At 35.7% G+C, this 72089-nt stretch overlaps 4 protein-coding genes across 5 annotated transcripts; 3 read left to right on the top strand and 1 right to left on the bottom strand.

Moving 5' to 3' along the window:
• Positions 1–5543: 5543 nt before the first annotated feature.
• LOC107780656 (transcription factor UNE12-like) lies at positions 5544–10000 on the top strand. Its single transcript, XM_016601216.2, has 7 exons — positions 5544–5918; positions 5998–6096; positions 7180–7299; positions 7431–7496; positions 7971–8036; positions 9113–9190; positions 9311–10000. Exons 1-7 carry the CDS (start codon positions 5559–5561, stop codon positions 9539–9541), a joined length of 1020 nt encoding a protein of 339 aa, XP_016456702.1. The 5' UTR covers positions 5544–5558; the 3' UTR covers positions 9542–10000.
• A 21365-nt stretch (positions 10001–31365) lies between these two features.
• Positions 31366–44616, top strand: LOC107789098 (putative ion channel POLLUX-like 2). Of its 2 annotated transcripts, XM_075229342.1 has the most exons (24): positions 31366–31671; positions 33363–33439; positions 33553–33671; positions 34707–34993; positions 35506–35577; positions 36671–36755; positions 36872–36970; positions 37046–37200; positions 37281–37385; positions 38381–38467; positions 39245–39329; positions 39410–39557; positions 40212–40288; positions 40367–40447; positions 41001–41192; positions 41276–41389; positions 41604–41696; positions 41786–41912; positions 41981–42057; positions 42332–42379; positions 42474–42543; positions 42635–42708; positions 43730–43840; positions 43913–44616. In XM_075229342.1, exons 1-24 carry the CDS (start codon positions 31595–31597, stop codon positions 44063–44065), a joined length of 2613 nt encoding a protein of 870 aa, XP_075085443.1. In that variant the 5' UTR covers positions 31366–31594; the 3' UTR covers positions 44066–44616. The 2 variants fall into 2 exon arrangements, with proteins under 2 accessions (XP_075085443.1, XP_075085444.1); XM_075229343.1 differs by lacking the exons at positions 42332–42379; positions 42474–42543; positions 42635–42708; positions 43730–43840; positions 43913–44616 and adding an exon at positions 42145–42318.
• Positions 44617–46045: 1429 nt separating this feature from the next.
• LOC107789099 (uncharacterized) lies at positions 46046–52670 on the top strand. Its single transcript, XM_016610865.2, has 8 exons — positions 46046–46367; positions 48267–48396; positions 48495–48622; positions 49115–49253; positions 50154–50262; positions 50909–50972; positions 51069–51350; positions 52478–52670. Exons 1-8 carry the CDS (start codon positions 46182–46184, stop codon positions 52481–52483), a joined length of 1044 nt encoding a protein of 347 aa, XP_016466351.1. The 5' UTR covers positions 46046–46181; the 3' UTR covers positions 52484–52670.
• Positions 52671–58913: 6243 nt separating this feature from the next.
• LOC107789100 (auxin-responsive protein IAA4) lies at positions 58914–61329 on the bottom strand. Its single transcript, XM_016610866.2, has 3 exons — positions 60937–61329; positions 60018–60317; positions 58914–59339 (listed from the first exon to the last, which is right to left on the bottom strand). The coding sequence occupies exons 1-3, from the start codon at positions 61143–61145 to the stop codon at positions 59264–59266; spliced, it is 585 nt and encodes a 194-aa protein (XP_016466352.1). The 5' UTR covers positions 61146–61329; the 3' UTR covers positions 58914–59263.
• Positions 61330–72089: the final 10760 nt, after the last annotated feature.

Below are 72089 nucleotides of genomic sequence, written 5' to 3' on the forward strand. Positions count from 1 at the left end.
CTTCGATTTGCGTACACAGTCCGAGTGTTCTTCCGGAAGGCTTATATGTTAAAACTGATAGAAGAGAATTTTTGCCCAAAAAAATCAATTTAAGTTGACTTCGGTCAATGTTTTTAGCAAACGGACCCTGATCCGTATTTTGACATTCTCGGTAGGTCCGTATCGTAATTTGGGACCTGGGCGTATGCCCAGAATAGAATTTCGAGGTCTCTAGCTCGAGATATGGAATTTTGATGAAAAATTAAAAGTTTGAAAGTTTAATGATTTGTAGAATTTACTGATGTTTGGTCTTATTGATACTGAGTCCGTATTTTGGTCCCGGAGCCCGATACATATCCACTATAATATTTAAGACTTGTCTGTGAAATTTGGTGAGAAACGGAGTTGATTTGACGTGATTCGAGCGTCCGGTTGTAAAAATAGAAGTTTTAAAGTTTTCTTGAAAATTTCATTTGATTTGGTATTCAATTCGTAGTTCTAGGTGTTATTTTGGCAATTTGATTGCGCAACTGAGTTCGTATGATATTTTAGGACTTGTGTGCATGTTTGGCTTGGAGCCCCCAGGGCTCGGGTGAGTTTCGGATGGGCTACGGGATGATTTGAACTTAGGAAAATCTGGTTTTCTGCAGTTTCAAGTGCCTTCTGATTTCCTTCTTCGCGTTCGCGAAGGCACTCTCGTGAACGCGAAGTAGAAACTGGGATGGCTAGGATTTTCTTCTTCGCGAACGCGAAGGCTGGGTCGCGAACGCGGAGCGATGGGGGATTTAGCCTTCGCGAACGCATAGGGTTTGGGAGCTGGGGGAGGGGTCAGTCTTTCCTTCATCGCGAACGCGAGCAAGGGCTCGCGAACGCGAAGGCCAGGGGGGAGTAGCCTTCGCGAACGCGAAGTGGGACTCGCAATCGCGTAAGCTTGACAAGCTCTATTCTTCGCGAACGTGACAGTGTCCTCGCGAACGCGATGAATATTGTCGCCCAGCTATTAAACAGTCCCATTACGGGACTTAAGCCATTCCTTCACATTTTCAAAAGCTAGACGGCCTAGAGGCGATTTTCAAGAGACATTTTCTTCCCCAAAGTGTTGGGAAGTGATTCTAAACCACTTTCTTTCAATTATCCATTACATTTCATGAGTGTTCAACCTAAAATCTAGAGTTTTCATGATAGAATTGGGGGTTTTGGGTAGAAACTAGGGATTTGGAAAAAATGGGGATTTAGACCTCAAATTGAGGTCGGATTCCAAAACCAATTATATATCCGGGCTCGGGGGTGAATGGGTAAATGAATTTTAGTCCGAACCTCGGGTTTTGACCAAGCGGGCCCGGTGTCGACTTTTGTTTTTTACTTTTTGGGGGAAGGTTTGAAAAATCTAAATTTATGCAATGTAATTGATTCATTTAGCAATATTTGATATTATCTAGTCTCTTTTGAATAGATACGAGTGGTTTGGAGGTGGATTCTAGAGGAAAAGCTGTGATTGAGTATTGAGTGGCCTTCGGAGCGAGGTAAGTGTCGTGGTTGGGGGTGGGCATAAAATCCGAAAAACCGAATTCCGAACCAAACCGAATTAATTTGGTATTTCAGTTTTGGTTTTTTCAATATTTCGGTTTATTTCGGTACAAAAATTTTGGTATTTCGGTATTTCGGTTCGGTATACGGTATTGGGTTTTTGATATTTCGGTATTTCGGTATACCGAAATACCGAAATAGTTTAGTCCAAGCCCAACTTTATTTTTAATTTTTAGCCCAATAACCTTAAGCCCACATCCCAAATTCCAAAGAGGAATCGACATAGGTGAGCACTCTTTAAAAATTATTTAAGAAAATAAGAATATTCTTTATTTATTACATAAATGAAAGATTTTTTTTACACTAATGGCATATTATAAAGATTAAGCAAATAATTAATGACCAGACAAGATGCATAAATCATGGGACATTCTCTACCATCTTAAAGAACTTTTGACATACTTCCTTGATCCGGCAATATCCAACATTAAAATGCATCCTATGGTGTTTTATGTGTTTCATTATTCTGTAGGATTTTGATGGTTTATGTTAGATATATTATACGTATATATCTATCACTATATGGAACATACTTATTTATATATGTACATTATGTCATTTATATATGTTGTATATAATAGTACTATATTATACAAAGTGAAATTCATACAACTATATAACATAGAGCCCGTTTGGATTAGCTGATTTGAAGTAGCTGATAAGCATTAGGTGCTGAAAAGCACTTTTAAGTGCTGAAACTGATTTAATAAATAAACAGTTACGCGTTTGGATACAAGTGCTGAAATTGATAATAAGCTGCTACAGTATTTGATAAAAAAATGCTGATAAGCTTTTTTTCTGTTAAAATGACTTAAATAACCTTATAAGTGTTTACACCTATAAGGCCGTAATATCTTCAAAATTTTAGATTCCAAATCGATCCAAATACAAAATATTTTATTTGTCATTTTATTTTAAATACAACTGTGCTTAGATAAGATAAATTTTATGATAAATATAATTTATTTTATGATAAGCATATAATCATAAGTTATAATAATTAATAAATTGATAAAAGTTTCTCAGTAAAAAATAAACCTAAATAGGACAAAATATTTGAAGAGAAACAAACACTGTCTTTATCAGCACAACACTTAGAAAGCAACATAACAAAATATTTGACATGTCCTCATTTATTATATATAGTTCAAAGATTAATACACAATCACATAGATATAGATATGCATAGGAATAGAGAATTTGATTATCTTAAATAGTCAATGAGCATTGCAGACTTGAAGAGGCAGAGGGAGGGGGTTAGATTGAAATAGTACTTGAGGCAGTGAGTATTGATGCAAGAGTTTTGTTCTAAAAAAGAATATTTAAGAATAAAATAGTAAAAATTTTGGTCAAACTTAAAGTGCTTATAAGCTAAAAATTTATAAGCTGGGGGTGACCAGCTTATGGCTTTTGGCTTATTTTTGATTTATAAGCACTTGGCTTATAAGCACTTTTAACTTTACTAAACGTGTAGATAAGTCGAAAAGTGCTTATAAGCTACTTTGACCAGCTTATAAGCTTAGCCAAACACCCTCATAGTCCAAACATATAGTAATATTTATACGATAAAATATACCACAAACTGAATTATAACATATAATACACTCCAGAATTTTTATATCAATATTTTGGCGAAATTCTAAATATATAATATTTATACCGATATTATTCTGTAATTATTTATTTCTAAGTATGTATGTATCTTATACCATTTATATAATTAAATATGCAATATACTATCATTATTCCATAAATATAAAATGAAATTATTTCATTATTATACCTTTTATAATATTAAATGTTGCTAATTAAATATGTAATATACCAAAAACTACGTTTGGTGGAAGTCATTCATGCGAAAAATTAGGAATAGATTGTGGAGAATTGGTTGATCCATGGCAGAAGAAATAAATAAAATATTTCAGTTGTTTGCTTCCTATTAGTTAATGGAGTGAGGTAGATAGTGAAAATTTGGTTTAAACCGAACCGTACCAAACCAAAATAAGAAATATCGAACCGTACCGAAATATTTTGGTACGATTTTTGGTATACACAATTGATAAACCGAATACCGAACCGAAATTCTTAAATACCGAACCGAAATACCGAATGCCCACCCCTAGTCGTGGTTAACCTTTACTTGAGGGAATTAGGAACTCTCGGACTATTTGCTATGTGAAATTCATATGAGCGACGTATATGTGAGGTGACGAGTACTTATGGGCCGCCAATTTACCTGTTTTTTACGTTTCTCTCGTTTTTGTAAATATGCGTGGGGGTTGGTGGGGATGGGGAATAGGATGGGGAAGGTTGAAGAAGAATTTTGTAAATATTTTCCCTTCTCTTGATTTGGAGAAAAATATTTTCCAAACATTTAATCCAACTAAAGATTTTGGTACCGGCTCGGGTTGATCGAGATTTTAGCTGTTGGACCCGCTATCCGTAGACTCAAGGTAGATATGTCGACGTTCATAGACCTTGAAGTCCCTTTCTATCTTTTCTGTTTTACTATTTCTTTCATTCAAACAGTTGTATTTCTCTCAGACTATTACTTGTAGTGAATTCTAGAATGCTCGTGAATTGTGACTCTAGATCCGGGTGGTAGTAATTAATGCAGTTTTTATATTATTTCGCACTCGCTATATTTCATCTTAGCTTCATTGTTGTTATTTACTGAATGGAATAAGGAATGATTTAATGATTCTGTAACGTTGGTTTGCATAGCAAGTGAAATGTTAGGCGCCATTACAGTACCAACGATGGGAATTCCGGGTCATAACAGTAGGGCAGGGTTTGGAGGAAGGTGGGTGGATGTGGTGGGGTAGGTGAGATGGGTGGGGTAGGGGTGGGATGGGATATGTGTGGGGGTTGGTGGGGATGAGGAATAGGATGGGGAAGGTTGAAGAAGAATTTTGTAAATATTTTCCCTTCTCTTGATTTGGAGTAAAATATTTTTCAAACATTTAATCCAACTAAAAATGAGAAAATTGAAAATATTTTTCTTCGTACCAAACACACCCGAAGAGACTCTCAATTAGTATCTGACTCATTCGAATAAAATTAAACAAGAAGTTTATTTGATTATTTCTAGGTAAGCAAGAAAAGTAATTTGAAGTAATATATAGATACTAAAATAAATTTTGCAAAAGAATGACTCATACCTAGCCTCACATTTTTTGTTTGTTATTTCAAAAGTTTCTATTAATCTTTTCAATTTCATCCCAAAATGCCGAACATACTTGGATTAGTTTTCTCATAAATTGTGGATTGGAAGTATACGTTAACCATCTAAGTCAAAAGATTAAAGAAGAAGTACCTTAATATCTGCTAGATTTTAGGAATATCCATATAACAAAGACGAATATAACAACAATAATTACACATATAATCTCTCCGCATCAACCAATTCAACATTTGTCTCATGAAAATTAATCTGTACTTTAAGATGAACAACATAAACCATATGCACAACTACACACTCTTTGACAAAAATAGTCAATATTTATTACCTGATACTTATTAATCTTTTAACACCTGTCAAAGTTATTGCTTATTAATTTGCTCTATTTTATATGACTGTTTTTAAACTTTATTCCAAAAAAATAACGATTTTATACTAAGAAACTCTTCCGCTTTAAATTGCTCATTTGTACTTAATTATAAGCTTTTACTTTTATAGAAATTTTATGATATATTTAAGATCATAAAAGTACTAATCATGATATTTATTATTCTTAAATTTTATGTTAAGTTAAAATACTAGTTTATAAAATAAAACGAAGAGAGTAGTAATTATTAAAGAATTTATTATGTTATTGTGTACATTTTCTTATAGAGGGTTCATGATTTTATCATTACCTATCGTTAGAATAATGAGCAATTTGCCTATTTACAAAACTATATAGGCAAATATAAATACTACGATAAAATCCAGGGGTCACCCGCAAAAACAAAAAGCCCACCCAAAAAAATCATCACACTTTTTAAAACGCATGCCCACAAAAGCACGAAAAGCCAAAACAGAGTCATTCCATTCCATTTCCGTTCCTCAAAACCCTTTATTAACTTCTTCTCGCCGGGAAAAACCCTTTTTCTCGCCGGAGATAATCTCCGGCATGGCGACAAACCAACCGGAGGGCTATGCCGACGATTTCCTCGAGCAAATTCTCGCGATTCCTTCCTACGCTGGCTTGCCGCCAGTAGCTGACGTCGGAACTTCATCAGAAACGACGTCGTTCACTTCGTCATCTGTTGCTGCTGCTGGTCTACAGCAACCGTTGTTCCCGTTGGGACTAAGCTTGGATAACGGCCGTGATGACGTCAGCGATGCTGGTGCTTATGCTGTGAAGCATGTAAGTTTTTTTTTTTTCGTTTTGCCATTTTCCAAAATTTAGAATATTTAACTCAATTTTTTTGGTTTATTTTTTGCAGGAAAGAGAAGGAATAAATATCGGGAATTTATATGCAGGTCTAGAACATTTGCAATCTCATGCAGTTCGTCACGCTGTGCCTCCTGTTCACCATATCCAGGTTACTTGTGTGTGTATATTTCTTTTATTAAAGCTAAAAAAATTGTGTGTCTGCGAATTGTTCGCATTGGCAGCTGAAAAGGTTACGAAGCAACGTATAAGGTGTAGGAATACTCTTATTCGTGTAAGAATTGTTGGAAATTATCGTGCAGGTTTGGTACAAAGCACACAATATCACACCGTGTTAAGAGTATATGTGGCCATCAATTTTGTCTTGCGGCCATCAATTTTGTCTCTAGAATTGCCCATTATTACTCTCTTATACAGATAATGTTTTGATATAATAGATGGAACTGTAAAATTTAAGTTCATTTCATGTGTTGATTCATTTTTTTTTTTTGATTTTTGTTTGGATTTTTTTGAGATTATGCTAGGTTTTGAGGTTTTGGTATGTTATGCGTACTATGATTTTATAGTGGCTTGGAGGTGGTCCCTGTGAAGAGTTGATATTGATTCTGGTGAAGGAGGAATCAGTGTGTTTTGAAGGATGTTAAAATTGGAAAAACAAAGTAATATTGTCTTTTAAAAAGTGCCTGTTATAAATATGGCTTGTTATTTGTCCAGTATCTTCGATCCATAGTTTTGTTTCCTTGTTGACTTTGTGCATATTGCAATGTCCGGTAACACTTGAGGATTTTGGTTTCTGATGTTTTATGAGAAATAACTTTTTGCTCGAGCCCTTTGTGGACTATGCTTAAATGATTGAAGTTTCATAAGCTGAAATCTAAATGCATGTCCAAATTTGTAGCCAGTAAGTTGTCTGAAGCACTAAGTCCATAATCTTTATTTAGACAATGTTAATACTCCTTGACTATGAGGAAAGCATATTGGCGTGAACAAATAATTGCTTCTAACCTAAGCATATCATTTGATTATAAGACAGTGGAACACTGTTGAAGGATGGTATTGCATGCAGTATTCTGTTTAATTTCTCTTTACTTTGAAGTCTAATTAGTTGCATGACTCAGACTTGGTAACTATGATTTGAATTATGTTTCTTTAAGAAAAACATGGTCTCTTGTCAATGAGGGGTGTGCCATTTGCTGCATTTATTGAGCTAATAATTTCTCTTGGTTTCTTTCAGCCTTTCCAAGGCCAACCAACAACAAGCACAACAGTAACTGTACCGCACCCACCAGCAATTCGTCCTAGGGTTCGAGCTCGGAGGGGACAAGCCACAGATCCACATAGCATAGCTGAGAGGGTAATAAGATTGATATACCATGTTATGTAGATACGCTTTATAAGGACAAGCGTGAATCGCGTAGTATGATGCAAGGTGTTATTAGAGTCCTCTAGAAACAAGAGCTGAGTAATGATTTGTCTCCCTTGCAGTTGAGAAGAGAGAGGATATCAGAAAGAATAAAGGCTTTGCAAGAACTTGTCCCCAGCTGCAATAAGGTGTGTTTCACTCTCTTACTGGCAACAAGTTCTTATTTTAGTGGCGAGTATGTTTCTTTACTCATGGCAATTGTCATACTGAGGCTCATTAAAACACGAAGTCTTATGTTTACAGATAACGGCAATTTTACTTTCTGGTGCACATCGTGACCATAAAATACCAGTGCTTGAAAGAAAAAGCAGGAAAAAGATGATTCACATCTTGTAACTTATCAAAAAGGATCATTCAAATTTTGTAGGCAAATTTTTACTTGCAGTAGAGTGCTGTTTGATGGTTCAATTTACTGTTCTCCATTAGTTAGACTTGTGGGATTCAGTTAAGTTGCTAATTTTCACGTTGGATGGACTTTCGGAATTGGACTTTATCTTTGTTTTTTCAGCATCTAATATTAACAGTCCCCTCCATGAAGAGTGAAATTAGAAAGATGTGGCTGCTTTGGATGCTGAGATTTTATTTCTTTTTTCTCTTACCAGACCGATAGGGCCGCAATGCTTGATGAGATTCTGGACTATGTGAAGTTCTTAAGGCTTCAAGTTAAGGTAACATGCACTTTTTAACATTCATCTTAATTGCTTATTTAGTCAATCACTCTTCCTACCATGTTCCGGAGCAAATTAAGTTCTTGGCTTCTGAGTTTTCTACAACGAAATAGTTGTTTACAAAGTATCAAATTGTTGGAGCCATTGTAATTTATAGAAGTTCACAATCTGTGAGACTATTCGTGTGGTGTTATCCATTCCATTTAAGTATCTTGAGTTTATCTTGACCAGCATGTTCTTCTGAGATGGCTTATTCAACTTGATCATCATGTGGTAGAAACTTTCTTTCTGAGGGGGGTTTAGTTGTCTGAAATCATTTGATTTCTGATTTCTCTAAAGGTGATTGAGTTAACATCATCTGATCGTCTCTAGGCAATGGTTGTGGTACCTTGAGCCATTTTTGAGCTTGATTTCATAAGGAATATCGAGAGATTTGACATCTTTCTGCTAATTATATATTTTAGACAAGCTTTTCAAATCATTTTAACTGATCAGATTGGAACTTCGAGGTAATGTTTTTTCAATTGAATTAACTTTTCAACTATTCTTTTAATAGGTTGTTCGACTACTAGTATAATATGTTAGTCAAACTAAACTATTTGGTTCTGTTTCAAATAGTTCCATATAATGGGGAGGAAGGGAAGGTTAGATGTGTACAAGAAAATTGCAAAAGGAGGAATCTCATACAACAGTTGAAAGTCTCCATTTCTACTATATATAAATAACCTCACGAACTATGTTTGCTGCTTCAGTGAGAAACTTATATCTCGCCCAACTGTGACCCTGCCTAACATAGTCCCGAGTGATTGCTTTACTTCAACAACCTAGTAGCCTTTAGTGTCATGTTCCGGTACGTCATTTGCTGTATCATATGGAAATTTTTGGCTATAATGGAGAACGGAGTGTTTTGATGCATGTCATAGCCTCCTTATTGGTTCTATAGTTTCCCACTTTCTGTTCTTTGTCAGTTCAATGTATTTGGGATTTCTTGGCCATCAGTCTCCGTACTGGTTTTGATTGCCAGTTTTCATTTTTGTATCTGTCCTGCAAATGATGTGCATTAAAGCTGCCTATAGGTATTGAGCATGAGTAGGCTGGGAGGAGCCAGTGCAGTGGCACAACTGGTTGCTGACATTCCGTTGCAATCTGTGGAGGTAATGAATCTTGCTGCTACTGATTGAATATCATCAAAGACCCTAAAAACAGGGGTTAATAGCTTGAACTCAAGATTTACTTCATCTGCTTTAAAATCCTTTTGATTTCTTATATTTTAGGGGGACAGTGCTGAAAGTAGATCTAACCAGCATATCTGGGAAAAGTGGTCCAATGTCGATACAGAACAAGAGGTCGCTAAGCTCATGGAGGAAGATGTTGGAGCAGCCATGCAATACCTTCAGTCCAAATCACTCTGCATCATGCCCATATCACTTGCTGCGCTTATCTATCCTACTCAGCAACCGGATGACCCGTCAATGGTCAAGCCGGAACCGGCAGCCCCGTCATAGACCTCCAATTTGTTGCACGTGCCTCTGAGAACTCCTAATAGCCTTGTGTCCTACCCTCCTTTGTATCCTTACCTACTATCACTTGTATTTTCCTCTGCAATTGGTGGCAATGCAATCAATGTCAGATGCCACAATTTTTGCTTTTAGCCCAACCATTGGCCCCTTTTATTACCTTTCTGGAGTTTCGTCAAACAAGGCATGATGTCATACCTTGGACATAGGTAAACGTCTGAAAGCACCCAATCCATTATCATCATTTTGGATGAGGTGAGCAGCTTTTTCAATGTTATCTATGATTAGCTGCTCTTCTGCCATTTTGTTTGTGGGATAGTGGGGACTCCTTTATCTTTTGCATAGTGGATTAGTGGGGCGATGTAAAAGTAATCAACTGGTTGTAAAGTGTAATGTAATTTAAGTATATTATTGCAATGGATAGTTAAAGTGGTTCTCCCCCAAAAATTTCTTCTGAAAAGTATGAATTCACATTGCTTAGCTTTCAATTCGCGTTTGACTATCAAATGAGATGTGAATAATCTATTACTATTACTATTTCTATTTCTATTTCTTTGAAAGAAGGGGGCCTTTTGATTTTGTCGGTGGTTGAAATAATTTTGTCTTTCTCGATATTACTATTACTATTTCTATTTCTGTAGAGTCAATAGTTTTATATGAAGGACCACTGAACTCAATTGCTTGGAGTTCTGGCGAAAAATAACTGCGTTTATCGCTCAAAGATAGTTTAAAATTCTTCAAGTTGTCAGTAATTAACCATTGCTTGATCCTAGTACGGTAGTATTTTCATATTTTTCTTGACTGGGCCAGAAATATTAATTTTTCTAGAGAAATAGAAATATATGACTGACTGAATCTAGCCCGGGTGCACAATTAGCCACTAATTAGAGATGTCTTTACTTTTTAGCCACTGTTTAAAATGTATTCTCTTTAGCCAGTGCTTAATAAATTTTTACCTGCCCGAACGAAAATACTTTTGTGCTAGACATGGGTGATGTGTAAATATTAAGGACATGGTGTCCTTAACTTCATGAACGCTGTGTAAATATTAAGGATAAAGTATCTTGTATTTGCACCTTCCGTTGTTAAACTTTAGGACATCATGTCCTTAACTTCATATGTGCAGAGTAAATGTTAGGGACATGGCGTCCTTAACTTCATGTGTACACTGTAAATGTTAAGGACATAATGTCTTTAACTTATATTTGCACCTTCTATTGTTAAACTTTAGGACCTCATGTCCTTAACTTCATATGTGCATTGTAAATATTGAGGACATGGTGTCCTTAACTTCATGTGTGCAGTGTAAATGTTAAGGACATAATATCCTTAACTTGTATTTGCACCTTACTATCTAAATATTAAGGACATGGTGTCCTTAACTTCACGAGTGTTGTGTAAATATTAAGGACAATGTGTCATGTATTTGCATCTTCCGTTGTTAAACTTTAGGACATCATGTACTTAACTTCATATGTGCAGTGTAAATGTTAAGGACATTGTGTCCTTAACTTCATGTGTGCAGTGTAAATGTTAAGGACATAGATACCGTGTCCTTTTTATTTACATAACACTCATGAAGAAAGGGTAAAAACAATCTTTTCGTATTAATTTTAATAAAGAAGTAACTATTTTTGCTCATCATTAAAAATACTGGATAAAAATTAAATAACATGTTAAAAAATGGGCTATTTCACGCCATTTCTACGAATCTAGCACGCGACGCTTCTCAAAAGTCAAATTGTATTCCGGGCTACTCTGGGAAGAATATTTATGTGCTGTGCTAATGATTTATTCTCTACATCTCTCTAGTTATATATTTTAAAGAACAATTTAATCATGGCAAATTAGTTGCATCCTCTTTATATGTATCACAGATAGAATGACTTTAAGGATCAAATAACTGGACAAAGACATAGATAATACAAAGTTTGCAAACAGTTTGAGCAAAAACAAGCCTTGTTGTGTGCTGCCACATATTCCAAGGTACTATCTCAGAGCTTAAACTTCGTTAATAATTCCTTAGTTTCCTCCTTTTGTCACATTAAACTTTCACACAAAGAAGAATAGTGAGAGAAATTCCTGGATCAAGAAATAACCCTACGGTCTCTATACGTAGCCATCACGGTTATGTATAAAAAAAAAATAACCCCTGGATCAAAAAATACATTTTATTCTATCTCTAAAAAATATTCAAAAGTAAAATAATTAGGTGCCACAGTTATGTATCATCAATTGAGAGTTCAAAATCGTTGCTTAGTGAAACCCAAGTGTAACTCATTGTTATGTTATAAACTATCAACAGTGATATTTCAAATGCTTGCGACTTATTCTTAGCTTTTATTGTTTTGGTATTAATTTTGTTTGAAAATGTAAAGAGAACTTAATTAGGAATTTGCACCCAAAGAGTGGTGTTATGAACCAAGCTCTATGGGCTAGAAGTGGTGAATGAGGCCAAGTTAATTGGGGTTATTGGGCTGAATAAAATGTTGGAGAGTTTTATTTGGGATCCAGGCCCATTTAGCAAATGATTAAAAGGGGACTAGGGGTTAGTAAGAAGGATTATGTGATTTGTGATGTTGAATATGTTCTCACTCATCTCTGCTCTATATCTCTGATCTCCTCATCTCCTTCTGTACGTCTCTGTTTTTAACCTCCTTCTTATGAGTTCTTCTATATTATTTCCATCGCTATTCCTTGTAATTGTTTAGTAAGGGCAATACTACAAGTGAGTTTACTTGTGTGCGAATTGGTTATTTCAAGTTTGTTACATTGGTGCTTTCATCCATCGGACTCCAATGGAGGTACTCGATCGATTCAACGGTAACGGCAACCCAGAGAGTTGGATTTTTCGGGTCGAGGGGTACTTCACCTACCTTGGCTTCGCCGAGAAGGATTGGTTACCTCTTCCTTCCTTTTACCTCGATGGTGAAGCTCTTAATTGGTTCAATTGGTTGTTTCGGAACAAGCAATTTTTCGATTGGACGCATTTCAAAGCGAAATTAGCTCAGCATTTTCGACAACAAACCACCATATATTCGGTGAGGCGTTTCGTTGGTTTCTCACATGTTAGTTTTGACTACATTGATATTGTCCCTGTAGTTTCACAATCAGCTATGGTGTCTCCCTTTCCTGTTTCGAGCCTTTTTCCGAAGACAGCAGCATTTGAAGCGGCTTATGAAACTGAAAACTCAAAGGCGGACCATATGTTCAATAAATTGCCAGTGAAGTATGAAAATGTAGATTCCTTGACATTGATTACTGGAAGTAGTACTGAGATTATAAATCTTGAAGATATAGCATCACCTCAAATTTGGAATGCAAATTCAGTAGAGGTAGTGGATTTGGTACAGGAACCTTCTGCCATCACTGAAGATCATGTGCTCGACGAAATTTCACTCATCGTAGTGAGCTCCGACATTCATGATCTTAATGCTCGTCCATCATGGAGACAATTTTGTTACTACAGTATCCACGGTTTGCAACGATAGCTGCTATGCAAATTCCAGCTTCCAAACCAAGTCCATACGGAGGTGTTAGATGATACCACCGGATATGATGATGGGGAGGAAGAAAATTCACGAGATTCTACTATAGCTGGGGTGTTTGACAAATTTCCTCAATGGGATACATTGAATTTCCTGGATTTTACTAGCCAAGGAATTGTGGTGTCGAATGCGAGTGTGAGATTTGAGTATTTGACGTAATAGAGTTTCCATTTGATGGTACCCTATGGTTTGGCACAATTCCACGGTTGAGTAGTTATCTTGAAGAAATTGGTGGGGCTAATCAAAATCAGATGTCGTTTTTTGGCTTACACAAATGCAATTGGGTTGATACTGGGCAAGAGTGCAATTTTCCAGGATTCTTGTTATCTAAATCCAGAGAGTGTGCTAGGGAGAAAAAAATACAGCGAGGGCTGCAGGTATTAGTTGAAAGTTACTCCAAGCAGTCACCGCATATTCGGGTGGATAAAGCTGTTGGACTCTTGTTTTCTCTGTTTGGTCTAGTTCATAAAGCAAGTTATGTGGACAAGTGGTTCGACATTGGGCAGGTATTTAAGGTTTCTTTGGGTAGAGTTGGTATGAGTGTTGCACACAATGGTAATTCCATAAAATCTTGCGCAATGTACAAGCTACTGGGAGAGTCTTTCGCAAATTCATTTATGTGTTCTGTTGATGATGCTACTACTCCAATTGAGGAGCAATACTTAATTGATCAGCCGAGGTCTTTTTCGAGTGGAAGGACTCTTGAGCTAAGTGTGTTACACCATGCTTTAACTTTCACACTGGTGGTATGGATTAATGAAACTATTACTATCAGAGACGAATCTCTAGAGTTTGTTGTTGCAATCACAAAGAAGCCTTCATTAGGGATTAATTCTACATTATCTATTCCATGTGCCCTGGTCATGTTTGATATTCATTAAGTTCTAGATGGTTGTTGTTACCAATTACTTGCTGAACAGTCTAAACTACCATGCCCTCACCTTGGACTTGGGATTGCTCAATGTTTAGGGGTGATACCTTGTTTTCTTTCAGCTTACAATCATGATCAACTTCTGCACATAGCTTACAGTCATGAGCAGCTTCTACACACGGGTAAATTTGATCCCATATATGAACTTGGTCATGCTGAATTTCTATTAGCTTTGCTCCACCATCCACCTGATGAATCCGGATTAGACTTTCCATTTGACCCTGGTTCTAGTTTTGTTTTTACCACATTTTATGGCGCTACAAGAAATTATGCATTCTGGACTGCCTCTGGTACGAGTCCTACCAAGTTCATGCCCTCGGATGTATGGAATCTTCTTGCAATACCAATCTGTGACATCATTGTTTGGACTATTGTCATATTTGGTTCTACTTTGGATGGTGATTTTTCTTCTACTGCTGAATTTCTTGCTGACATGAGACCGAAAAGGGGTTGCATTGTTATAAGTTTGGATTTAAATTCTCCATTTGACATCTTAACTGTAGTTTTACAACTTGCAAGCAGACAATTGTTCGACACAGAGAATGCACATAAAGATGCACTACTCAAGATTGTAGGTGCACTTGCTGAAACTTCAGTTCATTACACTGCACTAGTACATGTTGTTGTTGCTAGGACAAGGATTGTGGAATTTAGGGAGGTACTTGCTGGTGCCCATGCTGAACAATGTGTGTTGGAATCTCATGCTGGTGGTTCTTTCACGGTTACGAGGGATGGATTTGGTGACGACCTTGGCAGGGGCACAAAAATTACAGTAATTAAGTCAACAGTTGAACACCAGGAAGGTGTGGCAAATTTTGTTGACATTTTTGCCAATTATGATGCATTTATGGTGGCACAGTTGCATATGCAGGAAGGCACAGATTGCGTTTTCTCACAAACATACAAAAGGGTGTTGGACTTGGATGCTGCCACGGTAAAACTTGCATTTTCCATTAGCGAAGTAGACTTTACAGTACATTTTACAAGGGAGTACTTCATACCTATTTTGGAAAAGAACAGTCACATTGTCACGACCCAAAATTCAACTAGTCGTGATGGCAATCCAACCCAACCCGTTAAGTAAGCCAATTACCAACTATCCAATTCCAATAATAATTGTTAAAGCAATTTAAGTGAATAAAAATCTTAATCTTATACATCCCCCAAGAACTGGTAGTACAAATCATGAGCTTCTAAGAATAGAGTACACAAAGCGGAAATAAAATAAATACATAGTCTGTTTGAATAATACATAAACAGGGCTTTTATAAATCTAAGGCTACCCTGAACAAGAGGCAGCTACAACATGAACGCAGGTACGTCTTCAAGTCCCGCAACCATCGAGCACAGCAACATCAACAGCCAACATCTGCACGTAATGTGCAGAAGTGTAGTATCAGTACAACCGACCCCATGTACTGAGTAAGTAACAAACCTAGCCGTACGTTGAAAGTAGTGACGAGTTTCCACCAAGGTCGGGTCCACAACAGTCCATAACAATATAAAACAAATAATACCAGAAGTAACTCAGAGATAAAATGCTCAGCCAAATCATGATTTCAAAAATAATAGTTTTTCCTTTCAAATACATCCGTGAAAAACCCAAATCGTTTGTCGAAATTGCCAAAAATATGAATAGTTTGAAAACAATAAATTTCTTCCAAAATCTTTTCAATACTAAATAAGATGTTTCATTTTCCTTCCGGATAACCCGTGTAAAACAAATGCATCACTATGCCCATCTGTCAAAATGTGTGAGAAATCATGAATGATGTGAGGTTGTACAGCATGAGAAAAATACATCTCTATGCCTGTATGTCATGTGTGCATGCCAATGCGATGCAACTCAGTGATAAAATCATAAACAGCCCCTCGGGCAGAACATCACTCATATACAGCCCCTCGGGCAAACCTCACAGTCACTCATGCCTCTCGGGCATACCTCACAGTCACTCATGCCACTCGGGCATACCTCACAATCACTCATGCCTCCCAGTCGCTCAGAACTCGACACTCGCACTCACAAGGTACCTGCGCTTACTGGAGGTGTGTACAGACTTTGGAGGGGCTCCTTCAGCCCAAGCGCTATAATCTGCTGCACGAACAACTCACGTACTATAATAATAAAGTATATAAAGCATGCTGCAGGCGGGCAGCCCCGATCCACAATAATCCTCACAATCAGGCCCTCGGCCTCACTCCGTCATCAATCTCTCCATTCTCTTGGGCTCACAATGTCATGAAAATAGCCCAAAATGATGATATGGTGTATCAATAAATAACAACAGAGACTGAGATATGATATGCAATGAAATGAATATGACTGAGCATGAATTTTTAATTTAAAATAAATAATTCACAGCAATAAGACCTCTGTGGCACATAGCCTCAACATGATTGTTAATATGCTTTTCAGCTCAATTTCTTTAACTCAAAAACAACCGCATGGAAAATGCTAAAATCATTTAACTACAAAATTTCACAGAAATAATTATGCCACAATTTCTATAGTGCACGCTCACACGCCCGTCACCTAGCATGTGCGTTACCTCCCAACAATTCACGAAATACATATATTCAGGGTTAATACCCTCAACTCCAAGATTAGAAGAGTTACTTACCTCAAACAAGTCGAATCCAATGTCGAGCAAGCTAAACAATGCTCCACAAATCCCATTATGCGCGTATCAACTCTCGAACGGCTCGAATCTATCACAATTAATTTGATTCGGTCCACACAATTTATAGGAATTAATTCCATATCAAAATGTTAATAATTTCCACAAAATTCGAAATTACGCCCCAAAAATTACCTGTTGGGCGCACGTCTCAAAATCCGACGAAACTCACAAAATACGACAACCCATCCAATTACAAGTTCAACCATACTAATTTCACTCAAATCCGACTCAAAATCGGTATTCAAACTTGAAAAATTCGTTTTGTGACATTATAGAAATTTCCTTCTATTTCTCTTGAAGATTCAATAATCTTACACTAAAAATAAAGATTAATTCATGGAATATAATCACAAGGGAGTTAAGAACGCTTACCCCAAGTTGTGTGAAAACATTCCTCTTCAACGTCGCCCAAGCCGAGTTCCAAAATGAGAAAAAATCTCGGAACCCTCATTTTTAATACTGCCCAGGCATTTCCGCACCTGCGGTGCCTGGGCTCGCACATACGCATCCACTTTTGCGGACAAACAATGCGCGCCTGCGGAAACAGCCGGCCTTCAAAAATCTCGCATCTGCGGTGCCCTTCTCGCATATGCGGGCGCGCAGATACGCATTAACCTTCGCAGATGCGGACAAATTCTCGCACCTGCGAGCACTGCCTAGTTCCACTCGTGGTCGCTTCTGCGACTGATCTCGCGCAGGTGCGGCTTCGCACCTGCGATCAAAAGCTTCGCAAGTGCGATCACACCAGTAGGCAGCAGTTCTAGCATTTCTTTAAGTCTAAATTTGATCCGTTAGCGATATGAAACTCACCCGAGGCCCCGGGGACCTCAACCAAATACACCAATAAGTCCTAAAACACACCACGGACCTACTCGAGGCCTCAAATCACATCAAACAACCTAAAAATACGAACTACACACTGATTCAAGCCTAATAAATTTCGAAATTTTGAAATTATACTAACGACGCCGAAACCTATCAAATCATGTCCGATTGACCTCAAATATTGCACACAAGTCACATTTCACATTACAGACCTATTCAAATTTCTAGAATCGGATTCCGACCCTGATATAAAAAAGTCCCCCCCCCCCCCCCGGTCAAACTTTTCAAAATTCAACTTTCGACAATTCAAGCCTAATTCCACTACGGATCTCCAAATAATTTTTCGGATACGCTCTTAAGCCCAAATCACCATACAGAGCTATTGGAATCATCAAAACTCTATTCCGGAGTCGTTTACACATAAGTCGACATCCGGTCACTATTTTAACTTAAACTTTAAACCTTAGAACTAAGTGTTTCAATCCATTCTAAAACCTCACCGGACCCGAACTATTTACCCCGTCAATTCACACAACAACTGTAAAGTACAATTTGAACAGTAAATAGAGAAACGGGGTTGTAATACTCAAAATGACCGGTCGGGTCGTTACACACATCTTTTATATTGACAAGGCTTCTCTGAAAACAAATTGGTTGAAGAAATTTCATCGCCAATATGCTCCTGTACTTGACACGTACACTCTTGTTTGGTGCAAGTTGGGCAAGAATTCTTTTGACTTCGGGAATTCCATTGATGAGCAGAACCTATTTGATGGCGTTTATATACTTGACTTGAACCTCGAGGACAAGGTTCTTTTTTAGGACGGGAGTATTGTTATGAACCAAGCTCACTCCATATGAGCGTATGGGCTAGAAGTGGTGAATGAGGCCAAGTCAATTGGGGTTATTGGGCTGAGTAAAATGTTGGAGAGTTTTATTTGGGATCCAGGCCCATTTAGCAAATGGTTAAAAGGGGACTAGGGGTTAGTAAGAAGGATTATGAGAATTGTGATATTGAATATGTTCTCTCTCATCTCTCATCTCTGCTCTATATCTATGATTTCCTCATTTCCTTTTGTACGTCTCTGCTTCTAACCTCCTCCTTCTTATGAGTTCTTCTATGTTATTTCCATCGTTATTCCTTGTAATTGTTTAGTAAGGGCAATACTACAATGAGTTTACTTGTGTGCGAATTGGTTAGTTCAAGTTTGTTACAGGTGGAAAAGCAGTGTTGTTTTGGTATTTATAATAGCCTATATATACTACTTAGAGACATGATACTTGAATTGGTTTTTCGTGATAGGATACTTGAGTTGGTTTGTCTGAATGACTAAACTCTTTTGAGTGTTGGAGACGCCTTTAATAGGAGTACTTTATACTCCCCTGAAAGTAAATTTTTCGGTGCGAATATAAATTAATCGGGCTCCAAAGCTGGTCCGAACATCGGCGAAAAATTTAAAAAAAACAAAGATAAAAAAAATCTCTTTTGAGTGGTAATCATGACCCAATTTTGGGTCATGACGAAACCCTTTGACCTTGAAGGGGATGCTATAGTAGAGGCTCAATACCAAGTTAAATATGATGAAATTAAAATATAGCTAGATTTACATGTGATAATCGAAAAATAGCCACAGTTTCAAAAGTAATCGAAATTTAGTCACTTTTTATGTAAAGATAAATCTGAACGAAAACACTGTTCAAAATCCGAAAATTATTCTAGCATAATATACTGGAGTTCCAGCATAATATGCTGGAAGTTCATACAAAGGTGCTTCAATTTCTAGTATATTATGCTGGAACTTTCCGTGTGTTGGAGTTCCAGCATAATATGCTGGAAATTCATACAAAGGTGCATCAATCTCCAGTATATTATGCTAGAACATTCCATGTTGCAGCAAAATAGTGGCTATTTTTAATGACTTTGCCAGCGCTGCCTATTTTTCAATTATCATGCCGAAAACTGGATATGCCGTGCTATTTTCACAGTTAAATAGTGCAAGTCCAACAGTCAATCTCAAACCATTGAAGAAAAGGCCTATGTGATGGACTAAAGCCCACTTTGCCGGTAGTCCATCATCTTTTTGGATCTTTTGGTATTCGAAACCTATTGGTTCGACTAATTGGATTCACGTCGGGTTTAAGCTTGCTCACTAAAGGATAAAGCGCTTCTTAGTAAGAAGGATTAGAACCTGAAACCTTTAATTAAAGATCGAGAAATCTTAACCATCTCATCACACCATTTTGCTGAGAACTCTCAAATGCTTACAAAATCTTGTCTTTTTTCTTCACTTTTAACGTGTTAGTTACAAAGGCAAATCTCAAAAACATAGGATCACCACTTGAATAAATAGTCCCACAACCAATCTTGGAGGGACTTCTCTTTATAAAAAAATTCTAATCTTATGAGCATTTAATAATTCTTAGTTAAAGTAGGGCCTTTAGTATCTTAGCTTATGAGGTTTTATTAAGAAAATGGTGTATTGCAGTTGCAGCACTTCATTGAATGATTGGGCCATACAGCCATATCTCGACCTGGACGTTTTCGGGATGCCACTAATAATCAATATATGGCAAATACTTTTTCTTGTATGGATCCTATTTCAATGAGAACTTTATGATCTACATATCGGTCTTGCTTTTACTGTTATATCGGTAGTTACTCCATGTATTACTTGACGATAAAATGAATAGTGAATTTGTTTGTCTTTTGTTAAATCGTCTTAATGGCTATATAGATAATTTGATAAGCCAATAATCATTTTTTGTGTTCCAGAATACGATTAACCAACATGTTAACTAATCGATTACGATAAATTAGATCAAATTTTGCTGTCTTTTTTCATGCGGTACCTCGACGTGACACTGCATAACATGATGATTTCTCCTGCCTCTTATTAACTGTCCAAAATATTTTATTGTCAACTATTCGGAAATCGGAGACACATTTCGTGGATCAAATTTTCTAACTTTACACAGATTATTATCAGTTTTATGTTTGGCTTATACCAATGATTCCGCGAGCATGTTAAACCATGTTAGCTTGTGTAATACCTCATGTTCAAGTTAGGGTATATTGGTCTTTAAGAATAACTTAAATTTTTTAAAAAAAGAAAGTAGAAACCTAATCAATTAAAAGAACAGAAAAAGGCCAAAAATGTCCTTAACTTATTGGATTTGGCTCAAATTTGTCTTCCTTCCACCTATTGATCCATAATTGCCCTCAACGTTATATTTTGGCCTAAAAATATCCCTCACACTAACAGAAAATATAAGAAGGATTCTAAAAATGACATGGCATCATATAATTAGTCCACGTGGCCTTAAAATGCCCTTGAAACTAACAGAAAATCTAAAAGGAATTAATGAACCACTCCACCATAATTGAACCCGACCCAACCCTCTAACCCAGTTTTCTTAGCAACCCAAATCCCCCATTAATTCATTCTTCTTTCTCCTCAATTATTTCATCCTCTTCAGTTTTCCCTCTTCACTAACTCGATAGCATCAACTTCTTTTCTGAACTTGAGAAAAACAGTTTAAGGCATCGGATTGACATTGTAAAGCTCATCTCATGTTAATTTTCCTTCTTCACTTCGATTCGGACTTTCCTTATTCATTTTCAGACCTTGTAATCAATTCAAACTATAAATGGGCTAATTATAGAACACTGCAAAGTTAAATCTTTACACATAAAAATAATTTCTTTATATAAAATTCACACTTCTTCTCCAAGTTGATGCCAGAATCAATTCAAACTGCAAGTGAGTCAACTGCCAAATACATAAAAATTAAACCTTTACCCATAAAAAGTTATTTCCTTATATACTAATTCATACTTGTTCAGTGAATCTATTGTTGGAGATTCAAATTAACTGCAAATGGGTCAGTGAGCAAAACACCTCAAATCAAATTTTTAGATATTGAAGTGATTTTCTTAATTTATAATCGAACTTGTTCATCAAATTTTAAGGCCAAGAATCGATTCAGACAATAGCTCATTGCCAAATTATCTCAAAATCAAATCTTTACACATTAAAATATTTATTTATTTATCCATACTTGTTCGTCAAATATTGATGCTAGAGGAAGAGATGACAAATATAGGGAAGTAGTTCCTTCAAAATAGAATGGGGATGGGTAGGGTGATAGAGAACAAGTCCCTTGAGAAGATTACAACTAGAATTGAAAATAGGCTAGAACCGGAAGAATGAACGGGGGATTTGGGTTGTTTAAGCAATTGGGTTGGAAGGTTGGGTCGGGTTCATTTATGATGGGGCGGGTCATCAATGTAATTTATAATTCTACGTGGACTAATTATATAGTGCCATGTCATTTTTATATTCCTTCTTATATTTTTTGTTAGTGTAAGGGATATTTTTAGGTCAATATAACGTTGAGGGCAAATTTGAGCCAAATCCAATAAGTTGAGGACAGTTTTGGCCATTTTTCTTTAAAAAAATGGGCAAAAGCCCACTAGAACGAGAAAAGAAAAAGGAGTTCAGAGGTATTCTAAAGCTTTTTCCGAAAGAGAAGCCACCAAACAATTGCTATATAAATACTTCAATCTTGGAAGCTTTAGATTTGGAGGAAACCAATAGAGAAAGAATTTCTTTTTCATAGAGAAGGAAACATAGAAAAGCCGACACAAATAATTTTGAAAGTTAGGGATGAATCGTTTCAATAGCACCTTTGAACTCTAACTCGGTAAATATCTAAACTCTTTATTTGAGTCATGTGGATAGATTCTTTAATTAATTTTGTCTTCTTCTGAAAACTTAAGCAATTTATATAAATTGTGAATAGCTTATTTAAATATCACAAATACAAAGAGTTACTGGTGTATATTTGAGTTAAGAAATTATTTTAGAAACTATCTCGATAAAGATATAGTGCAATTAATTACTTAAGCAAGTTTTAATGTTTTCAAGAGCAATTTGGAACAGTACATATTCTACAGTAACTTGCCTTACTCTGAGAATATACATATGACTTAAAGAAATGCGAGGCATAGAACTATTTTTACGTGACCTGGACAAATTCAACTTGACAAGTTGAGAATCAAACATTGAAACCTCAAGAGTTGGATATTCTGAATTTGTTAGGAATTAGCTTAAATAAGTAAGTTGACACTGGATCAATATCACGTGATTATAGATTGATTGAAGGAAGTCCTACGGATGGTTTGAGGTGACGCGTTTGGTATTTTGACACAAGTATTGTAATTAGTAATCTTACCGCAACTTATGTTTTTATAACCTGCATGGTTTTGTACATGATTTTGGAAATAGTATTTGTTACTGAATGTTTGAAATTGCATGTGGGGACAAGTCATTTACTTGATATGGTACTAAACAGTTTATTTGAGATGTTTACAATTATTTAAGATGTTCTTATTGCTACTAGACATGTTTTACTGTTATTTGAGATATGATTACTGTTACCGAAATGTGATTACATTTGATAAGAATTGAAAAGCCATGTACTATTTTGAAAATGTGTTCGTATGAATATCTACTGTTTATAAAGAAAAGTATAAATGGGAGAAGATTTTGAAGGATCCCATAACTAACGGCGGATTCGTTAGACCTGGTGCACCTTGTATTTACAGATTACCGATTACAGCTATAGCCCTCGCTAGTGGGAAGGTAGAACTAGTATACAGTTACAGTTTTCCCACGAGCAGGATCTACAGTTATATTTGACTCATTTTACGAATAGGTCCACATAGTGATATAGATTACATGATCCTTTTTGAAAACCTCCCAAACATAAAGATTTGATATGAGACAGTGTTTACCGAGTTTATTACCAATTTGTTAAATTGATTTATGTCACATGAATTACATGAATAAACTTATTATATTTATCGTTGTTGAAAAGGCATTTTATTTTTATGATAATTCTGATTATTATTATACAAGCATGTTTTCTGACTTGTCCCCAATTAAAAACGGTTGTGGTTAAGTGTTATTACTCACTGAGCTAGTAACTCACTCCCCGCTATTTTTTTAACAGAGACAGCAGTTGACGCGAGCAAGAATTTCGTTAATTAGAGTACACGATTTGATAGTTCCTCGTGAGCCTCGTACTTGTTCGCGTGGGCGAAAAGTTTATTTGTTTGTTACCGTCTTTTCTTATGAACTCTTAGAGTCGCTCCACAATTATTTTTGTTAGTGTCATGATTGGTTATTATTTGTTTATGAGACAGTAAAACTTTTGGATAGTATTAAAATAGAAAAAACTTTATCCGATTTTTTGTAATACCGATGAGGCTTACTTGGGGCCACTTGCTCCTAAGTACTGGTCATGATCTTAAATTGGATCGTGACAGCTTGGATCATTTAAATTCTTATAATTGATTTACAACGCAATAGTAATCTTTAAAAAAATCATGTTTGGATATTAGTTTAGATAATTAGTTTTTTATATAGTCAACCAGCTCAAAATCACCATAACATTTGACCGATTAAGGTGTTTTGTCTAAACAAGTAGTGGCTTGGCTGCCTTTAATTCCTTTCAACAAAAACTTGACTGAATTAGATAAAAGTCAAATTAGAGTAAAAACAACATTGTAAAAACAACTTTACCTAACACATGTTTTTGGATAAATACTTATTCATACCCGTCAACATCAAACCAAGCAGTTTAATCATGACATTTATAATTTAAAGTGTAAATGTGGATCACTTAACTATAGTTAACTAAAAAATAGATTATATACGGGACATGTGTCATGCATTCATTTACTTGGTGTAAACAGTAGGTACACGTAAGTGTTTACCTTTTTTGGTAATTGTGGAGTGTGGCACCCATAGACTTTGTATTACATATATTTACTACTGCTATATTATGTCTTGAATTTTCTATTGCAATTTTAGGAAACCAATAATCTTTTTACATTTGGAAAACCCATTATTCTAATAGATTTGTGTCGTTAGACTGAAAATTTCTTTCTCTTATAGCGTTGAGACTATTTTAAATTTATGTATAGGGGGTTATAGCGGGAGATTCTATAAATTGTATTGTACTTTTCTTCTCTCTTTATTTTTATCCCCAGGAATAGGTTTAATTGAACCTCGTTAAATTCGTGTGTTATTATTTTCTATTTTATGTAATTGTGTGCTAAGTAACCCACAATCTTTCACGCAACTACACGATTATCTTATGTTTTGTATGATAATGTACCTGTTGTACAAATAATTCTATAAAAAATAAATTGATTGATGATCTACTTTCACCTTTTCATTAAAAACAAATATATCTCAGTTTCTTGCTAAATAATGTACCTTAGCACTAAGAGTAGGTCTTCATTAGAAAAAATATTATATCTCTATCTATATTGTGGATGGGATAAAATTACTCTAGCACTTGAATTTCTTTTCAAACATATGATGATGACAAGCAATGAGTAGTTAAATCCAAGGTGATGTAGAGGTGGGGTTAATAAACAGGACCAGCTAATTGCAGCGTATATTTTTTTGGGGGGTTAATATATAATTGCATGTTGCATAAAATTTTAGTTATATGACTTTCTAATATTTAGGAGCTTAAGAAAAGGTGGATCCAAAATATAAATTTTATGAGTTCAACTTTTAATTCTTACAATTGAGTACTCATTACACTTTTACAATTATAAATTCAATTTTATTTAAATAGTAATTTTCTTACATCTATATCTATTTTTCATGTTGAAAATATTGGGATCAGTTGAACCCATTGACTATATGCTACATCATACACTACTTCTAGTTTTAATATACATATTTTGTTTAATCATATAAGATTTTACAGCGACAAAAGAAGAATAGGAATTTCAATGTGTGAAAATTTTGAAGAATCCAAACAAAAAAAAAAGAAATAAAAAGAAATAGTACTTAATTAATACACAAAAAATAACACAAGATATGCCCATCTCCCGTGGGCGTCTAGTTCTAGAAAAAAAGAGAAAAAAATAACAAGATTGACATAAGATTTGAACTTACAACCTCACCTAGATAGATACACCCAATAACCATCACATCATATAATACTTTGAGCATGAGTGCACATACATATATTTTAAAAAATTAAAAATATAACTATTAACTATACATGATTTAGGGAGGGTAGCAAGAGTTCACGTGCCCCATGGAACCCTCCTTAGATACGCCCATGATTCTAGTTATTTAATTTTGGGTAATGAAAAATATGTTATTTTTAAGGGATCTTATGGAAATGTCGCAAATAAGTTCTAACTTATCAACTTCTAAATTAATCATAGATTTAACAAAACTAGCCAAGTACATACAAAAATTAAAAATCCAAATAAATAAGGATTCTTTCTCTCCAAGAATCACACGCAAAGATCTCATTTCATATATCTAAGCGTGATCAGCAACATTAGATGAAAGATGAAAAGGTATTTTCATGGATGAGGTAGCAAACAAGGTTATGTTAGTCAAATACAAATATATATATATATATATATATATATATATATATATATATATATATATATATATATATATTATGAATTCATCAATCAACAAGGTCAAAATGTAATATGTGTTTATGTAGCTATTGGCAAAAAGCATCTTTTGTGGACCAGGTCGTAACTACTTTACAGAAAAGGGAAACGATGGAATACACTATTGTGGTAGCCGAAGCGATAGATTCCCACGCTACATTATAATACATTGCTTCTTATACAGGAGCATCTCTGGCTGAATATGTTATGTATCGTGAACAACACACTTTAATCATTTATGATGATCCCTCCAAAGTCCAAACAAGCACAAGCTTATCACCAAATGTCTCTTCTATTGCCCGGTCGTGAAGCTTATCTGGGAGATATTTTTTATTTGCATTCACGCCTTTTAGAAAGAGCCGCTAAATTAAGTTCTAGTTTAGGTGAAGGAAGTATGACCGCCTTATCAATAATTGAAACCCAATCGGGAGATATTTTTGCTTATATTCTTACTAATGTAATTTTCATTACTGATGGACAAATCTTCTTATCCGACGACCTATTCAATTTTGGAATCAGACCTGCTATTAATGTGGGTATCTCCGTTTCCAGAGTGGGATCCTCATCTCAAATAAAAGCCATGAAACAAGTAGCTGGTAAATTAAAATTAGAACTAGCACAATTCGTAGAATTAGAAGCCTTTACACAATTTGCTTATGATCTCGATAAAGCTACTCAGAATCAATTGGCAAGAGGTCAACGATTACGTGAATTGCTTAAACAATCCCAATCAGCTCCTCTCACGATAGAAGAGCAGATAATGACTATTTATATCGGAACAAACGACTATCTTGATTCATTAGAAGTTGAACATGTAAAAATATTTCTTGTTGAGCTACATAATTACTTAAAAACTAATAAACCTCAGTTCCAAGAAACCATATCTTCTACCAAGACATTTGTCGAGGAAGCATAAGCCCTTTTAAAAGAAGCTATTCAAGAACAAATGGACCGTTTTATACTTCAGGAGCAAGCATAAAGAAATATTGATCATTTTTGTCTTAATCTTAATAAAAAAAGAAATCAAGCGTCTTGGATTCAAATATTCAAATAGTCTTTCTTGCTATCGAAATCTAATATATATATATATATATATATATATATATATATATATATAGAGAGAGAGAGAGAGAGAGAGAGAAAGAGAGGTAATAAATTGTGTCCAATTGGATTTGAACCTATACCAAAAGCTTAGAAGACCTCTGTCATATCCATTAGACAATAGACGCTTTTTATTTTGACTTTTTCGTATTTTAACTTTTTGTTTGAAAAAAAACTCAGAAAAAATCGGGTGTGAAAGAATTGTTTAAATTGTATATTCAATGATGTAGTAATAATAATTAACTAAATTTGATTTAATAAATAGATTAAAATATGTAGAATAAATAGATATAGAGCGAGTAGTAGGAATCGAACCCGCATCGTTAGCTTGGAAGACTAGGGGTTATACTCGACGTCGATTCATTTTTTAACGTCTCAAATTCAAAATCGAACACGAAACTTTGGTTGCATTCGACTCCTTTATGGAGATAAGTCAATTTCTAGATCTAAGATGTGAATAAGCTTTTGGTCTGAATACCGATAAAACGAATAGGAATCCCAATTTTCTTTACTACCTAGGACTTCGATACATTTAGAAATTAGGTAGAAGAATAATGTTTTTAGCATTAGGATTTAACACTTGTACAGGTCCCTTTCAATACTACGGAAAGTATCCCTACTAATCAGGTAAACCTAGGTTAACACTGCTTCAGACCATAAAGACTTTTGAAGATTCATCTCAAAGGAAGGTGCCCTAATAACTTCCAATAAATGTATCGTTTTCAATTCTGCAACCCCATTTTGCCAATATACAAAATTTGAGGAAGATTGGAGGCGATTTGGATTGATTTGGTATCAAAATTCGTAGTTAAATCGAGTTCAATTTTTTTTATGCGATACATGTATCAAACATGTCTCACGCATGTATCTCACACATAGGTATACATGGATATACATGTGATACACATTTGATACACATTTGATACAAATATGATATATATTTGATAGACAAATGATACATATGTGATACACATATCATCTTTTTTCATGTTGAGCTTCTTCTTCGACTTTTCAATTCAAACCACCTCAAAACTCTACCAAATCATTCCAAAACTGAGATTAAACTTTTTAAGATGTATCCAATCTATTCCAACAACACCCACTCAAAAAAAAGCAAAACTTTGACCTTTTTTTTTGCTACAAATATCTAATTGGCTAATATTGTTAATATTTTGTGAATTGACTAATTTTTATACTAACTTACTTATGGACTGACATAACTGGTAAATTTTTCGAATTCTTGGGTTCAAAATGTTTTTGCTTTTCATAAGGGGATCTTTGCACAAATAGCTGACTAAATTTACTGTTTATTATTCCTAACCGGCATACATAGATTATATACTGTTATGAGCGCACATGCGCACGCGCGCGCACACACATATACACGTTGATTATTTTTAATTTAAGTATTGGGTGAAAAGCTATTTAGAAAATGGAGGCTAGCATCTGGAGTCTTGTGTGACAGGAAAGTGCCACAGATACTCAAAGGTAAGTTTTATAGAGCGGTGGTTAGATCGACCATATTGTATAGGACAAAGTGTTGGCCGGTTAAGAACTCTCATATCCAGAAGATAAAGGTAATAGAGATGAGGATGTTGAGGTGGATGTGCGAGCACACTAGGATAGATAAGATTAAGAATATAGATTTTTGGGAGAAGGTGGACGTGGCCCCTGTGGATGACAAGATGCGGGTAGCGAGGCTCAAATGGTTCGGTTACGTGCAGAGGAGAAGCCTTGATACTCCGGCGAGGTGGTGTGAGCTATTGGCTTTGGTGGGTACGAGAAAAGGTAGAGGGCGGCTTAAGAAGTATTGGGGAGGTGATCAGGCAAGACATGGCACAACTATAGATTTCCGAAGACATGGCCCTTGATAGGAAGGTTTGGAGGTCGAGCATTAGGGTTGTAGGCTAGAGGATAGTCGAGATTTTTCTACTTCATATCGGGAGTTAGTCGGGTTTGATAGGATTGATCTTAGACGGCTTGTGGTTAATGTTAAGTCCACACTATCCTTTATGTTTTTTCATAACCCCGGGCCTTAATTACTGATAATTGTTATTCCATGTCATCTATTTTATGGTTTTTATGATGTTGTTACTATCTTTATGGTTTTTGTTGACGATACTGATGAATTGTCTCTTCTTGTTTTATGTCCGTTTTTGTGAGCCGATGGTCTATCCGAAACAACCTCTCTGCCCCATCGAGTCAGGGGTAAGGTCTGCGTACACTCTACCCTCCCCACACCCCACTTCGTGGGATTTTACTAGGTCGTTGTTGTTGTTGTTCTTTTAGAAGTGAAAGCTTCCAAGCATATTTTATACAACAACAACAATAACAATAAACATAGTGAATTCCCACTAATGGAATATGGGAAGGGTAAGATGTACGCAGCCTTACTCCTATTCTAGAAAGACAAATGAGTTGTTTCCGATCGACCCTCGGCTAAAGAGAGGATTCAAGCATATTTTATGTACTGCTTTTTTTTCTTTTCTTATGCTCCTCTCAGTCTATTATGGCGATACGTTTTTGCTTAATGTGAAAAAGTACCGTATAAGTCTATTAAATATAAACAAGGTCGCACACCATATCAAAATGTCAATAATAATAATTAATATGTAGTTGTGACTTCGGTAGGTATTAGGTTAAGCAATTCATACGAGAGGTTAGGTTAAGCCTACATCCTTTCTCATCCGTGTGACAAAAATTTGATGTGTGATGATAATATACGGATAATTTATATATTTAATTAATAATGATGAGATTAATGTGAAAATTAATAATTAAGAGATTATTTTACATAAGATACTAGCTTTAGAAGTGTATTTTATCTTTACATAGCTTAATCCCAGTGTTGTAAATATACTTATTCTTCTTTTATATTCTATTTCGCATAAAAGCAGGGGCGGCCCGTCCATAAAGCGGGTAAAGCAATATATATATATATAGTGAAACAATACATGGGAAGTTTGCATAAAAAGAGAACAGAAATTTGAGATAGTGGACCACAACTTTCTCGAGCAAAGTGAAAATAGACGTGTGCACTATATTATATTTTTATACTTTGTTCTTCGATTTATTATTCATGCCTCCATTCTGCAATAGCAAAAAATCAAGCATTATTGTGGAGCTTCAGAGTTGAGAGTAGTGTATTGATTCAAGAAATAATGGAGATTTTTTTGTTCGTTATATTTTCATAATTCAAGTCTTACGACAAGCATACTCGAGCAGAAAATTTAATTTGATATCAAGTTATCAGTTCTTGAACCAGGTTATATCATTCTATCTTTTTATTATTTTCTCATCTAAAATTTAATATTTTGCTATTTAGTGCATTTTTAGATTATTTATCAGAAGATAAGTATGTCAAATAGAAAGTATGAATCTGGTTATGAAAAACTCAAGAAAAGAAGAAAAATTCAAAATCTAATACAATCTCAAAAAGGTGCTCTTGATATTTATTTTTTTGATTATAAAAAAATTATTAGTAACTTTGCATCTAAAAAAGCTAGAAAAATTGACTTCAAATAATAAAAAAAATTAAAAACATTAAGGCCTCTCATTAAAATTTGGCTTTAGGCCCCAAAATACGTCGGGCCGCCCCTGCATAAAAGTATACATAAATTCTCACATAATTTTATATGTATATTATTTAATATTGTAAACAAAACTTTGCATAAGTTGTGCAACGATCATTATTTTCTTATGCAACCAACCGCATATGTATTATTTTATGTAAAATTTTATGCTGGAATTAATTATTCCACTCCATCAACCAAATGAGCCTTAAATGTATTAGTGCGGTAAAAATCATGACAAGGATGAAAATTTAGGAACGAAAATGATGCTATTGAAGTAAAAAACTAACAAAATGTTTTTTTTGGCGAAAGGGCATCCCACAGTCACACAGGATACGGGAAAAGATCATACTTAAAAGGTGTAATGTAGACAATGTACCCTAATTCAAGTATTAATATCTTTTCCACGATTCGAACGCTTGTGTTGGAAAAAAGGCTCCTTTAGATTTTTTTCCAGAAAAAGGCAAAATTAAAAGAGCCATACATTCTTTTTTTCTTTTTCTTTTTTCCATGACAATAAACTAGAATCCAATTACGTACCAATGGCAAACATGTCAATAAACAGCAACTGAAACATCAGCATCTGCTAACTTCCAAGCTCTGCCTCGATGTGTACTTATATATATTTTACTACTCCACACCATTAGCGCTACTCATTTGTACTTTCAACCCATCTCTCCAATTAATTCAAAAATTCGCATCAAATTAATTTTCTCACCTTCCACAATTAATATATCGTAGCACACAACTTCTTTTAATAAAATCTTGAAATTTTTTCGTTGAAAACAATGCCTTTAATCTCTTCATTCTTTGTTATTCTTCAAAGGGTCATTACATAATCCTGAAACGAGAAAAGGGGTGAAAGGTTACTGCTAAAATGCTTCAATTGTATTGCCCCCGCTCATCAACTCCAACACTTAGTCCAAGATTCAATCAGATTTCTCCTTTTAAGAGGTTTGTTCGTATATGCATGTATAGAACTAACTGTATATGTTTGTCATTAATATGTTTTAGATATTGAGAGAGAGATTTTATGTGTTTAGTATGAACATAAATATGCAATGAAGTTTAGATGTAGAAGTTCTCTTCTTGAGTGTGCTGATGAATAATTGTTCAGTTTTTGAGAAACATAATTGTTGTGATTTATTAGTGTAAATGTTTGGTAAAATGCCAAGCTTAAAGTAATTCAACATGTCACTCATATTGAACTGCCATTGTACCTCCTCTTTTGGAACTCCTGCTAGTCTATTCTAGGTGTAGTCTTGTGCACAATAATTCTTATACTCTCGAGCCAAGGGTCTTTCAGAAATAGCCTCTTTACCTCACCATAGGGTAGGGGATTTCCTTTTTTTTTTTTTTTTTTTGTTGTAAATAAAGTTATGAACAACAAAAATGATATTGTAAAATTGTTGATTCCTTGGGAAACATAATTGTTGTAATTTAGTAGTGTAAGTGTTCTATAAAATGCCAAGCTTAAAGTAATCCAACATGTCACTCATATTGAACTACCATTGACTACCATTGTACCTCCTCTTTTGGAATTCCTGCTAGTGTATTCTAAGTGTAGTCTTGTTCACAATAATTCTTATGATGGCATAAAAGAAAAAGAAGTTATGAACAACAGAAATGATATTGTAAAAAGTACTCCTAGTAAGCGTGGAATAGGATTATTTAGCAATTGGTTTTCAACTGCAGTGCATTGTAGAGCATGACTATCAACTTCGTAGTACGTAGTTTAAGAAATGGAACTGGTATTTTAGTTGAATACGATATTCTTCGTGAAAAATTTAGTTACTTTGATTTGTTTTGTGGAAAATATTGACTGTTGGGAGTATCTTTAAGGTCTGCGTACACACTACCCTCCCTAGACCCCACTTGGTGGGATCACACTGGGTTTGTTGTTGTTATTGGCTCCGTAGTTTCATATATCTCCATAAACAGAGCAGTGAGTGGTGGACTATCCTCCATTTGAGTTAGTTGCATATCTTGCTGTCACCAAAATAGAATAGATCGCCAACTATATTTGTTTAATAGCTTAACAGTTTCGTAAGGTGGAAGAAATTGCTGCAATTACTTGATTTGTTTTGTGGAAAATGTTGACTGTTGGAAGTATATTTGGTCCCAATGTTTTGTGTATTTGAAATTCACTATGCTGTTCTTTGAATTTGTAGTCTAGAAATGCCTCAATCAACCTCTTTTATAATTCAGACTAAGGGTGTCTAGAAATACTGGATCTTGGTCTCTTCTAGTGCTGTACCAGTTCTCTTTTCTACCAAAATGTCGCATCTTTCTGATTTAACAAACTTGAAGAAACACTAGATACTCAATTTTATACTGGATATTCTAAAGTGACAGTTCTTAATGGGTAAAGTTAAACAGTGGTTGAAAATCTAAAAAAGTACGTTGATTATGGACTAGATATACGTTTTCGTTCAGGTGTTTGGTTGGTTGTATTGAAATACTAAATATGCTAGTGTTAATACAGCATAATTTGGCCAAGCATTCTACTATTTTTTGATGGTATGTTAAAGTGAATGCATAACCTCAAATATTTGTGCATAAGGCAGCTACAGCCTAAAATATTCACGTGATTTGGAACCTCTTCTTTTTGTGCATTGTTTATCTAAATCTATTGTAATTTCCAGAACGTCATTGGCTTGTCCATGTCGGAGAAACCGTGCTTCTGCCTTTTGCATGAATAACTGGTTGGCCAAAAGTAAAGGTGAGTATCTAGATAATTTTTTTTCAGTATGCTGTATGAGATGAGTGGTTATGCCAAAAATAAGCTCCTTTTTGGAACTGCATCCTAGTAATTCTCGTTTTCTTTTCAACCAGGAAAGGTGCCGAGCATTCAAAAGATGACATGCAGACAGCTGAATTCCTCAGGAAACAGGAATATCTGGGAAAATCTGAATCCTCAGCCGCTGAAGATGTATTTGAAAAATAATTCTGAGGTCCCAAAAGGCTTCTTGTCACTAACTCTAAATTAGTTTCAGTTAAAACAGAAACTTCTAGGATTCTAGAATAGGTAGTATTTAATTCTTTAGATTTAATTGACTGAGCCATGTTACTTTCAGCCATGGATGATATATAGTTCAATGGTTCCTCTACTTATCAAGAAAAAGGAATTATGTGGACAAAAGTAGATTAAATTTTTTATCAAAGCCGGGGAATTTCTTCGATCTTCAAAAAGATGGTTTGTGCAGGATCAGTTGTTATCAAATTTCTTTCAAGTTTATTGCTTTTGGTTCTGCTTCTGAATTGTTTACTGAAGGCAAAATAACATCTCTCAACACTACAGTAGTTTACCCTGGGAAGTTGGTCTTATCAATAATCAAGAGATAAGCAACTGAATGTTGATGGTTGTCCATATAAAACTTAATCATACTTCTCCTTGGATCCTTCTTAGAATTTCATGATCTGCTTCTGATTCAGTTCTCACCTTGAATCGGAAGTTGACCACCTTCCGAAATCTACAGGAAACTAGTATAGGTATTTATTTTTCAAAAACTTCTATCATAGCACAGAGAAAAATCCATTTTTGAGTGTACAGAGAAACTATCATCTTAATTGGTTGTTATGTTAGTTCTGTAAGTACGACACTGCACCCAGTATATTAATGCCATCTTTGTCCTGAAAACTGAGGTAGGTTACAAATACTCCAGTTCTTTAATGTAATATTTAAAAGATCTGATGAGGAAAAGCTGAATGTCAAGTTGTGAGTCTGGTTCTTGATGATGTAAACTTCTGCTCCATATTGGGAGTATCGACTACCTCTGTTCTTCCAATGTTTTAGCTGATTCCACTTCCATTATGCTGAGGAAAATTTCCATTCTGTATCTCGTTGAGATGTAATTTTCTGACCAAATTTGTGCGAGTTCTTCTTTTAAACTGGTTTGTACAATGTCAATTTTTTTTATGGGAAATGCTCAAAGGTGGATCGATTATATCATTTAAATATTTACTAATGAGAATTTTTAAATGTGCAGGACTTCCCAGCTAAATTTGTAATAGCTTCGTTGGCATCTTATTTCCTTATTAAGTTGAAGCCTCTACATCTAATTGGTACGAAGATGGGGATGATCCGAGAGTTATTCATCTTTGTAACTCAAACATCAGGCACTCAAAGTTTATCTTTTGCTTGTCTTTCTAACTCCTTGAATAAACCAACACCGCTTCAGTTGGATGTGTCCTTTCCTTCACTGAAAGACATCAAATGGAGTTTAGCGCGGTTAATATATTTGTTCAACATACAACTAGAGAAAAATGTTGCCACGTAAGTAAGCCAATTGTACCTCCTTTGTGGTATGTCGCTTTTCTATTTATCTTTCTTAATGGCTTAGCTCGATGATGGATGCAGAAATGACATCATATTATGTGCTAGAAAAAGATTAAAAATTTGCTTTTCCTGAAAATAAATATAGGTGGCTTGAATCAGGAAACTCGTATTTGTTACCTCTTTAATTTTTTCTGTACCTGAATGCTAATGCTTATAACTTTTCCAATATTCATGAACTTGTACTAGTATGGTTTTAGGTCATCTGAATTTATTATTTTCTCTTATTTCGGTTGCAATAATGGACTTCTAATTGTCATCGTTGTATAGGCTTACCATCTTTTTAGCTAGTTTAGGATTATAATGCATGAAGGGATAGGAAGAACGTATATGCATGGTAGTTCTTTGTAGTGCGTTCCCTGAAATACATTGAGAAGCTAATTGCGTGACGTACAAGACCTTATTCTGATTTTCCTGATAAAGGCGAATCATCTATTTTCCATTTTGTGCAGGTTTTTTATTGTGCTTTTGGTATCATGCTTCTCATTTGTGATGATTGGTGGTGTTCTGTTCTTTAAATTCAGGTAAACTCTTCCAGACGTGATATTTGTTATACTTATTTGTGCTGATGTTGTCTGCAAATGTATGGAAAACTATAAGTAGATTAAGTTTCTTGTTTACAGATGCCGAGTAATCCCCTATTGTATTAATTTCCAACGATCTTCTTGTTAAAGCACCTTAGAAAACTTTAGCAGAAGCATTTTGTCCATTTTTCATGCCTTTGTTCCCGCACTACCCAGTGTAAGCTGGTAGACAAGGTATATTCTATTTATTTATTGCACGTCTTGCGGCATGCCCCAAACATGTAGGCATGATTCTTTGGGCAAGCACGTGAGACTATTTTTATTGATGGATGGAAATGAAACTTGAAGAATCACCAGTTTCAACTTGAAGAATCACAAAAGACTTGATCCTTTTCGGTATAACCACACGCTACATCCAAAATGCATATGTGACAAAACAAGCCATATATTCTATCAGCTAATGGCGAAAAATACCTAGTATACTCTCAGTTAGCCACTACCAATTAATAATGACCACTTAAAGAAAGTTGGAAGTCTTTAGGATATTGAATAAAATAAATATTATCTGGATATTTAGTTGCACCAGAGATACAAAGCCAGGCTTAAGTTTCTTCAAGTTCCGACGTGGTTTTAACCCATGATAAAGCAACCAGCATGTTTATTTGGCTTCACTTATGCTATGCTCCAGTTATGTTATTTCTCTTTGCTCTTATTTTCCTTGCTTTCCCTCTCTTTTCTTTTTGTTCCCTTTATTTTTCCTATTACTGAACGCCTGTGTATTAGGAATCTTCTTCCCTTTTTAACTTTACCTTGTATGAAGTTTGGCAAAATTTTGTGGTTTAGTTGCTTTCAGATTAAAAGCAACATTTATGGATGTTATTTTAGCCATGGGATATTTTATCACTTACTTTCACTGTGCTTCACTATATCATCGTGTCTACATATTGTTCTGATAGTGAATTTTGTTGAAGCTAATGTATGGGAAATTATTCAACCAAATTTTATCTCCTTGTCTGTTGATATGCCGATCTTCTTCTCCAGTTATTCCCTATCCACATGTTTGTTTGCTGATCTTTATATTTTCATTATAAAGAAAAAGCAGGGGTAGTGCTTACTCTTTGGAGGACTGCTTGTGGGAGGCGTGGGCATGCCTCTGTTCATCATCTACTCACCTGAAAGTGTGGTTTATCTTTATCACATTTGATTTTGTTGATAAAATGTAATCTTCTTACTGATTAGCAATATGCAGATCGTAACAATTATTACTACTAAAAGGACTTGCATTTGACTGCAGCAAAGAACAAGAGTTGAACGTGTAATAGGATTCATCCTTGCCATATGGGGCATTCTATTTTATTCTCGCCTATTGAGCACCATGACTGAACAATTTCGAGTAAGCTCTCGAAAAATGCTACATTCAACTTCAAGCTTTATTGATAAGACAGTCCCCTGACAAGAATTTGGACAGAATAATATGCAAAGACTCAGAGAAGGGGCACAAATGCAAGTTTTGGAGACTGATCATATTATAATTTGTGGAGTTAACAGTCATCTCAACTTTATACTAAAGCAGCTAAATAAATACCATGAATTTGCTGTTCGCTTAGGTACTGCCACTGCTAGGTAATCACTCTGCTTAGAGTTTACCGTACAAAACCATGCACAGTGCTGCAAGTATTACAAGTGCTGTTACCTATTTGCAGGCGGCAAAGAATTCTTCTGCTATCTGATCTTCCAAGAAAGCAAATGGACAAAATGGCCGACAACATCACCAAAGATCTCAATCATATTGATGTCCTTACAAAGAGGTCAGAATCGCTTCATAAAGAAACAAAAATTGTTAGGGTGCAGAGTTCTGGAAGTCTCTATAGAAGATCAAACAAGTCTTAGTGAAGCTACTTCATTACTTATATAGATCACCTGTGCGCATGTTCTGTATAATAAGGGGAATAACATAGAAGATGCTTACTCAAACAAAGCTGTATGCCCATCAGCTCTAATCTTTACTTTCTTTTATGGAATAGAAGTGCTTCATTAGCTGTTCCAAATATCCAATTTGTTGAACTGCTTAGATGAAAAACATCATTTTTGCCGGATTCCCTATTTGTGAAATGCGCTCTTTGTTAATGATGTTATATAATGTTTCTCTGCATACTCTTAAAACTTTTACTGTCTAGAGAGAGGTAACCACTTGTTTATTAATCTTATTAGATTTTCAAGCTACCCTTTCTTGTATGGGGTGAGGTTCTTTTCCCGTGAGCTTAGCACATCACTGTATTTTGACTATGGGTGGCTACTTAATTTGAGGATCTTTGTGTACTTTGAAACCTTATTAAATATGAACCTACATCTCATCCGAATTGACTTTTTCATAAAAAGCAGTCAATACTCCCAAAACATGACTTCAATTAGCATTAAACAATATCAGGTTTTTATTAAACCAGTCTTGGTAATTATCAAATTCAAGCCTGAGATTTGATATGCTGTTGCTGAGATACATATTTCCGTAGCCGATACTGGTCCAGTCTTACTCCAGAGCATGGTGTGTGCATCTATCTCCCTCACTTTGAAGAGGGGGAGCCAGTTGAAATTCCTCTAACTTGTATATATTGCTATTGGCGTGATTGTAGTTTGGCTTTCCTAGTGGGTTTTGTTGTGCCGTGCAAAATCTCATAGGTTGACTTTGGCCTCGGGTTCAGAGGCCTCAGTCTGTCCATGTTTCCTGAGCTGTTCTATGGATAAATTGAAGTTGCTGTAATTTCAGCTGCCTTCAATCTCACATTTCATACATTTTCTCTAACAGTTGCAGTTTAAGTATGACAAAATCATTTGAAAGAGCTGCAGCCAATAAGGCACGCGCCATTGTTATACTTCCAACAAAGGGAAATAGGTAAGTGATTTGTTTTACTTGGGCACATCTTGAAATGTTAATCATATCAATTCTCTTGTTCTTTAGTTCTCTTCAAATGGTAAGTGGACAAAGGGATGGAAGACAATTGAATTTTGAAAGTTTTCCGAGTTTTGGTTCAATATTTGGAAAATGACGAACAAACTTAGTTTCATATTCATCAAAATTTAAAATAATGAAGAGTGATTCACAATGTTACCAGTTGGGTAAAGTATGATTTTCTCTTGAAAGAGGTCAATCTGTATTCTTTTTTTTTAATTATATGTTATAATTGGGTTTTAAGGTTACTGAAGCATTTTCTGTACATAATTTAGATAATCCTGTGTTTTTGTAATAGTTAAACTTACAGCTTAACGTTTCAGTGTGGTTTGTTGTTCTCTCAGTTATTTTCTGTATTGGTTGAATCAGTATGCAATTTGATTCCGAAGATGATTTTTGAAAAAAAAGTCCTTGTAAGCCATAGACAGAACATGTGGGAATCATAGAACACATTTAACCATGCAACAGAAACTCAATTTGTTATCTGCAACTTAAGCGCTCAAGTCAAGACCTTGTGAATGGCTTTATGCCCTGAGCACCAGATGAAATGTATGTGAAATGGGATCTCTTATTTGGAGTAGTTTTATGCACGGTTCTATGAGTCTTTTTCTATGTTTGCACTAACCTACTTTTAAATTAATGGCGTTTTACGTGCAATTTGAATTTTGTGCTTGTGCTTTCTTCCTGTTTTCTTATTTGCCATATTCTTTATTTAATTAGGTATGAGGTCGACACAGATGCATTTCTCTCAGTGCTTGCCCTTCAACCCCTTCCAGAAATGATCTCTGTGCCCACCATAGTTGAGGTATGTTGCGCTGGAAGAGTATTTTAACCGTATTGAATTATCATTAATAAGTTAGTGACTCCTTCCTGGATTTCTTTCAGGTTTCAAGCTACAACACATGTGAACTCTTAAAGTCAATTTCAGGATTGAGAGTGGAACCTGTTCAGAATGTCACATCAAAATTGTTTGTTCAATGCTCTCGCCAAAAGGGTCTCATTAAGATATACAAACATTTGCTTAATTATCGAAGTAATGTGCTGTTTCTCAGTCAAATCATCTTGGTTTCATGAATATTCATCTTATCGAATGCTTAACCTGAAAAGGAAGAGTTGGCATGTCTCTCATTGTCTTCCACTGTTTTAAGTGCTGCATTCTGATAATGGTCTCAAATGCACTTAATTTTTGTTGAAGAGTGGATCATCCACTGGTGAAGTGGTAAACTTGAGTTAAATATCATGTTGTTTGTTTGGTTAAGATGGCTACTTATGTTCTTTTACTTCATCTGCCTATATCCATTTGTGACAAAATCAACTTCAGTTTGATTGATTGTGTCTTTTGTTCTGTCTGGTAAGGAGCTAAGTTCTCTAAGATGTTACGATTTCGTGGTCCACAGCCTTGAACTTTGGACATCCCGTGCTTATTTCAAAGCACTAATATCTTCTTAAGTTTCTCAAAGTTCTCAGCGAACCGGAACTCTGCTCTGTCCTTAATTGTGGGATAACATTTCAAGTTTGAAGTGTCTGTCCGTTGAAGTTTTTGCTTTATGTAGTATGTTTCTTTTGTTCATATAATCATGTCATATATCTCCTACATCCTGAAAGTGAAATTAGCATAACAACGTTCATGAATCTTATGTCATCATTGGACACTGTTTTCTAAGAAGACCACCATTTCATCTGGCAGAGAACGTGTTCAATCTTTGCAGTTTCCCTCACCTTGTGGGATTAAAATATAAGCAATTAAGACGTGGCTTCCAAGAGGTAGTCTATTTGACTAGAATGGCGATTTCATAAAGTTTGTAGGTCTTGAAGTCATCTTTAATTCTGTTCTTTCTTCAGGTTGTTGTTTGCGGTCTCTATCGACAAGGGAAGATAAATTTCCACCCAAGGGATGACGAAGTTTTGGAAGAAACTGATGAAGTATGTTCTCAACATTATATATTGCAGTTGTGTCACCCATATGAATAAGTCAACCGGAGATATTAAGTCAATTTGGACTGTCGTTGTGGAGATTATGAGATTTACAGTGATACACTCAGCACCCTGCTTTTTATACTGACTTAATTATTCTGCATCTGTCCTTTTTAAGATTTGTATGCAGTTCATTGATTTGTAAACTGTGCATTTAGTATAAGCAGACTACATTAGTCTCAAATAGGACAAAGGAATAATAACTAGAAGCAGGTTGATTGACTTGCTAATTGAGTTTCTTTAAGTATGACACTGTACTAGGTGACATGTATTCTTAGACAGGTATTTATTGCTTTCATGATTGCCGTTGAATTGAATATTTCTTCTCGTTTTAAGCTTTGACGTTTTATCAGTTTGAATGTGAAAGCGATTCTTTTCTGCCTATAAAGCCTTACATTTTGGCCTTCCTGTGGACCAAAATGTACAGAGTTCAAACTTTTTTTTCTACAATCCCCTAATTTAGTTTACTTGCATGCTGATTCTCTCACTTTGACGCATACAGGTTTTGTTTATTGGACCCATTCATGGAAAAAAAAGGCCGGAGCTAGTATATTCAAATATTTCTGATGAAAGTGACAATGCCATAAATGATTCTCACACTGTGGAAAAGAATGGACAATTCCGGGGTAATGCTTTGGAGATAACAAAAGCACGCCTTGAGAATATAGTGAAACGGACAAAATCAGGGTCTAAGGTATAACATACTTAGGAATGGTTGCTGTACCTGCCACCTTCATTACTGTGTATTTTAGCTAACTTTTAAGCATCTGAATACAGGCATCTGATTCGTGTCTGGGACCTAAAGAATGCATTTTAATGCTGGGATGGCGTCCTGATATTGTGGAAATGATTGAAGAATATGATAATTACCTGGGACCTGGCAGCACACTGGTAAGTCATGCTCTTCTTCTGGCAATGGAAGACATCCACTTCCAACCTCTACATTATAGGCTGAGATAATTGGATAATTAACGAAGAAGCATTTATGGATTAGCATCTGAATTAATCACCAAATATGTTGGACTTTGACTGAGTGCTGTAAATTTGCTTACTTAGACTAAGTCTTCTTAAGAATCCTTTCGTTTTGCGTCACATAAACTTGTAGGAGGTGTTATCAGATGTCCCTATGGATGACAGACATAAAGCTAGCAGACTTGCTGGTCAAGGAAAGCTAAAAAATGTCCGAGTCTCCCACAGGGTATTTCTGACTCAGTATCTTATGTTGATTATCTGGACTAGATTTAGATCTGTCCATCTTTATCTGTCCCCATTCATAATATGCTACAGATTGGAAACCCAATGGACTATGACATGCTGGCAGACACCATTGCAAACATTCAAAAATCATTTAAACAAGGCGAAGAATTTCCGTTCTCCATTGTCGTGATATCTGATAGAGAATGGTTACTAGGAGGTAACAGAAATGGTATTATCTTATTTCTGATATAAACGCATATTTAAATTTACATTTCATTTCTCCAGATGCATCGAAGGCAGACAAGCAATCTGCATATTCTCTCCTCCTTGCTGAAAACATCTGCGACAAGCTTGGCATGAAGGTACTTGCTCAAAATATGTCTTTAACAAATCTAGTTCCTACTTCATTTTTTTTATAAAGCTCTTTAGTGTGTATTATTTGAGCCTAGGGTATATCGGAAACAGCCTCTCTACCTTCTCAAGGCGGGGGTAAGGTCTGCGTACACACTACCCTCCCCAGACCCCATTCCAATTTTATCACTATTCATGTATTCTTTTATTCATGGTAAATTGCCAATAACTCTACTGGTTGGTTCATCAACTTTCTGCTGTGCGGAATCAATGATCAAATTGCAGGTGCAAAATCTTGTTGCAGAAATTGTCGATTCCAAATTGGGTAAACAGGTAATTTGTTTCTAAAGAAGGTGTAAGCCATGGCTTGTTTCTTCTTCTTAAGTTGTGGACTTTTGATGGCCTTTGTGAATGTTCTGTTCTCCAGATTACAAGAATCAAGCCTTCCCTCACTTACATTGCCGCAGAGGAAGTAATGAGTCTTGTCACTGCGCAAGGTTTCATTTATTTCCTAATAAAGCCAAAGTAAATTCTTCTTAATGAGTTTTTAATTGATTTCTGAATTAGTTCTTCTTTTTTTTGGCACAGTTGCAGAAAATGTTCAATTGAATGAGGTTTGGAAAGATATTTTGAACGCCGATGGAGATGAAATATACGTTAAGGTAATAATTAGCTTCTTCTAATATAGAGGATGTGAAAATGGACATGGAATGTTAGCTTCTAAATAAAGATTATTAAGTCAATTATCTTGAATCCATGAAGTAAATCTTCAGATAAACTTCACTTCGCTGCTGCATATCTAGTTCATGAATGAATTGGCATGTGTTTCCTGAGAGGGAGAATGATTTTAGGATAAGTAGAAGTAAACCAGAATATATGCTGCGAATTCAGCTATCATAAGAAGAGTGAAGTTGATGTGATATTAGATGGGATTGCAGTGCTTAATGTAGATAATTCAGATATTTAGGATCTACATTTCAGGACTATGGTATGTCATATGAAGAGATAACAGATTGAATTAAAATCGAATGATAGAAATGGAGAAGTGCTATTGGAGTTATGCAAAATGAGGATAGCTACCAAAGTGAAATGCAACTTTTATATTGTTGTATAACAATGTTATATGAGAGTAAATGTTGGGCCTATAAGGTTCAATATATTCACAAGATGAGTGTCGCGGAAGTGCAAATCTTAAGATAGATGTGCTATCATACAAGATTATAAATAATGATTTGCCTCTTTTGACTTTTTGACATGAATGATGAGTATGTTCCTTAGAACCTCTACTTAACTTATGTAGTCCGCAAATGTATTTTTCCTCCGAGTGCTGGAAGAATATTGCCTAATTTTATCGTACCAAGTTCTGAAACGGCATGAATTTGTCATAGATTAAACATCTCACTCTATGGACCCTCTTGCAGTCTCGTCTTTTCTTGTGGTGAAATGTAACAGAAACTATTAGAGACTCTTGACTTGTTTTTATTTTTTATTTTATTTTTTATTTTTTAAAACCCCTCCCAAATTAGGAGGATCTATAGTGTTTCCACTTTCCACACTTCCCCTCCAGCGTGACTCGAACCCAAGACCTAACGGTCGTAGGTGGAGGTGCTTTTACCAACTGAGCAAGCCTCACTTGTCGACCCTTGACTTGGTTAAAACTCTCTTTTTATCCTACACTTACAGGACATTCGCCTTTACATGAAGGAAGATGAGAAACCTTCATTTGCCGAACTTTCTGAAAGAGCACATTTGCGAAGAGAAGTTGCTATCGGATATGTGAAGAACAACAAGAAGGTATAGAATCTTGATTTGCTTTTGTAAATAAAAAGGACATAGAAGCTCAACCTCGTGCCTAATCCATTGCAGGTTATCAACCCAATCCCGAAATCAGAACCCCTTTCTCTTGAACCGGGTGATTTGCTGATAGTGATATCAGAACTTGAAGGAGAACAACCCGTGATCACAGTCAACAAACAAACAACAACGACGTCTCAATCCCAAACAACTCAAGGAAAATAATTGAGCTTGCACCTTACTCATTACACCAACTACAATGAATGCCAGGTTGTTGTATAGGTTTTCTGTTGGATCATCAGTTCTTGGCTTCTTATCAATTGCTGACAAAGATTGAAGAAGAGAAACAAGGAGCAAGCATGATTCAAAGTGTTCGCGAATGTTGCAGATAATAGGAGATACAAGTTACAGGAAATGTATAAGAAATAAGCACATCAAAGCTATAAAATTTGCAAAGGAAAAATCAAAGTTGGATAGAACTATAGGTTTCTTTCTTTTCTTTTCCACTACTGGTTAAGAGGAAAAATCCCATTTTTTATAGAAGAACCATCAAACTCAAAGGAGAGGTTTTAGAAACAGTTACAGCCAAATATGATTTCATTGTTTAAAAGGGTGATGAAGATAGCTGGTGAATTAATTCACTTCATCTTAACAGGTTTTTGATCAAGAGAAATGATACTACACTGTACAAAGGATGATTCTTGATAATTCATATTCTGTGTGAGAATGATTTCCCATGATGTATAAATAATAAACTATAATCCTTTTTTGGTTCCATAGTGATGACATTTTTTTATAACTTCACCGGCTCTTTTTTTTTTTTTTTTTAAAACTTTTAGTTGTATTCTATATAATATTAGACTGATTTGAGGTTAAAAGGAGCGATATGTATAGTGAGGATTTAAATAGGCGACTCGGAGTTACTTGAGATTGTGGTGTAGTTTGTTGTAATAGTGACTTTTTTGCTAATTATTTGTCCATTATAATGACCTTTTTTCTTGTAAGGTAGAGCTTCTTGAATGTCATAAAGGTTGGAAAAAAGAATACCTATACCTATACCTATTTAAAGGAGTTCTAATCTACGGAAATAAACATTTTTAGTGTTAGTGGGGAAAGATTGTATGGTAGGTCTCAATTTCCTCCTCCTCAAACCTATTATCAAAACCCTTTTAGTTTTTATTAAGCTCATATTTTAATTTTTTTTTTATGTATCTCATTTCCAGTACAAAGAACCAAACACTCCTGGAAAGAAAATGTTATGCATTACAATGTCTACATTATTAATCCCAACTTGAGAGGTTTGGTCATGTTAGGAGGAGGAGCACAGACGTCTCAGTGAGAGGTGTGAGAGGTTGACATTGGAGGGCCTACGGAAAGGTAGGGGTAGGACAAAGGATAGGTGGGGAGAGGTGATTAGGCAAGATATGACACAGCTTCAGCTCACCGAGAACATGACTCTTCGTAGCAAGGTATGGAGATCGAGCATTAAGGTAGTAGAGTAGGTAGTCTAGAGTGTTCATAACAGTGGTATTGGCACGCAATCTCGCTTTATGTTGGTAGTAATTTTTTATGACTAACCGTTGTTTTCTTTCATTGTTGATCACCTTACTGTTTTGTTGTTTTTATTCTGTTTTTATATGGCTTTTTGGTACTTTCCATTCTTGTTTATATTTTCATTAATGTGGTGCTTATACTTTTCTGAGCCGATGGTCTATTGAAAACAATATCTCTATCCTCACAAGTTAGGAGTACGGTTTGCGTACACACTACACTCCCCAGACCCTACGGTGCGGGATAATATTGGATATGTTGTTGTTTGTATTTTAATTCAAGAATAATTTATTTTTAAGCATACGACCCTTGTCGGTATGTTTGCAATGCCTCAGTGTACGTCGGGTCAACTAGAATTTTATTTTTAAACGAAAGAAATCTAATAATGAAATACAAAATATATATAGGATTTATTTTCAAACCATTTCCTCATCAGCGGTAATTCTATGTGTTCTAATGTTGATTTACACCACCTCTAATTCAAAAGACGATCTTTACAAAAATAGTGGATTGGATTTACAATTTACCTTTCTTAACCGAAACATATAAATTATAAATTAATTATGTACGGTTACTATTTAGGTTAATTCTTCAATAATAAAAAGTTAAAAAAGAAAATAGGTTAATTCTTCGTTAAAAACAAAGTTCAAAAAGAAAAAAAGGAAGCCAAACCTAGCTCCTTCTATCAAAACTCCATAGGAGTCGCACAATGTCCGCTCCACAACAAAGGCTTCTTCTGTAGAAAAGAATTGCTCCGATTTCAGTACCGACCTTTGTTTCGATATTATTAATGGGGCATGGCGGTTATGGGAAACGCAGAATCCCCGACGCCGCTAACAGTAGAAACCGGCGAGAATCCAAACCCAAATCATTAGCTGTTGATAAGAAATCCAAGTCAAAGTCCAAGCCTAAGGCTAAGGCTAAGGCTGTCTCTATCAAGAATCAAATGCGCTCCATCGAACGCATGCTCCGCAAAGTATATATTTTTACCCCTTTCTCTCCTTTTGTGTTCTTAGTTCTGTTGTTTTTTATTTGTAGATAAATTTAGGTATCTAGAAAGTATGTAAAATCCTACAGTAGCAATTTTGTATATTGTGTAGCTAAAACGAGGTAAACAGTTAGTTAGTTAGTTAGTTAGTTAAAGAAAAAACTGTTTGACTTCAAAATAGTAATGGTGTATTATAACAGGAGTATATATACTAGAGCACCATGAAATGGGGTTGGTTATTGCTAATTTCTAAGAAAAACTTGTACTTTATGGAAAGAGGGGTTTAGAAGATGCCCTTTTTTTAATTTTATCTGTGTGCGCTATTGGAGATATTGCTTTGTGATGCATTGTAACTATACTACAGTGCCATGAAATGAGGTTGTTTAATGCTAAATCCTCAGAAAAAGCTTGAACTTTTTATACAGAGATGGATTTAGAAAATACCCTTTTATTTTTGTCTCTGTTAAATGTGCTTTTGATTCTTGATTAAGTTCATTTCCTTGTGTGCTATTTGGAGTTATTGCTTTGTGATGCAAAATGTAATTTTAAATTTGATTAGAGTTGGTTGCAGAAGTTATATATCTTGGCGGTGTTTGCGCTCTTTAACTTAACTAGCAATGGGGTGGCTTAAAGTTATTGTCTTTGCTCAACTTTCTTCTTGTTTATCTGTCGTTTTTTTTTATTAGCTTAAGCGTAAAAAGATAAATCCTTTTTGTTTCAACCATGTTCTTTAGAAAGTGAAAAAGCAAAGAGAACAGTTGAGAAGGTTGATTTTGAAGACAAATAAAGCTCCCAAAACCACTGTTACTTGCCTAATTAATATCATAAACAAGCTATTGTGGTTAGTATCTGGAAATAAACAGAGATGGAAGTTGTAAATACAAAACAAATGAAACTTATAGATTTGGACAACCTTCAACATTATAGGAGTAATAGGATGCTTAGTTTTTGTCATTTAATTTAAGATTTATTTGTTTTCCTAGCATCTTCCAGGAAGGATTTGCTATTACCATGGATTGCTGGAACAAACTACTAAGTGTAGGGATGACTAATTTTGCACCCAATAACTGATACACTTTTTTGGCCATGCCTTCTATCATACATAAGCAACAAACTAGTGTTTGTAATAAATCTTTTTTTTTACCAAGCAATTTTATTCCATCACATAAGTTATATAACAGTTAGATAAGACAACGTAATGGATATAGTGGATTCATATTGCCGACCGCAACTAACTTGGGATCGAGAAGTTGTTAATTGATTGGTTGGGATATAGTTATATTTATATTTTTGTTAAATCAAGTATGACATCAATGTAATGATTATGGTATCCACCCTAATTGTATTAATATGTCGGATAATTACAGATGACATTTTTTCACATTTTAAGTGTCATGCTGTGGTGTCCATGTTCCACTTTGAATTCATAATTATCTGCCTGTAAATTTTGTAATAAGTTTTGATTCCCAGACAAGCATCCTGACCCGAGACTCAAATGTGGCTTTGCATTAAATAGATTTAAAGCAAAGTTATTTGCTTGGTATCAGCCATCTCTAACTTCAAGATCTCTCAAGCTACACGTTTATTTAGCAATTTTAGTCAACCTATGTGTGGCCTAGTAGTCAATGAAGTCTTAGGTTCATATCCCAGTAGAGGCAAAAACACTAGTTAGTTTTTTCCCATCTGCTTAAGCCTTGGTGAATAGAATTATCCGGTACTTGCGCTGGTGAGAGATAGCAGATACCTGGTAGAATAGTCGAGGTGCGTGCACGCTGGTCCGGACACCACCATCAAAAAAAGATAGCATTTTTAGTCTTTAAACCTGAGGTAGTATAAGATTTGAGTGAAAAATTGCTGAAAAACATAGTAACCGGCTAATATTTCCAGGATCTGCCTCCTGAAATTAGAGAAGTTCAAAAACAGAAGTTGGACGAACTCAAAAAGCAACAGGAACTTCACAATCGTCTGGCTGTGGAACGCAAAATATTTCTTCACAACAGGAAGGTTAAGTTTTTTGGTTAGTAACTTCTCCTATGCTTTATAAATTTGAATATGCTTCAAAAATGTTGTGCTTTAGTGTCAGAATTGATTTGTTGAGCTTCCATTTATTGGCAGAGAGAAGAAAGATTGAGAGAAGAATAAGACGTTTGGAGAAACAGCAGCGCACTTCATCTGGTAAGGCGCAAGAAACAGAAATTGCTGAACAACTTGCTAAATTGAAAGAGGACCTTGAATATGTTCGGGTGAGCTTCTGATTAGTTTACCTGTTTCTTGTGTTCTTTGGTTTCCATCTCCGGTGGAGTTCAACTCTGTTTTTCACTGTAATGATCTTTTCACTGAAGCAGTTTTCTACTTTTTCTCATCCAAGATTTAGAATTTAGTCTATTTTCTTTCCAAAGAAAGAAGTTAATGAGAAGGATAAAGTCAAGTGTTTTCTGCTGAATATATTGTTGATGACATTTGTTTTTTGCTAGTGTCCTCTTATCATCTCAATATGTCTCTTTCATATTGATGAAGATGCGATAGTTAGCCTAGATTTGGGGTCATTTATGGGTTCCATTAGGAATTTGCTAATGCAGAGATCACCTGCTGTAATGGCTAACTCTGAAATCTATCTTTTAGAAATGGTTTCTCATATAATACAATAGAACTTATTTCTTTGCTAGTTTAAGTGTAAACATAATTAGCCATTTTTGTCTTCTCACTCTGATAGCGAAGTGCTATTTCAATCGCAGTTCTTTCCCAAGAATGAGAAATATGTGTCCTTGTTTTCGGGAGGTGACGAGCAAGATATTGTTGACAAAAGAAGTAAATTACGTGAGCAAATTAAAGCCAGTATAGTTGCGGCTGCCGCAAGTGGAAAGGATTTGGAAGGTACTCTGTTGTTCCGGTCAGTAGTTCACATTAGTTTTGACTAGCTCCGCATAGAGTTCCTTTTGTTTTAATGATGCTTATTGCAGCACCTGGTATGGTCAAAATCTGTAACTAATAAAACACTACAGCGCAGATATGTAAGCTGATTTTATCTTACCTTAGCTACTAAGTTATCAACCTCATGTCCTCATCAAAACTTAATGGATCCTCTTTTGCAGATAAAAAGGGACTAAATGAATCTTTCCTTTTTCTTGTGTTAATCATTTTAAATTTTAATATCTGCAAGATTATCAGTTTTATGAAACATGTGAGCAAGAGGCTTAAATTACTGGTATTTAGGGAATAAAATTCTTTTTTATAGAAAAAAGTGTACTTCAGTTGATGGTTATGTAGTGTTACTTTGTTATAGGCATTTAATCAGATATTTTTGTCCATGCTTCTGAACGATGAATTGTGAAAAAAATCTTGGTTAGCTTCCGTGAAATATCTTGGCATAATTTTTGGACGTAACATTAGGAAACATTATTGGCTTGGATTAAGAAATTACTTTTAAGAATGTTACCATTATCAAAAAAAGAAATTACTTTTAAGAAGCTCCTACGATTTAGCAAAATTGATCCTTGTCAAAAAAAAAAAACGATTTAGCAAATTTTAGAGTGGGAGATGGACGTTATGTCAGAAGCTGCAACATAGGGATCTTCAGTCGACTTAAATAGATGGATAAAATGGCATCTAGGTGCAGGAATGAAATATCCTTATTGTGCTCAATATTTAAAGATAGTCTTTTAGACGGAAGTTCAGTTGCTCTTCTCCTTGGTGTGCTTGTTAATTTCAAATTCAGTATTGGCTATGTTGTTTCCACCGACTCGAACTGACCCCTCTGCTTGCCTTTCCTAACAGAAACAGGGAGTGAAGATGATGGGCTTCTGGATTTAAGCAGTGATGATTTCTTTGAAAGTGGAAGCTCAAGTGATGATGCTGATGACGAGTTGACTGATAAAAGTACAAGGTATTGATTTGTCCTTAAAAACTACTAATTGCTGTTCACTTCATGCTTGCAGAACTTAGTAATTATTCTGTGTTGAGTCAGATTTTTTTGGGAAGATGGACTGAAGTCTATAATGTGTGCAAGGGGAATTATGACATTATATCAAGGGTCATGAATTTTCTCGTAATGTTGTTTGATGAATAATTAGTGTTAGATTGTAAAACATAGAATGAGCTTGCAGTGAAGTTAGTACTAGTTAAGTTCCAATTCAAAGCTGGTATATCCATCCTCTTCTAAAACTCAATGGAATGAAGCAGGGAATAAAAATCGATCTTCTCCTAAAACTCAATGAAAGGGAGTAGGGAGACGGAAACCAATAAAAGGTGCAAGATTCACATGGACTCCACTTGTCAACACTTCGTTCTAGATTCTTTATTTTATTTTCTGAAAACAAACAAACAGCATAACTATGCCTGAATCCCTGACTAGTTAGGTCCACCTCCCACTTCTTAAAAGAGGATAAAATTGGCATTCCCTCTGGGGTCTCTAGAAGGTGATTAATGCTCACGTAATGATCAATTTGCATGAAGCCTTCAGTACGGAACTCTTTTTAAGCCCTTGCTCTTGTTGGTCATTATAGGGAGAACTCTAATGCTTTTTATTGCAGAGAACAAGCTTCTAGTGCATCAGGGAAAGCAGCTTCTAGCATGTCCAGCGATGAAAAAAATCAGGTCTCTCAAGTGGAATTGTCTACTTTTCCTACTGAACATTGACTTTGGAATTTAATATTCAGCGTAGTCCCTTACTTTTTGAAATGGTGTATGCAGAGGCAAATATCTGCCCGTGCTCTAATGCCACCACCTCGTCCTTCAAGCAAATCATTTAGTCATTCAGTAAATAAAAAATCACGGTTTGGAGGATCTACAAGTAAGAAATCATCTTTTCGTGATATGTCAACCTCCAGCAACACATCAGATAGCATTGATCGATCTGCCTTCGGAAAAGGAAGATCTGCAGATTCACTCACAGGCAACAGTGGCAATATCAGCTCTAACTCTGATGCTCGAAAACCCCGAAGAAAGAGAAGACCAAAGAAGAAAAAACAACAGGTTGTTACTTTTGAATCCAATGTGGCTTTTCCTTCCTGATTATCGTTATGCATACTCAATTTCAAGCACACTTGGCCAACTTATTAGTTAACTATGTCCTACTTTGGCCTTGTGGCACCTAACATGCTGGAGACGCCCCAAAAACACGAGACTAAAGTGAACAATAAGTTGAAGTCTTCAATGTTGGTAAAATTTTGAGAATTATCCTGTTCAATTTATGTTGGGTTCAAAATATGAATGCGCAGACAGAGTCAGAAGTGGTGAACTTGTGTACAGCACATATATTCAAGTTGTTGAACTTGTGGACAGCAGGTTGTTGAACTTGTGTATTTCAGTGTTGTTAAAGTATATTTTGCCCCATGCTGTTGTGTCCTCGTACCTTTAAATAAAGGTCTACATCTTTCTGTGTTGGTGCTAATAATGCCATTCCTAGGACTTGCTGTTTTTGACCTTTCGTGCATGAAGGTCAGTTTCTTGAGGAATGAATTATTTCATGCTATGCACACTTCTCTGTTAGTAAAGTCCTGTGTGGCTTTACCCTTAAAAAAGGTATAATGGAAGAAGCATCTGTCAAATGCATTTCCTTTCCTCTTTTCTCCTCATGTGTCAAATGCATCTTTTTATTGTTGAAATAATAGATACTAATAATATATCTATATAGGTGGGTTCAAATTAGACTCTCTGGGCCTGTTTGGTACGAGGGATAAGGGATAATTAATCCCGGGATTAAATTTGAGATGAGTTTATCCCACGTTTGGCTGGGGTAAAATCGCGGATTAGTTATCCTGGGATTGTAGTGTTATTTTTATCCATGGGAGGGTGGGATAACTAATCCCGGGATAATTAATCATGGATAACTTGTTTCCCAACCAAACGACCCCTTTGTGGTATTCTCTGTTACTCGGTAGGTCTTGTCTGGGGTTTACTTCTACATAGAATTGCCAGATAAATATATAGAAATTTATTAAGTGCATCTTAGCCTAGTTCTTGAATACTGCTGTACATAAGTTTACCACCTTCGGCACAAAATGCAGTTCTTAAGACTATCTACTGTGTTTAAACACTCCTTTGACTTATGTTTCAGTTGTTATTCATAACTAACTGGTTGCTTGTTTTCAAACTTTCAGGCTTGAATCAAGTTCCTATAGTTGCCAATATAATGTTGCAGCTTGTTTGTACCAGAGTTTAGTTCTGAGGACAATTGAAATGCCTCTGTATTTCAAGAATTAGATTGCAACTTGTTGAGGCTACTTATGTTTTAATAACATCTGTTTGATATAGTCTTCATTTTAATGGTGTAATCAATGCTTTAATCTCCAACCTCTTACACCATTGCCTCCCCCAATTTTCTCCTAAGGGGTGAAAGAAATATTTATTTGGACAAATATCACTTTTAGCTTGTCGCAGAAACTATTTTGCATCTAGTAGCCGCAAAAGTGTATAAAATTAATTTTTGTATAAAACATATATATATATATATATATATATATATATATAAAATATTTTTCGGCTATTATTTTGAGAGCTGCTATACGGTGTCATTTTCCTTATTTATATTTAGTGCGCGCGCGCACAATAAAAGTGACAATACACGCCCGCACACAGACGTTTGTGTGTTATTTCTAACAATTCAATATGAACAAATAGGAAACAAACTTACAACCCGAGGCGGAGATAGAGGAGTAGGAGGGGTTTATCCGAACCCTCTCACCAAGAAATCACATTGTATATACAAGATCAAATTATTTGTTATATACACATAGTAGATATTGAATCCCCTCGATGATTATTCTGTTTCCGCCACTGCTTACAACAACCTAGAGTGCTTAAAATTCTGATTATTCTTTAATGTTAACTTTTTATGTGATTTTTTGTCCATATTATTACTAAAAGTTACGCCAAAAAGAGTTCTCAAACGGTAAGGCAAAGTTTTCTTGGGCGTCCACAAAATATTCTGCATTCATATATCTCTTTTGTAATCTTTTGTTCAATTTCGGGGTGTTCAAGCCATCCAGTTATTGCTACATTGGATGCCAAGTGCTTTTGATTTCTTTTTTGGTCGATAAACAGTAGATAATTAAACCCAAAAATAAGATAATGCAGCTCTGACTCTGCAGACGAAGTACTGAAGGTTTAATTAAAAAGGTTCTTTTGCCTTGTCAAGTTTTTACACTTATAATAATTATTTAATATTATGATTAACAATGTTTAAAGTTCTGCCCTTTTGCCCTAAAGTGATACCATTCTATGTGCACGGTGTAATGACAACTATATTTTAAAAATGGTTTACATGCCTATATACACGGAAGTGTAAAGAATTTTTTATTATATGTTTCAAATAAATGCTTATTAAGAGCCGTTTGGACATAAGAAATTTTTTCTTTTTTTCAAAAAAACAAAATCAGAGTAATGTTTGGTTATGAAAATTTTACATTGGAAAATTAGTATTTTTAAGTTTTACAAATTTACCCTATATTTTTAAAATTTATAAAAGGACCTCAATCAGTTATTAAACCTAGGTAACAGCTACAATTGCCCACTATCTGATTGAGGCCTTGGACTACATTTTGATATCAACTGTTGAGATCTATAATTTATACTTTTACAGTTACTACAACTTTTATTAGAGATTGTTCGTACAGTTAAACAACCAGCATGTTTGATTGTTTGCTTCAAGTAGGATAATCAAGTCGAGGTGATTTTGATATTTTTTTACAAATTGTGGGGTATAAATCATGTTTCATGGTTTTGAAAAAAGTACATCCAAATATGTTAGCAAAAATTATAACCAAACACAACTTCATTTTCAAATCAAATTTTAATAAAATTCCAAATTTGAAAAAAAATCTTGGAATTTATGTCCAAACGCCTACTAAATAGCATTATCTATAATTATCTTTTAACTTTATTTCTTGTAATGGCAGTTTTCAAATTCAAACTCTTCTTAAATACAATATCAAAAGTGATTTAAAAAGGAGTACTAAACTTGGAAATGGTTGCAGGCTAACTGAATTTAAGTGAATCATTTCATATCTTTTCTTAAAAGCATCCAAAGAATTAGTAGAGATTTTCTAAAAAGAATAAGATGTTAAAAAATAGTAAAAATAAGGAAAATGTAAGTTAAAAAAGGTTACTTTACTTTAATTGCTGTCTAATTGTTTGCTGAATTGTGACCAAGCAACCATTACCTCGTAAATCTCATCCTTAGCATGTGTTAATTAAATGTATCTGGACAGTAAGTGAAGAATAAGATTTGAAATATTGATTAAGATTATATTATAGTAATAATCAAGTTGTTAACTTATTTAATTTATTTTTCAGTTAACTTTGGTTTGCTTTATGTACGTAGCACAGTGCCCTAAGATAACTTAATTTTTATGCTTGAAAATCCGTTACAAACATTATTATAAAATACTTTGCAAAGCACAAGAATTTTCTTGATTGCTCAATAAGATTCTTAAGATAAATGTTAATTATTTGATAAATGTCTTCTGTCCACCAACCAGCAAACATGATCCTTAAGAGAGACTTTGGATTCTTATGTCAAAAGCGCGGGAAAATATATAATTACTCTAATTAACTATGATTATGTGATAAAAAATTTATACAAAACACATATCTTACATTTTTTTGCTTGGTATAAATATGGGTGCAGATAAAAAAAATATTTCCCAGATCCCCAGGGGTGTATGTAGTATTAAGGTGACGGATTTAATTAACTGAATTCGTAATTTTTAATGCAGAACATAAATTTATATATAAAAATTTACTAAAATAAATCTTGAATAGGCTTTAGAAGAGCGCACTTAAGACAGCTCATATTATGCAATAAATAGAGAAATATAACATAAAAACAATGACAAGTTGATAACAAAAGCTAAAATCTAATCACATGAATGATTGTAATGAGATTTTATTTATTTATTTATTTTTGCTTCCCAATTAATGTTATCTATGTTTGGAATAGGGCAATTTTGCAAGAATATAGGCATTGTTCATTAATGGTAGTGGATTTCTTAAATTAAGTACCTAAGTTTTAATGCATTTTCTGCTTCTGTACTTCACTCATTTTGACCTTTGACCATGTCTGGCATTTGAAATTTTTTTAAGCTTTAATAATTTCATATTGAACTTTGACTTTTTCTAGATGGAAGAAAATTTAGATGGACTGTATTATGATTATTCTGAAACAATTAAAACTTCTTGCCAAATTTTTAATCAATGTACTTGGGAGTTAAAATCCAATGAACTTGAGTTTTATTGGTATAGTTTTTGAAAAACTTTAAAAAAACTAAAAGCCATTTTGTTTCGTAGCATGGGAAGGGGAGCCTTGGCGTAACTGGTAAAGTTGATGTCATGTGACAAGGGAGTCACGGGTTTGAGCCGTGAAAACAAGCTCTTGTAGAAATGCAGGGTAATGTTGCTTACAATAGACATTTGTCGTCCGATCCTTACTCGAACTCCGTACATAGATAAAGGTTAGTGCACCGGACTGCCTTTTGTAAATAGATGCAGCCATGAGTTCGAATCATATCGCAGACAAAAGCATATTATTTAAGTGGAAAATGACAGATGGACGAATCCATAATTCACTAATGCGTCAGTTGATCCTAAGAGATTTCTAAATTATGAAAAAGAAAAGTTCACCTTTGAATATAACTATTGAAATTGAACACTATCTATAAACATCAGCTACTGTGTAAAGAAAATTGGAAATGAGAAGATTATTTTAGCTGGCCTGAGTATTTGATTAACGGCAAAGTGCCAAATATATCTCTCTACTTTCGAAAATAGTCTAAGAATACCCCTCGTTATACTATTGGGTTATCTATACCCTTGCAGTCATACTTTGGGTTCAAATATATCCCTCATTTAAACGGAGGGACACGTGTTATCGTCCTGTTGGTCAATTCTAAATATCTCCTAATTAATTAAAAAGACTCATTACCCAGACCCGAAAAATAATTTTCTTTTTTGTAAAAACTGGAAAAAATTAAAAAAAAATTTACTAAAAACTGAAAAAAACGAAAACTGAAATATTTTCTAAAACAATATTTTTGTAAAAACTGAAAAGAAAAAAAGAACAACCTGAAAATCAATTTTTTAAACCAATTAAAAACTGAAAAAAACTGAAATATTTTTAACTAAAAACTGAAAAAAATAAAATATTTGTTTTTTTAGTTTTTACAAAAATATTGCTTTTGAAAGTTGCTTTTTAGTTTGTTTTTTTCAGTTTTTACAAAAATTTTGTTTTAGAAAATATTTTTCAGTTTTTTTAAAGCAGTTTTTTTGTAAAAAGTGAAAAAAAAATATTTTCATTTTTTCAGTTTTTAGTAAAAAATAATTCAGTTTTTTCCAGTTTTTATAAAAAAAATTGCTTTAGAAAATTGATTTTCAGCTCTTTTTGTTTTTCAGTTTTTACAAAAATATTATTTTAGAAAATATTTTTCAGTTTTTTTAAAGCAGTTTTTTTTGTAAAAACTGAAAAAAAAAATTATTTTCATTATTTTCAGTTTTTAGTAAAAAATAATTTAGTTTTTCCAGTTTTTACAAAAAAAAAATTATTTTTCGGGTATGGGTAATGGGTCTTTTTAATTAATTAGGAGATATTTAGAATTGACCAACATGACGATAACACGTGTCCCTCCGTTTAAATGAGGGGTATATTTGTACCCAAAGTATGACTGCAGGGATATAGATAACCCAATAGTATAACGAGGGGTATTCTTAGACCATTTTCGAAAGTAGAGGGGGTATATTTGGCCCTTTGTCGTTTGATTAATGATTATGTTTACCCGTAAAACGGTACAGTTGAATTTATACGTGGATTGTAGATAAGTAAATTAATTCAATCTTGAAATAACAAGATAATTGAAGAAATATATAACACTTAGCCTTGATAGTAAGACGAAATGAGAGGAATAAAGGCTCTAGTAGTGAAGCCTCCGGGCGTAACAGTAATAAGAATAAGAACAAAAAATAAGAAGGTAAAATTGATTAGTTTGCCAATTAATTCTTTACAATGCTAACAGAGCTCACTATTTATATCTACGTCTAGGAAAGGAGGTCCTAGGATCGTGCCCTTCTTTAATGTCAATTATGAGGGTCATTGATTAAGATGTAACGGTAAGTATAAATGTCAAATTCCTTGTAACGGGCAATGTACTTAATGATATGGAATATTCTCCATTAAATACTACGGGGCGAAGAGTATTTATTGCATCCTTATGAGCGTTATTTTTTTCGGTGACAGACGGGACCGTTGCCTTCAATTTTAACTATCCTTGTCTAAGATTCCACGTGTCCTTTTGGGCGGCCACGAGCATAGTATATTTTACCCTGTACAGATCATATCTTTGAACCTTCAACTAAGAGTTGGTATCAAATTTCATTCAGATTTCTTTTTGTTGTTGTAGGTTTTTTTGGGGGGGTTGATGGTGGTGGTGGTGTTCTATTCCTCCTCACCGTGTCTTAAAACTCCTCGGTTTCTTGACACATGGCATACACGTGTGACTTGTCCTCCCATTTTCATATTCCTATTTCATTGATTGAGTTATTCCACCCTAACCAAAGTCTATTAGAGAAAAATTAATATCAAGAGGTGCGATGATATGAATGAAATTCCTTTATCTTTATAGTAAAGATTTTGATTTAAGCTCTAGAAATGAGAAACCTTTGGTAAAGAGCGCTATCTTCTTTAATAAATTTTATACGACGAAAATCTATATTAATTTGACCAATAAATTTTGAATATCAAGTGATTCTACCAAAAAAATAGGAAAAAACTAGTTCTCAAGATTTGGATCATTGAATATCTTGGTTCTGCACTATTTGGCCTTGAATTGGCTACTTAACCGGAGAACAAAAAAGGGAGTTGAAGGAATGAAATAGACTTGTAATTTCCTCCTCCATTCTATTCTGAATGGGATCCAAGTTTTGTATTCGAACTCTAGAAATGGAGAAATTATTGGTAGGAGACGTTATTTCTTTTAATGTGCCCTATGCAATTCGAATCTGAATAAAATAGAATAGTGAGTTCTGAATACTCTACCAAAAGTAGGGAAAAGACTAATTTTGAATTTTTGGAGCATGGAAAATCTTGGTTTTGCTGCTTTATGTTGGCCTTGAATTGGCCAACTTAACCAGAGTTGAAGAAATGAAATAGACTTGTAATTTCCTCCCTTCAACTCAAAAGTGTTGATTGAATTCTTTTGCCTTATGTTAAACAAGTTGAACAATCAAGTATAGTTATCTAATGAATATAAATAATGGTGTTTCACTATATTGGAGTTTTAGAATTCTCCAATCTTGGTAAATAATCCCTTTTCCCTTTTGGTTTATTTGCTAAAGTCATAATTTTTGTTTTAAAATTTGGCGCATATAACAAGTAGAAGCAATTCAGAGTAGTAATTCTCTTAATATTTCTAAGGTAACAATACAAATCAAATGGAATTGTTATTATCAGATCTGTGAACCAGAAATACTAATACTGAATTTGTACAATTGCTTTCTTAGCAACAACAAAAAAAGTCACTTTGTGTATGTTTGATGGGATAATTTCAAACAGAAAAGAAATAAAACTTGCAGGATCATTAAACCACCATTGTTTGTCTTTCCTGCTAAGTATATATAACATTTAACTCCAAAAAGAAACAACAAAAATAAATAAACTGTAAGTTTTTTTCCTGTTTGCACTTCTCCTAGTTGCAAGTCCAGAGAAAAACTGTTCCAATCACAAGATAATAACCCAAAAATGTAAAATTCAACATATCCAGATTCATCTAACACGAGAACCCAAACTTGAAAATACTCTCTTTTTGGTGTCAAGAGAGCAAAAACTTCATTTTCATCATCTCCTCTACTCCTGTCATAGAAAAGGTACAAACTTTCTATTTTGGGAATTAATATTATAGTTATACTCCACAACCCAAGCCTCTTGCTTCTGATCCTTTCATTATTCTCAGCCTCTTACATGATGACATAAACATTCTGCAATAACATTAAAAAAAAACTCATTAGATTCTATACATATAAATAACATGTTTTAATGTAAGAAAATTTTGTAAACCTATTTCCATTTTTAGTCTGTTTCAAAAAGGAAAAAACTATTTTCTAACTTCGGAAACTATTTATGACATGTTTAAAATGACAAATTATATTGTTACTATGCTTTTTCTGAGTGGTGCATCTCGAAAACAGCCGCTCTATCTTCATAAGATAGGGTTAAGGTCCACATAAACACTAACTTTTCAGACATCACTAGAAAATTTGTGGAAACCTATTTCATTTTTAATCTGTTTCGAAAAAGAAAAAAATCATTTTCTAACTTCAGAAACAATTTATGACATTTAAAATCACAAATTATATTTTTACTATGCTTTTTCTAAGTCGAGGGTCAATCGGAAACCGCCACTCTATCTTTCACAAGATAAGGCTCTATCTTCACAAGATAGGGGTAAGGTCTCCGCATACACACTATCCTCCCGGATCCCACTTGTGAGTTTATTATGGATTGTTGTTGTTGTTTAAAATCACAAATATTACAATACTTTTAAAATCACAAGTTCCGAAAGCCTTTATTTCTATCTTAAAATCGCGTCCAGACTAATAGATTCACGTTAATTGGGACGGAAGGAGTAATTAGGAGTTCAAGAATCAAGAACTTACTCCCAAGGAACATCACCAACAAGCATCAAATCACCATCTTTATCTTCATAAGCAGGTGCAAATTCAGAACATTTGTAGCCTTCTCTTTCTGAGTATTCACCAATAGTGAGTTTGAACATGTTCTCCAAAGCTTTTAGCAGTTCAGGATAGCACTTGTACATTTTCAGATCAATTTTTCTAAGATAAGGTGCTCCATCCATGCTAACTTTGACATACATTCCAGATTCAGTTTCTGTTTTCTTTGGTTGGATATTATTCTTTCTGTAAGATCTCACTGGTGGCCATCCCACTATTTGTGCCCTGAAATCATTAGCCAAAATATTTTAGTGTTTATTTCTTACAAAAAAGAAGATTTAACTCAAATAGCCAACTACCTAATCGTTTAAACTTAAACTAGCTGGTGAATGTTTAATATATTCATGTACAATATATGCATAATCAATGTATAATCTATGTATACCGGCTAAAAAAAGTAAACATTAAATCTGTCCAGCTATTTGTATAACAATCCCCTTGTTTCTTTGTGATCTATAGGCAGTAGCAACACCGGACAATTCGATAAGTGTGTTCAAAATTTAAACATCTTTTGCTAGTTGGCTATGCAGGGTTATTTAAAGTCCATTTTTTTTATCAATAACAAGTAGTATTTTACCCTATATATATAATATAATTTTTCGGTGAACAATGTTCAGTTGACCACGCTTGACCACACCTTCACCCCTTAATATAGGTAACAGGTTCGAGCGGTCAAAGCAGCCACTAATGCTTGCATTAGGATACGCGATCTACACTACACACCTTGGGTGCGGCTCTTTACAGACACCGCATGATCGCGAGATATATTTTGCACCGGACAGTCCTGCCCTTCCAATAAAAAATTGGAGATTTTTATATAAATAAGAAAAAAGTTGAGACTTACTTGGAAACAGGCGGGGCTTTGACATCAGAACTAGACTTTGATTCACAATCTTCTGCATCATCAGCTGATTGAGGCAAAGCCCTTTTGTTATTCTTGGAATTTGACAAGATTTTTTGTTCAGATTCTTGATCTTCTGAGCCTGGTAAACCTAATCTGAGCTCAGTTGCTTTGAGATTCAGATCTTTTTGATGTGCCACTAAAATTTCCATTTTTCTCCTTAAAATGATTCTTGGATATTATCCCAGACAACCCTCTTTAGAACTAAAGCCTCAAATACAAAGTTTCAAAATCTTCAAACACTTTCTTGATCAAGATTGCTGCTTTTTCCTTCAAGATTGAGTTGATAGAAGAGATGTGTAATGCCCTTGTATTTGTATGCAAGAAAAGGTGAGTATTTTTTTGTAAGTTGTAGGTTGCTGTTATATAAAAGATAAAGGTAAAGGGAAATTTGTAGACAAAGGGACTTTAGGTGGGTGGTGGGGAATGGGGGGACGTGGTTGTGTGAGGGGGTGGGTATTGGAGAATCAAATGATAAAAATATTTTTGGTTAAAGTGCATAAATTTCGGACAAAGGCAAGCTAAAGTTGTCGGTAGCAAGAGTAGCAACTTTTAGACAAGTGAACCTACATATAGGGGACAAATGTGGGACAAGTTCAGCCTCCCATATGGAAATTAGACTTTGAGGATTCAATGGAAAGGAATGGTTAAGATGAGTTTTGGGAGGCTATGGGAGAAAAATCAGGTACATTGGATTGTAATTCTTGGGTTATGGAGATGGGGTGGGTAAGGGCTGAGCTAGAAAATTAACTATGAATTCAACAATTCTTTCTTCAGAATTCAATTATTAATATTTGATGTCTTATCTTAGAACTCAATAAAGTTCAAATTCTAGTTCTGGATATAAAGATGGTTATATGAGTAGGGCAGGAGAAGTAGAGAAAAAATATTTAAACCACTAAAAAGTGTAATGCAATGGTTGAATTTCTTTATTCTTGTCTTTATTTTGAGCACTGAAAATACAGAAAAATCTCCCTCCCGTGCAAAGGCACAAGGGAGTTTAACCGCAAAACCCACCCGTCTAACAGGGACTAAACTCGGTCGTAGTGCTCCGACGTGCCGAGTGGAAAGGCCGTCGCTTAACGGATAAAAGTTACTCAACGAATAGCAGGTTGATCTTTTCGCATCGACGGGATGTAGTTCTTCGTCACTTGGGGCTATAGTATATTCCAAGAGTTGGATTGTTCGCCTATTTTTGTTAAAAACGTTTTATATTCTTTTCTGTGTACTTATTTAGCGCAAATATAAATTAATTAATGATAATTTTTGAATATCGAATAATGAAAAAAGAAAAAAAATACCATGTGGAATGAAAAGGAGGATCCACATGGGTGTTGGTTATGTATGGGCAAGGCATGGTATAACTTTTGAGGAACTGAGATTTTTTGCAGAGTTTGAATTTTTGGCTAAGTTCATGTTTGATGTCTACATTATGTCATTACCACATGCTGTATTTTTTTTATTTAATTTTTTTTTGTGACACATGAATATGAATAGAAATAAGAATTAGTGAGAAATGAACTCATACTTATTGTATGAATTATTTTTACTAATATCGCTAGATTTGTTACTCATGTATAACTAATATATGAGTAATAACATTTATTGTCTGCATTTGAATTGACTATCTTCTAAGGAATTCTATATTAGAAGCTTTTTTCAGTGTTAGACTTTATTTGGTTTAAACTTGACTAATAGGAAAACTCCAAATCTGATGTTGTTGAAATAATGAAATAAAGACAAGCAATGGAAATGTTCAGCTAAAGTGCTGCACTTTTTCAATTTTTTGCTACCTTAATTTTGTTGTTTTTCTACTTAGGGTCAATTTAAGTTGCCAAATAAGCATATTCTTTATAGTTTAAGAATAAATGTGACTAAGATGTTCTCGAACTGTTTTACTCTTTGATGTAGAATTTTAGACCTTGACATTCAATTATTTTCCAACTCAAATTAAAAGTTTTAAAAAAAAAATTAGGGCTGTAATTGTAGGTAGACATATTAGCCAAAAAAAAAAAGAAAAAAGAGGGTAGACATTAACTGTACTTTTTTTTTTTGTTGCTTCCTTTTTTAAGCAATATATTGCACTCTCTAGACAGCAAATTATCAACTCAGTTATCATAGACTTGTTGACGCAGTCCAAAGGGATACTACAATACAAAACTCACATTACTTTTCTTTGACTTTGTTTACCGGAAAAAACTAATAGAGTTTGAATTTGTACGTAGTTATAAGAATATGTGGTATAACTTAACACAAATCATAAGGATAGATAAAAAATATCATATATGGACCGTAAAGAGTGAAAAAGAAGCAAGGTTGGGAAGAAGATAATTTATTAACTAAGCAAGATGAACCAATCTATGAAGCTAAAAGGATAATTCTTTAGTACGAGAGTATATGATATCTTAGTTACAGAGTATGACAAACTTGTTCCTTACAGAAAATAATAACCAATCGCTTTATAGTGGAAGGATCCTACTTTAGATATAATTAAAAATACATAGTGGAAGACCCATGATAAAATAGTTTTTCCATAAGTCCTACCAATATTCTCTCTCCCAGTCCGGTTGCAACGGCTCTTGTCTATGAGCCCGATATTTTCTCGAGCTCGACATCGACTCGAGTTATCGATCTTGACTCGAGCTCGATCCTGATTCGGGGCCTTGTATTGATTCGGCGATAGTGTTGGTCGGTCTCTGCCTCGTAAGCTTGGTAACTTCATCATAGTTCGATTTGGGTTAGAGCTCGATAATAATATCGAGCTCGACATTGATCGGTCCCTAGGGCTCGAAGCTTGATGACCTGAATTCGGACCTCATCCTCATCCTCATCTTCGATCCAATGCATTACCATTTCGACCAGTTCGTACGAAGGACTAACCAGTTTTTACCGTATACAGATAGTCCCCTCGTTTCTTGGGAAGGATGTAGCGAGAAACGACATGATTTTTCAACGGTACGATTAGATATATACTGACGTTTGCATCGAGTCCGATCATGACGTGCGTGATAGTTGTCCCGTCGATTCAATTTACCTAGGCATTTAATGCGTGTCAGACGATGGTCGGCCATTATCGAAATTGAACCGCCATTGCTCTACCTATAAATAACCCTTTTTTCACTTTTAATCACTTTTACATCTCCAAACTCTAAATTTTCTAACTTCTTTCTCACACCTTCTGAATTCATTCATGAATCTGTGAGCCAGTATCGAGATATATATGTTCGATAATCGGGGATATCTCGAACATGTAAAAAAAGATTGTAACTCAGGGAACAAATAAGTGGTAGTCCCGTCTCCCGAAGAGGATATCACTACTCATGTGAAAGGGTTTTTAAGTGTATACACTTACCCTTTTACGTTAGGCCCCCTGGACCCTGTTATCATTGATTTTTGCCGTAAATACCAAATAACCTTAGACCAAATCCATCCTTCTTTTTGGCGGATCGTTATTCTGATCCGTTTCTTTGTGACCAAAATCAAGGGGATGTCTTTCACCCTCGACTACCTCATTAGATTGTACTGCCCCCGCCTCTTTCGAGGCGAGTTAATAAAACTACAGCGCCGGGCTACCAAGGTTCTGTTCTCAAGCATAGATGAGGACAAGGATCGAGGCTGGATAGGAAGGTTCGTTCGAGTGAAGATGTCGGACCTAATACCGGCCGAGAAGATTCCATTTCCCGAAGAATGGAACATGAAGCATAAGTGCAACTCTGTTGTTATCTCCGATTGTTTTGCCCCATTCGTTTCATTTCTTACTAATATCCCCTTTTATGGTGTAGCGGTTTCTTGGATGCCCGGTGCGGTTTCCGACCTCAAGGACTGGGTACGGGCCCTGGCTTCGACTTATACGTACGTCGAGCGCTCATGGCGCGATTTGTCAAAGGGCCGATGGGAGGCCAAAAATCATGGTAATCTCTTTTCTCGCATCATTGATAGTTCGAACTATTTTCCGCATACTCAAATCAATTTTCTTGTGTGCAGGTTTAGGCAAGGATGCGGTTTTGAGACCTTTGTCCGGCGAGGAGGAAACATTGGCCCCGATTCCTAAATCGGTGAAAGACAATAAGATAAAAAGGGCCTCTACTTCCGAAAATCCAAAATCGAAGGCTCCGCCTCGAACTGGGGGTACATCGGAGAAAGATTCGGGCAAAGTCCCTGAGCCATTGGGGATCGAGGATATATCCCATCGAAGTCAACGGATGGTGGATATGTCTGAAGGGGCCGTTCCTGACTCTCTTCGAACCGAAGAGAACTCCCCAAGCGACTCACTTGGGGTAGTTGTAATCGAAGACTCGCCCATTTTCCCTGCTTTTTCTGAAGGGGCGATTCGGGAAGCCCAAGCTTTGGGGGCCCTCGAGATAAACCGATCTCATGAAGGGGAGGACCCCTTCTGCGATTTGTTTACTGGGGTCGAGGACTATGGTGGCCCTAGTGATGTGTCGGGCCTTTTCTGCGAAGTGCAACAAGCTCTAAATCGGGTAAGCTCTAACTCCATTTGTTGATACCACTTTCATGTTTGATATTCTTTCCTAACTTCTTTTCTTTCTCCTTCGTAGGCCGCAACCGTTTTTCGAGAAGCGTGTTCTCGGTCTCAAGATGAATTGTGTCGGTATGAGGCCGAACTCCGACGGGTCACGGAGGAGAGGAACTCTCTTAGACTCCCCTTCGGACAAATGGAAGAAGAAATCAAGGACCTCCGTGATGTTGGCTAAGGCTCAACAAGACCAGATCGACCTGACCGAGCAGGTAATGGTAATCTTAAAAACCCATGGACTCGATTCTGGAACGGTGACTAATATTTCGATCTCACAGCTGCTGTAGAAGCTCGAGGTTATTGGGAAGCTTTGTGAAGAGGTCGATATGATAAGGGCAGAGGCCTTGGGATAGAAAGACGGCATGGATTGTTATGCCGCAGAAAAGAAAACTGCTCGAGCCCAATAATCATCAGCCGAAAACCAACTTCGAAGCATGAAGGAGAAAATCTCGGTTCAAGCAAAAAGAATAGAGGAGCTCGAGGCTCGGTTGACTTTCAAACTTGTGAAGGCCAAATCTGACGCCGAAAAGGCAAAGGCCGATGCGGATGCATTTGTGGCCATCTATCGGGCCGATGCTGAAGTTGCTCAAGTACAAGCAAGAGAGGTAGCCGAGACCGCAAAACACTCGAGCACATTGGGTTGCTGAACTTGCTAAATGCCGATCTCGGAGGGAGACCTTAAAGGAGATCCATGCTCGAGGTTTCGATCTCTCCGAAAAGATAAAAAAGGCTAAAGAGCTCGAAGCCGATGCTGAAGCCTTGGCTTCTGATGATGGCAATGATGATGATGATGATTACAAAGATGGGAGCAAAAGTGGGTATGTGAGCGGGGAGGGGCCCGATGGAGAAGAGACCGCCCCCGGAGATAACCAAGAAACAATCTTGTATATATATAAATATCTTTTCTTTTCCCGACTAGTCTCTGTTTTATTTTCTTCATTGTGAAGATTTTGTTTCATTCATGCCTTATGAAGGTTTTCATAAGGATTTAGTTAATTTGATCGAATTTGGACCTTGCAGCCTTTATAACTGAGTGGGTGCTTGCTTGAACTCGAAATAAAAGTAGCATGTAGGCTTAGTAGTCGGGTGAGTGCTTGCTCGAACTCGAAATAAAAGTAGCCCGTAGGCTTAATGATCTAGTAAGTTCTTGCTCGAACTCTAAAAAAAGTAGCTCGTAGGCTTAGTAGTCGAGTGAATGATTCAAACTCGAAGTAATGTAGCATGTGGGCTTAATGACTGAGTGAGTGCTTGCTCAAACTAGAAATAAAAGTAGCTCGTAGGCTTAATGGTCGAGTGAGTGGTTGCTCGAACTCGAAATAAAAGTATCCCATAGGCTTAGTAATCGAGTGAATGATTCGAACTCGAAGTAATGTGGCATATAGGCTTAGTGGTCGAGTGAGTGCTTGCTCGAACACGAACTAAAAATAGCATGTAGGCTTAGTAGTCGAGTGAATGATTCAAACTCTAAGTAATGTAGCATGTAGGCTTAATAGTTAAGTGAGAGATTCGAACTCGAAGTAATGTAGCCCGTAGGCTTAATGGTAGAGTGAGCGCTTACTCGAACTCGAAATAAAAGTAGCTCGTAGGCTTAATGGTCGAGTGAGTACTTGCTCGAACGCGAAATAAAAGTAGCCCGTAGGCTTAGTAGTCGAATGAGCAATTCGAACTCCAAGTAATGTAGCCCGTAGGCTTAATGGTCGAGTGAGTGCTTGCTCGAACCCGAAATAAAAAATAGCTCGTAGGCTTAGTAGTCTAGTGAATGATTCGAACTCGAAGTAATGTAGCCCGTAGGCTTAATGGTCGAGTGAGTGCTTACTCGAACTCGAAATAAAAGTAGTCTGTAGGCTTAGTAGTCGAGTGAATGATTCGAACTCGAAGTAATGTAGCCCATAGGCTTAATGGTCGAGTGAGTGCTTGCTCGAACTCGAAATAGGGTAGTCCTTGGGCTTCGTAGTTAGTCCCCGAGTGAGAATGGTTGCTCGAACTCGAGTTGGTGTAGCCATTGGGCTTTATAGTTCAGTGAGTGTTGTTCGAACCTTAAGCCTTTTTGCATAATAAATCTCGAAATAAATGAATATTTCTTGGATATAAGATATCGGTAAAGAAGAAATTTTTCTTTGTAAGTCATAATACATGTGTTCATGTTTTGCGTCAGGGCTCGGGCCAACTACGTAAGCATGGTTCGTTTTGACCATTTGGCACTTACAAATTTTCCTATCGGAACCCTGTTGTTATGAAGTAACTTTCTTCCATCGAACTTGATATATTTGAGGGGTAATGTCCCTCCAGTATTCGAGGTCGATTATAAAGAGGCCTCGGATACTGTCGAATTGTTTATAAGTTAGCACGATCAATGGTTGCCTCATTAAAAACCTTGTCGAAAACCCTATTTGGGATAAAACCGGTCTAAGGGGAAAAGAGGGCAACGCGTGCTTTCAGACCTAGGGCTTCGTATTGAAGGATCCATCCTTGTCCCTGATCGGATTTCTTCAAGGGTTAGTTTCGAAATATAAACGAATATGGGAGGGTCGTACCTTAGCAGTAGTATCGTTTTAGGTGCGACACATTCCAATTGCTTGATAGTTGTTTGCCGTTTATAATATCGAGCTTGTAGGTTCCTTTTCCGACGTTTTCGAGAACCTGATATAGTCTTTCCCAGTTTGGACCCAGTTTTCCTTCATTTGGATTTCGGGTACTGAGGGTGACTTTCCTTAGCACTAAGTACCCGAGTTAAAAATGGCGAAGCTTGGTTCTTCGATTGTAGTATCTTTCGATTCGCTGCTTTTGGGCGGCCAATTGGACGAGAGCATCTTCTCATTTTTCATCCGATAATTCGAGGCTAGTGTTCATAGCCTCTTTATTTGACTCTTCTGTTGTATATCGAAACCTGGTACTGGGTTCCCTGACTTCGACTGGAATCTAGGCTTCAGAACCATATACTGAGGAGAACGGGGTTGCCCCCATACTAGATTTTGATGTTGTTCGATATGCCCAAAGAACTTCGGGTAGGATTTCTCTCCATTTCCCCTTAGCGTCGCTCAACCTTTTCTTTAGGTTTTGAATGATAGTTTTGTTTGTTGATTCGTCATGTCCATTCCCACTATGGTGATACGGTGTTGATAATATTCTTTTTATTTTGTGGTCTTCGAGGAATTTCGTCACTTTGCTACCGATAAACTGTTTCCCATTGTCACACACTATTTCGGCGGGTATCCCGAATCAACATACGATATGATCCCAGATAAAGTCTACAACCTCTTTCTCTCTTACTTTCACGAACGTCTGTGTTTCAACCCATTTAGAGAAATAGTCAGTCATAAATAAAATGAACTTAGCTTTACCTAGGGCCGATGGCAGAGGGCCGACGATATCCATTCTCCATTTCATGAATGGCCATGGAGATAGGACTGAGTGAAGTTGCTCTCCAGGCTAATGGATCATCGGCGCAAACCTTTGACATTTGTCACATTTTCGAACAAACTCCTTTGCATCTTTGTCCATATCGATCCAATAATATCCTGCTCTGATTACTTTTCGGACTAATGAATCGGCACCAGAATAATTTCCACAAGTACCCTCGTGAATCTCACGTAGGATGTAGTAAGTGTCTCCTGGACCTAAGCATACTGCCAATGGTCCATCGAATGTCCTTCGGTATAATGTTCCATCTGCAGACAATGTGAATCGAGCACATTTGGTTCGTAAGGCCCTCGAATTTTTAGGGTGAGATGGGAGCTTTTCGTTCTCCAAGTTTTCAATATACTTATTTCTCCAATCCCAGGTTAAGCTTGTAGAATTTATTTTGGCATGACCTTCCTCGATCACAGATCTCGAGAGTTGAACGATAGGCCCCGAGATGATCTCAGCTTCCTCGACCGATGACCCCAAACTTGCAAGGGCATCGGCCTCACTGTTTTGTTCTCGAGGTACATGTTGTAAAGTCCACTCTTTGAAATGGTGCAAAGTTACCTGCAGTTTGTCCAAATACCTTTGCATCACATCCTCTCGAACTTCGAAGATTTTGTTTACTTGATTTACCACCAGTAAAGAGTCACACTTGGCTTCAACGACTTCTGCTTCCAAGCTTTTAGCCAGCTCGAGACTTGCAATCATGTCCTCATACTCGGCCTCGTTATTAGTCAACCTAGTAGTTTTGATAGATTGTCTAATAGTGCTACCCATAGGTTGCTTTAAAACGATGCCTAGCCCGGACCCCTTCACGTTCGAAGCCCTGTATGTGAAAAGGGTCCATACCCCCGATGATGTACCCGATTTCAACAAGAGTTCCTTTTCGACTTCGGGTATGAGGGTTGGCGTGAAATCGGCCATGAAATCCGCTAAAATTTGAGACTTGATGATCGTACGGGGTTGATATTTGATATCGTACCCACTGAGTTCGACGACCCATTTGACCAATCGACATGATAGTTCGGGCTTGTGCTAAATATTACGAAGTGGGTAAGTGGTTAATACGCATATGGGGTGACATTAAAAGCATGGTCTTAACTTTCTAGAGGCGCTTATCAGTGCAAGTGCCAAATTCTCTAAGTGTGGATATCTAGTTTCTTCTTCTCCTAAGGTTCGACTTACATAATAAACGGGAAATTGCGTACTTTGCTTTTCTCGAATTAGGACACCACTTACAGCGATTTTTGATACTGCCAAGTACAAGCAAAGGTTTTCATTTGTTTTTGGAGTATGAAGTAGTGGTGGGCTCGATAGATATCGCTTCAATCCCTCTAATGCATGTTGGAATTCCGGGGTCCAAGCGAAATTGTTATTCTTTTTTAGTAGAGATAAAAAAAATCTGTGACTTCGATCTGTCGACCTTGAAATGAATCGGCCTAAGGCAGCAATCCGTCCTGTTAGCCTCTGCACGGCTTTTATACTGTCCACGATGGCGATATCTTCGATGGCCTTGATTTTTTCGGGGTTGATCTCGATCCCCCGATTTGATATCATGAAGTCGAGGAACTTTCCCGAACCGACCCTGAAAGAACATTTCCCGGGGTTGAGCTTCATGTTGTATTTCCTTAAAATCTCGAATGTTTCCTACAAATGAGACAAATAGTCCTCTGCGCGCAGGGACTTAACTAGTATGTCATCAATATAAACTTCCATTGATTTACCTATTTGTTGCTCGAACATTTTATTTACTAGGCGTTGGTAAGTAGCTCCTGCATTTTTTATCCCGAAGGGCATCACATTATAATAATATGTTCCATACTTGGTGATAAATGAAGTCTTTTCCTGGTCTTCCGAATTCATTTGGATTTGATTATACCCAGAATAGGCATCGAGAAAAGTAAGGACCTCGTGGTCGGCCGTGGCATCGATCATGCGATCGATGTTGGACAAAGGAAAAGAATCTTTGGGGCATGCCTTGTTTAAATCCTTATAATCTACACACATTCTAAGTTTGTTCCACTTTTAGGGACTACAACTACATTGGCTAACCATTCGGGATATTTTACCTTCCGAATGGACCCTATTTTGAGAAGTTTAGTTTCCTCGTCCTTTATGAATGCGTGCTTTACCTCGGACTGGGGTCTTCTCTTTTATTTTATCGGTTTGAACCTAGGGTCCAAGCTTAGCCGATGCGTCGTTATATCCGGTGGGATCCTTGTTATATCTAAATGGGACCAAGTAAAACAATCTATATTATTGATAAGAAATTGAATAAGCATTTTCCTGAGTTCAAGGGTTAATACCGTTCCCATGTATATCTTTCGTTCGAGCAAATGCTCAATTAGTATGACTTGCTCCAATTCTTTAATCGTTGATTGGGTGGCATCAGAATCACCGGGAACCACGAAGGATCGAGAGATCCTTTGATCATCATCTTCATCGATCTTCTAAATTTCTGGTTGGGTTGAAGCTGACGTCTATGATTGCTATTTGGCATCTCGTTCCCCTTTTGAGTCCTACCCCTTTGTTGACGAGGGTGTGGATATCGAAATTGCTTCTTCGATGACAAACATTTCTCTCGTGGCCGGTTGTTCTACGTACACTGTTTTGACTCCCTTCGATGTTGGGAATTTAAGAACCTGGTGTAGGGTCGAAGGTACAACTCTCATGTTATGGATCCATGGCCTTCCAAAAAGGGCGTTGTACCTCATGTCGCCTTCGATTACGTGGAACTTCGTTTCCTGGATGGTCCCGGCCACATTTATTGGCAGAATTATCTCGCCTTTGGTGGTTTCACATGCCATATTGAACCTGTTTAGAACCAGGGTTGCGGGTATGACCTGGTCCTGTAGACTGAGTTGTTCAACAACCTTTGATCTAACAATGTTGGCCGAGCTACTTGGATCAATTAACACACGCTTAACTTTAGTTTTATTCATAAGATCGGATATTACCAGTACATCGTTATGCGGTTGCATGACTCCTTCTGCATCTTCATCATTAAAGGACAAAGTTCCTATGGGTGCGTAATCCTGAGTTCGAGGCCATTTTTCTCTCATAACCAATGTCTTAGTGCGTTTAAGCACTGACCGTTAAGCGGTATCGCCGCCGCCGATGATCATGCGGATGATGTCTTGTGGTTCTTCTTGTT

This window comes from Nicotiana tabacum, chromosome 14 (assembly GCF_000715075.1).
Source record: "Nicotiana tabacum cultivar K326 chromosome 14, ASM71507v2, whole genome shotgun sequence".
Classification (NCBI taxonomy): domain Eukaryota; kingdom Viridiplantae; phylum Streptophyta; class Magnoliopsida; order Solanales; family Solanaceae; genus Nicotiana; species Nicotiana tabacum.

Coding starts and splice junctions, on each gene's coding strand:
- LOC107789099 (XM_016610865.2), top strand. CDS start 46,182: ATGGGGCATGGCGGTTATGGGAAACGCAGAATCCCCGACGCCGCTAAC. Junction 49,254..50,153: donor AAGTGGAAAGGATTTGGAAG/GTACTCTGTTGT, acceptor CTTTCCTAACAG/AAACAGGGAGTGAAGATGAT. Junction 50,263..50,908: donor TTGACTGATAAAAGTACAAG/GTATTGATTTGT, acceptor TTTTTATTGCAG/AGAACAAGCTTCTAGTGCAT.
- LOC107789098 (XM_075229342.1), top strand. CDS start 31,595: ATGCTTCAATTGTATTGCCCCCGCTCATCAACTCCAACACTTAGTCCA. Junction 37,386..38,380: donor ATTGATGTCCTTACAAAGAG/GTCAGAATCGCT, acceptor TTTCTCTAACAG/TTGCAGTTTAAGTATGACAA. Junction 43,841..43,912: donor ATGTGAAGAACAACAAGAAG/GTATAGAATCTT, acceptor AATCCATTGCAG/GTTATCAACCCAATCCCGAA.
- LOC107789100 (XM_016610866.2), bottom strand. CDS start 61,145: ATGGAAATTTTAGTGGCACATCAAAAAGATCTGAATCTCAAAGCAACT. Junction 60,318..60,936: donor AAAGCCCCGCCTGTTTCCAA/GTAAGTCTCAAC, acceptor TAATGATTTCAG/GGCACAAATAGTGGGATGGC. Junction 59,340..60,017: donor GTTGGTGATGTTCCTTGGGA/GTAAGTTCTTGA, acceptor ATGTTATTGCAG/AATGTTTATGTCATCATGTA.
- LOC107780656 (XM_016601216.2), top strand. CDS start 5,559: ATGCCCACAAAAGCACGAAAAGCCAAAACAGAGTCATTCCATTCCATT. Junction 5,919..5,997: donor GTGCTTATGCTGTGAAGCAT/GTAAGTTTTTTT, acceptor TATTTTTTGCAG/GAAAGAGAAGGAATAAATAT. Junction 8,037..9,112: donor TCTTAAGGCTTCAAGTTAAG/GTAACATGCACT, acceptor AGCTGCCTATAG/GTATTGAGCATGAGTAGGCT.